Genomic DNA, 72,089 nt, shown 5'->3' with positions numbered 1-72,089 from the left:
CACCAACAATTTGTATAAATCACAATCCAGACGGGCTGGCAACAAAAGTTTGGCTGTTTTGCATACTCCATATCCCTGAACATTTTTCTCTTGTAATGACATGGTGAAGAAGTTTGATGATCATAAATATGGAGTGTATCGCCCTGTCCTTTAGCTCACTCCTCATTGCTCTAGCAACATAACACATGCATCTCAAATAAATTAAACGCGTGACATATAAAATCAGTTTGTGTTTTTTGGGGGGTTGTCAAAATCCCGAGAAACCAAAACGTTGAAAATCACTTGTCAAAACGTTCTGAGATGAAGTAGTTAAGCTGTCATCAACAGCTAAAACACTGTTTATTTGAATATGTAAAGCAACGTTCTGAAAAACAGAAAGTAGAGGGTCTGTTGATCAGAGCTTGCCTTCCTGATCTCTTGGGCAACAAAACTTCACATGAAATGGAAGGCCATCTGCATGTATAGTGAAGTGCACTGATCTGCCCACACAGGTGATGCGACAAAGTATGGCAGTGGCATTACCATGGCCCTACATGCATTACTACTTGGCAGTGCCCATTATTTGAAATGGAGTTACTTTCTGCTCACCACAAAACTGCAAGTAGCATGTTGCAATAACACAATAAATAACCCGTGTCATCTCCCTATCTACACCTTTTGCAGAAGCAGATACAGACCCAATCTAAAAACAAATCTAAAAGTGCTATAATAATGTGGGAATGACATGCCTCTTAAGCTGTTTACAGCTGACAGACTAAGTGAAATGGCTTGACAAGGAAGAACACAGCATGTGTTGACAGCCTTGCTTAGTTCATACTTGAAAGGCAAAATTAAAGTCATACTGTCACAAGGTGCAGAATTCTGCTCCCTTGAAGGACATTCTCCTAAGCAAAGCACAGCATTAAGCCTTGGCCTCCTCCCCTCGTCTCCCACCTTCACGTGCAGGCCACTAAGTGGCACACCTCAGAATCCAGCCCGACTCTGTACCTCAGTAATTGCTAGTGAAAACGTATCATTTAGAGGAGGATGGAGAAAGAGCAACGGTGAGAGCAGCCATAAACATTCACCCTCTGTAATTGAAGGGAGTACTGCAGCATATGGGCAGCATTTGGCTTTTCTTGCAGCAGGCAGCACCGCCAGGAATGAGCAAACATCAAACAAAGGCTGAGCACAAATCCCCTCTATCCACACAGGGGCCTTTCACTTGATTACAGGATACGAGAGAAAAAACACCAAACCACTGTGGATCCTAAAAAAAGTAACTAAGAGCTCAGATGGGTCAGAGGAAAGGGCTGGAGGTGGGCACTAGGAAAATGGGAACACCTTCGAGGTTCTCACATGACTTTAATACAAAATGAGCAGACAAACTACAAGGCCAAGCAGTGGCAAATGGCCTCTGGGTTTGCCTTGTGCTCACTAATGCCAGGGGCCAGCAGCAGCCAGCGGCTGTCGCCAGTCCACAAAGGCAGGAGGACAAGGTTAGCTTGGAGGCTCTGTCCTGCTGCCCTGCAGCAGCTCATCCCAGGTGTCAGTCCTTATTCATCAGAAGTGTGAGAAGTCACAAGCATTCTTAGGGCAGAAGAGGGTAAAGCTGGCTCCTGCTCTGGATTAGCCCAGAGGTTCAGCTGCTAGCAGTGCAAGTCAATCTGTCTCTTTTAATGAGCCCTGTAGATGATGAAAATGAGTCCATAGTTGCCAAACGAAACTGTCTCACTGAGGTGAACTGCCAGGAAAGCGTTAGGGTGTGGATTCTCCACATTTGGGATGCTGTTACCATTGCACTTACCCTGGACTAAGCCAGCTGACCAGGACTTGAAGGCACCTGGCCAACCCACACCCAACTATTGAGTTCTATAGGGAAGTGCAGACCTACACCCAGCTGTACCCCTCACACTCAATGTGCAGCAGTTCTCAAATGCTTGTCTGCAGCCCTATGCCCAGAGCCTGCAGGGACATCCCCAGCTAGGACTGTTCAAAGTACCACGTTGGAGCCACAGCTCAGAAATCCGAGCAGTGCCGAATGAAAGCATTTTTTCAAACTAATGGAAGTTTTGTCTACATATTTCTTCCCACACATGAAGGTCATCAAATGTTTGTGTGCCAAATGTTAGAATTGATGCCATCCTAATGAACTCTGAAAACATTTTCCTGTCAAAGCAAATAGAACAAGTTGACATCACTGATCCCAGCATTGACCAAAGAGGAAAAAACAAACAAACCATCACTTCAAAAAGCAGAGGGGTTTTTTGCTCTCCAAGTTCAAGGATGTGAGTCCAGCAGGGCAATGACAAAGGGGAGCGCAGTGCAGATGACAAAAGGGTTATGCTCACCACAAAGGCCCTGAGGAAGAGAGATTGCCTCAGCACCAGGCCAGGGAACTGGGCACTGCCTCCTCCCACAAGGGTAGAGCAGCTCCCTTGGGTCTGAGTGGTGCCAGAATGCTGCCTGGATTGTGTACAAGAGGCTAGAGCCCAAGTGGAGAATAGACTGGCCGCCAGGCCCTGCCCCTGCCTGAAGCTGCAGACTAATGACATGCTTAAAATCAGCTAGCAGCTTTCAACCTATTTGATGAGTAGCTTTGTCTTTCTCACTGGAGCTCCCTGTCCCTGTGGCCTCTTCCAACTCCCAGGAGATGTCCCAAGTCATTCATCCAAGGCAGCATAACCCACAGAGCGACAAGCCTGCTGTTGCTGTGCACAAGCATGGAAGGCAGTGTGTCTTACAGCTACATGGCTAAATTGGGTTTCAGGAGATCCAGACTCATTTCTTCCTTCTAACACAGGATTCCCACAAGTCCCTTGGCAAATCTGAAGTCACCACCTGGGAAATAACTCTACTTCCTCCTCCAGCTCTCCTGCTCATTCAGAAATCTGGGACAGGGTTCACTTTGCTGTGCACAGTTTCTAGCAAAGAGGTGCCCAGTCTCAATCTCTGCAGGTAGCTCACATTCAGCATTTAGCTAATCAGGGATAATTGTACTATTCACACAGCCCAGAGGAGAAGATAGGGACTTTCTGCAAAGTCCACAGGGGGTCTTCAAGGCTGGTGAAAGTAGCAAGGTACCAAGCACCAATGAGGTCCCTGAACCAATGTCCCTCCTCACTTGCTACAGACATTTTCTTATAGTAGTTTGTCACAGGAATTGCCATAGGATGAAGATAACACTACATCATTCAAGCAGAGCAGTAAAATTGGGAATAATGACAGACAAACAAGAGCACAATTAAAAGGACAAACCATACTTTGTTGCTCCCTCCATCAAACGCATTTCCATTTTACTTACTGCTTTAATTTCCAGTTCTCCTGTACTCACTGGAACTGGAAGGTATAATCTCAGCTCCTGCTCCTCCAAAAGTCAGTTCTAATCTCAGTCACTCTCCAGCCCTGGGGTTTTCCTCTCTTTGACAAGCCTGACCACTTATATTTCTATCAGCTCAGACGACATTTACCCACTCCCCTTTCTGTTCCTATCTCATTTCTTCCCCTTCCAGTTTTGTGATGCCACAATACATCTATGCCAGGACACAGAGCGTGCAGAAATAGCCATATAGATCCTGACTACGTTCAAGAAAGGGGAAAGGTTGAAGTGAATAACATCCTCCGTATGAATGATTCCTTTGCTTGCTGTATTGCAGTGAGCTGCGCTTTCATATCCCATGATGGATGTGAGTTATGGGTTATTCCCTCACTTGTGAAAATAAATGCACAACAGTTGCAATTGTTGTACTATGTATTACAAAATTCTATTGCTTAAGATTTATGCACTTAGCAAACCAATCATACAAACAATACAAGTACAGCACAATGATTCTACCGCCAGGTTTTTTGTTGTTGATAGAAACATGCATAATCACCCTTAGCTACAAAGTAACACTGCATTATACAGAGGGGAATGTATTAGGGATGAAGAGTTTATCGCATCCATAGTTTGCTTTGGGTACAGTGGATTTAGCATGTGTTAAGTGATGCTTAAGTGATTTGCTGAATTGGCCTAATTGCACAAAACACTCCTGGCTCTATTTGATTATAAATACCTTTCAATGCACCCATTGAAGTCTAAAATGTCCTAAATGGTCTGGGAGCCAGTGACTTAAGAGACATCATCTCTCCTAAGAATCTTCTGTGATAATGCAGAACCACAGTTCTAAAAGCTCTTGCCTTCTGGGTAAATAGTAGGGCGTCTCTAACAGAAGATGCATGTGCCTGGAGCTTGTCCTCATCAACCCTTGTGTACAACAGTGCATCAAAGTGAGCAGCTTCAAAGAGAAACATAAGGCTGTTTTCTCCAGTGTGATGAACATCAGCTAACACCTTTAAGCAACCTTCTACATCACGTTAGCAACAGAAGTCCTGGTTGTGCCTGGCCATGTGCTCAAGAAGCTATTCCAGAGCCCTTTTTCTCATAACCACAGAACCAGTGCAAAAATCACACTGACCTGCCCCACCTGCCTACCTGGCAGGCCTGAGCTGTCCTATCAACCAAATAACATCACAGGCTCACAGCCCAGGCTGACCCCAGCTCCAGCAAGACTCCCATAAAAAAGTGGGTCCTGGTCATTTGTACTTTATTTACAAGGGTGTTTTCTGTTTTAGGCTCATTTTAACTGCCATGAGCTGCTGAAGCACTAGATGCCCTTATCTGCTTTCCCCAAGGGAAGGAGATACATAAAGTGAATAATAAGTCTGCAGGTTTTTAAGATTGAATGCTATGAACAAAGATTAAATTATATGCTTTTTATCCCTTTAAGGAACTCTTATTCACAGTGTTCTGTTCCTGGTTTCCAAAATAATTTCTACTTGCATTCACATGGGAAAGAGAAGATGTACTTGTGAACATAACACAACAGAAAGTTCTCTGAATTCCAGCTACCCCAGAGCTCAGAGGGTAAAACATCTATCCTCTGCTTGACAGAAGTCTTGGGCATCAAGTAGCTTTTCCTTTGACTACAAGGATAGCAAAAGCATTGGTGCTCCAGAAAAACCCTGTTGGACATCAGAATAAACTTGGGCTCACTGAAAAGTTAAAGGGAGAAAAGGGCGGTGCTGAGCTCTGAGGTAGCTTTAGAGCCTGAAGGGAGCTAAGCCTGTCTGGGGCAGTATCCATGGAGGGTCTGGGGGGGGGGGACAGTGGTAGGGAGCAGAGACTGCAGCACAGCCTTTTCTCAAAGCAAAAAGACCCCAACACTTGAAGAAGGAAAAGGAAACTGTTGCCTTAATCCTTCTTGCGCTGGAGAAGACAGCAAAGACTGGCCGGTCACCTTCTTGAAAAGAAGCTTGGCTTTTCAGTGAGGCTGCCCTGAGAGAGACAAATAGCCACCCACATGATTACAGCCTCAGTGGGTTGTTTTGCTGTTTGCTTTAGTTCACTTTCCTACACTGGCTTAAAAGGGTCAGCAACCTTCATCCCAAGGACCCTATTAGAAAAGTAGCTTTGAGGAAAACATATAATTAACCCTTGAAACTCACTGTAGCAGGATATCATTGAGGAAGCATATGAGAAATTTACATTTTTTAAGAGAGACTGTATATAAAAACACTAAGAACGTAGTTAAGTATTTTTACTGCTGAGAATTCATTTGTAACAGTCTCTACACTTGAGCGTGTTAATGGCAACCAAACCCAGAAACTAATAATTCTACAGTCACTAAACAGCAGCAAACACAGTAAGCAAAACCAGTACGAATAATCCAGACTGCCTGAAGATTTCAGAAGCAGCCACTCACAGAACCAGGAACAGAAAATGCAGTAGGTAAATGGACCTCTGACCTATTCCGTTATGCCAGCTTTTGTATCTGGCACTTTGCTTCCTATCAACTCACTTGCTAGATCCCAAGTGATGGCCCTTTGCAACCTTAGAAAGGTTAACCAAAAGTGCTAGAAAACCAGGCTGACCACAAAGGCTTAACAGGCAAGTTAAGACGAGAAGATTCCAAATAGGATCAGGAATCAACAGCAAACACTTCATTTTACTTCCCTGGAGAATCAAACAGCTTATGTTAAGAAGAGCGCAACTGACAAACCTGTATGAAAATGACATCCTTGAACTGACTTCTGTCCGTGGGCTAGTGGGACAGGGCAGCAGGCAGGAGGTACTTGGAATGAGCTGACACTTGGAGGACTTTGAAGATATAAGGCTCACAGCTCTCCTTCAAAACAGAGGTGGTGACATGCTTCAAAATGCACGACGCATGCAGGACCATGTATGCCACAGCAGCAAGAGGGCATGCCGATCCACAAGATCCACACAAACAGGACTCTGTAAGTCCTCCCATTCTGTTACCATAATGATCAAAAGCAAGCAAGAAAGTGCATCTTCAGCCCTACTAGGTGAGCTTATCAGACAGGCAGAAAATGGTGTAATTCTGATTGCACTGTGCAGTTACCAGCATCCCGAGGTCTCCATCCTCAACAGTGTAACTCAACTAGTTTTAAACTGAGAAGCCCTGGGATTTTATTTGAAAGATCTTCATTGGATTAAAAAAAAATAAATAAATCGTAACTTCTACTTTAACACTTCTCTACACAAAATCAGAATGTTGTCAAACGCTGTGGGGTGAGGTAAGAAAACACCAGAACACAAAAGTCCCTGCAGCCGTGTGGAACACAGAATGAAAACTACGCTGTGAGCTCTGACAGTAATAAAAACATAACTGGATTGATTCTTGAGAATTTATTGAACTAAATTTAGTTAGGGTCTTCTTGTTTTGTTTTGTTTTTAACGATTGCACACCACTTAATTTTTATGAGCTCGATTATGCCTTTAAGGCACATTCTAGCAGAGGGCTGAGGTGAAAAGCCTCTCCAGGGAGGATGCAGCAGCAAAGAAAGCCTCTGGGATGTGCAAGAGCTAAGCTAATCCTTCCCATGCATGCACTTGGCAGTAGCTGCTCATGGCTCTTGAGCTTCCCAGCATAAAGGCAAGTCCATGTACCCATGGTGAGGAGCTCCTGCTTCCTTCAGCATGGGGTGCCTGGCAGTGAGAGAGGGCTGGAATGATCCTTCCCTTCAGGCAGAACAGCCATAGACCTTTCCACAAACATGTTGCTTGAGCTATGGAATTTGGTCCTGTCACCACCACACCAACCCTGGGCGTCCTCAGAGAGGACAAAGATCACACACCTCAAGCATCCTAAGGCAGCCAGTGTTAGCGCATTTGTTTCTGAGAACTCTTGGTCACCACAGAATGTACCATGGTGTAAAGCATCAGGAGTACTGAATTCAAACCAAGGGTGGCCCTCTGGCCCCTCCCTTGCCCTACTAGCCAAGACCAGAGTGATGGCCAGTGCAGCACACCCTGCAAGGTGTGCAAGCAGAACCATGCCTACAGCTGTCCCAGTCAGCTCCTTACCCTACTCCTGCCCATCTCTGTGCAAAGCCAAGGCCTCTCAGGAGGCATTTTACTGCTGTCAAGCAGTGCCACTTGTCCTGCTTCACTGTCCAGTGAGGATGTTGTATGCTTCCCAGGCAGAGCAAGCCCTTGACACATGGAGAAAACACTACAAATCATGTAAAATACTGTCTGCAATATTTGGGAGTCTCGGAATAACTTCACAGTAAATTCCATCAGGAGCTATAACCATTTCAGTTCCTCAAATGCAACTTTCCTCACTCGTTCTGCATATTGAAACACCCATGCATACTTCTTGCCAGTACTTGGAAGTCTTTGCCTTAATCCACACGTATGGAAACAATTCCCTCAGATTTTATTTTCAAGAGTTTTGTTTTCACTGTAGAGCAGCCCTAAAACGCCACGTGCATCACCTGGACTTCCCAGAGCCTTGAAGACTGAGCGCATCCCCATCCATTTTCCCCCACAAAGGACCAGCCTGGGCTTTGTGCAGCCCCTCCTGGCCCAGCTCCCTTCCAGCACCCCTTACTACCATAGGATATCAGATACCACTGAGCAGGGTGCCAGCCCACAAGCTCTGCTCTCCCCTTTCCTCAGCTGTGCATGGGATGGCCGGATGCATGTGCTCCTGGGCTGTCTAGTTGGGCTGCCCTGTGCCCACCAGCCACTTGCCCCTGTACACAGGGGTTGTGCGTGCTGTGCATCCAGGCAATTGCTTTCTCTTCTTTCCTCTCTTTTCTGCCCCAGTCAAATACTGCCTCATAAGGACTGCTTAGAAGCAAAAAAACATGAACTCTGGGCAGCTCAGTGGGGAAACTCAGATGATTCAGAAACAAAAAGCACTCCTCCATTCCCAAGAACTCAAATGAAGAAGAAATGCCCATCATTACCAGCAACTAATACTTGTCCACCACCCAGACCACCAAACCACTCAAGTAGCCCCCACCTTTCTCCTGCTGACTGGGAATGAGCAACGCCCAGCTGCCCTTGCCCCATGTGCCAAGCTGCTGTGCCCCTCGGCAGTGTGCAGGAGGGCTGTGAGGTGTGGGATAAAGGCCCAGCAGGACTGACACTGTGTCTAACACGGCACAAGATTCCCTCGGCACAACGCGCCCCAGCTAATGAACAGCACTGCCCCGAGTGCAAACAAGCTGGGAAAGGTTCTGTTTTCAAAGCGAGCATATTGCACTTCAATGAAGATTTTTTTCCCCCTAAAAAGTTTTAATATACACACTAAATTAAGCTTGAGAAAAAGGGACATTTCATCTTTAATCTATTTACTTCTGAATATTTAACATACAATTCTGGCACCAATCACCAGATTTAACTGGAAAATTACTCACTAATCTGTTTGCTTATTTGGAATAATTGGGTAGGCTGCCAGGGAAGAGGATTTCCTACCCTGTTTAATATCTCAGTTAGTAGTCCAATTTCAGCTTGGCGGCATAATTACTCTGACAGAGCTGTAGCCACAGGGCCTGTGAGTGGGGCTGCTTTTTAAACCGTAAATTATGGAGGATTAGCATTTATGAATTTTAAATCAGGGCTGTGGTAGGAGACACTAAAGCTGCTTAGAGCTTGCAAACCACTGCATTCAATCACCAGTCATTAACACATTCCTTCCCAGGATTTCTGCAATCACATTTAATAAAAAGGTATTTCTGAATTGCTTCGGAATATCACGGCTGTCTCCAGCCTAACACCAGGGATAAGGAGATCCACTTTCCAGGGGGAAAAAAAAAAAGCATCACAGTTTGAACTGACCCTGATTTACCTCCCATGTGTGATGTTACGGGGCTATCTCCTTTGCTTGGTTCCTGCTGTTTCCCCTACCAGATGGAGAACACGTGGCTTGATCCCTCCTATACTTCAACAATTGCAAAAATTCAAACCTGCTGAAAATCAGAGCTGCAGTGTGGCTGATCAGCAGCCATCTGAACTCTGCCATCCCCCTCACTCGGGAGCTTTGACTGGTGAGCTCTCCTCTGTTGTGTTTGCCTGTCAGGCTCACGATGAATCATTACGGGCTAAATCCTTCCTTTGATGTAGGCATGTAACTTCTTTTAAGGCCAATGAGAGTTATGTACATGCGCTGAGGGCAGAATATTTTATGCCCTGAAGAAGAAGCCTTAGAAAAAAAAAGAAAAAAAAACCTACCAAAAATCACACTGCTTTGAACTTTGGAGTTTCTCCACTTGGGAGTCTAAAGAGCTCTGAAGCCATAAGACCTGCATCCAAATGCAAATTCTGAGCCCTTCCTCCTCTTAAACATGTACTTGTGCATCTCTCCCGCTGTGAACCTACAATTCGGCAAGGTATTGAAGTTAATGTTTCGCATGACTATTTCAGTGCCCAAAGATACACACAGGAAAGCCACGATATTAAATTACATAGATATACATTAGTAAAATAAGATGCATAGCAATCCTGTACCACAAACTAGAACAAAGGAATGACTGAAACAAAATAAGAAAAACAGAAAAAATAAGGCATTTGGTCAGAGTAATACTTAATGTAGAACTTTTTGCTAAAACCAGAAGGAAGCAGAGATGTTTACAAGGGAACTTGACCAAACTCCTCCTGCTGTATCCTCCAGGGGAGTCTTGGGGCCCACGATCACATCCGGGATGGGGCAGGATTATATGCCCTGCCAGTGCACAGTGCTGGGCTTTTATTCACTGTCCCTACAGTTGCACAGTATTGACCCCTGGCAGAAGCAGGGTACCAACCAATCCTGAATCATACTGCAGACAACACAGCTATTCACTGAAGCATCTGGATAACCTGAGTTTCCAAAACCTCACTGAAGATGGCTGGAAATTAAGCACTTTGAAAAGCAGTCACTTTTGAAAACATCATTTGTTCTCCTAAATTTCTTACATTTTTGGAATCTACTCATGCTAAGTGGTTCAGGGGCCTTAGTTAGCCAAAGCTAACCCCAAAGACACCATGGAAGGACCATTTACACAGACCTCTGCTCGCTTCTCTCTCCTCCTAGCAGCAGTACTCTGGCAGGAAGCAGGGCTCTTGGCCAAACCTGTCCTGTGCCAAGAATTCAGCTGACAGTGGCAAGTGCTACTCTTAAGGATAGTCAGACAGATGAACTTGCTTCACTGTGACACTCAGTCCAGACTCTTACCTAAGGACCTTCTTCCTCTATAGGCTGAGGGGTGCCACCTCTCCCCCAAAGCACAAGAAAGATGCAGCTCTCATGGCTGCAAGGGAAGGCTCAGGGCTGCTGGAGCAGTGCGAACCAACCGTGCCTCAGGCATTGTTGAATCCCAAAGGAGTTGGCAGGGCCTTGCTGTAGAGCTGTGCCAGGGCCTGGCTGTATTCCTGAAGGAGAAGACATGGTGATGCCCTCAGGATCCTTCACACACCTCAAGATTTTTCTCAACTTAAAAGGAATCAGACAGTACCCAAGCTCTAACTGCAAGGGTTGCTGTTAACAGGTGAGTTTGATAAGCAGACTGAGCTACCTACACCTCATCACAAACACCTCTTCAAACACACTTATTCATATAATCTACAATAATGTGGGAATAGAAAGAAGGATAAGACAAGGAGGAGTGATACAAATAATAACAATAAAGCCATTTAAATACCTTTACATGGCTTGGAAAAACACCATACAGTGGGATGTTTCCCAAAGGGATGTTCAGGTTGGCTTTGGGGGCATTACTGTGATTTGTGCAGAGACAACTGCTATAAGGGCTACAATTGGGACTGTATCCAAAACCCTGCGGTCAAGGTCTGAGAGGAGAAAAACTAAACAAATTGAACAGAACTCCTACACAGCATCCCTAAGCAGCTTCAATTCCTTAGCATTTGGGCAAAGACCTAAGGCACATTCTTATTCCCCCTGTATTACAAAACTGCCTCAAAATGTTGGCTGCAGCCAGAAGTTACATCTTAGTCCTCATAAAATAAAGGAAGAGGAATATCCTCTACATTCAGTGTTTGTACTGCAATATTTCTAAATGCATCCAAATCCTTTCTTGTCCCACGTGGTTTCTCTCTGTGGGTCTGGAAGTATCTCAGAACTTGCAGAGGAAGCAAACATTTCTTCCCCAAAGGCAAATGGGGAGAGGGAAGTTACACAGAATGTAAAAGTGACTGATATAATTTTGACTTGGAAATCTCTCTTCAGAAGGCTTAGTATACTTCCCCTGCCTGAGAAATGTATAACGTATAAAACCATCCTGCTTGCCTCCTCCTCAAAGCCACCTGAACAATCCCCTTTCACTGGCCACGGAGCTTTACATGAATGCCTCCATACAACCAGGTGCCTCAGCACATGGCCTTGCCTTTTGCCACTGCAGCTAGCAGCCTTTAAAACTACGTTTAAAGGTTGGTTGCTGGCAAACAGGAGTCAGCATTGTTTCCTCCAACATAGGAAAGATGCAGTATTGCCCTGAACTCCTTCCAACTCTGCACAGTGTTAGATAGAATTCCCTCTCCCCTTATATCTTGATGGAGAAAATGGTCAACATGATGCTGTGGACAAGAAGGTCCCTGAAGTGGCTCACCTAACAGCTGTGTTCAATCACAGCTGTTCATACTGAGCACTGCATCAGTGGCAAAACTACAAAAAAATACCCCAGTGTACATTGCTTATTTATGGAGAGAAGAGCTGAAGGCAAATAACATGGTAACGTCCACTAGCAACTAGATCTTCAAGTACTTCCCAAAAGAAAAAGAAGATTCTTTGCAGATGCTGCTGCATGAAGGCTGCTAGCATCATAGCTGCACAGAGCTCAATACTTGACAGACCTGGAACTTGCAAAACTGCACATTTGTGCAAACTGTAACTCTTTAGTTTAAGTGAGAAAAGAGTGAAGATTTCACTCCCTTCTGCCCATGCTAGCTGTTCTAAGGGAGGAAGAATCGGTTTATATCTCGTCTTATGCATCCAGAGCCAAAGCTCTTGATGACTGTGTAAGACATTATATCCTTCTGCAGAAAACAGTTTCAAACAACCTTGTTCAGAGCACTGCAGTGCCACCAACTCTACAGGCCACGTGCATCAGCCTGTCAAATGCTGCTTTGTGATACCATGAAATCAAGTGTTTGACGTGTGTTCATACCATGCTTTCAGTTTTACAGCACGGGGTGAAAAGACTGTCTCAAAATGATGCAGCATGCTGAATACTTTGCCATAACCTTTCATGTTCATGTGTCATGTGTGAATTCCCCTTACTCCCATGGAGTCAAGTGCTTGACAAATGACAGCTGAGACTATTTTTGTTACTGTTCAGGGGATAGCTAAAGAGTCAAAGCACGAGAGTCATTTCTCATGTATACCTTGATATGCTGTAGAGAGCATAATCCCATAAAGCCCAAGTTTGAAATAATTCTTTTTTTGGAAAACACAAGGGGCACATCACTGAAAAATATACTGTTCAGGACTGTAGATCTGTTGAAACTCTGTGAAACAAGAGATCAATGGGCACACCACCTAGTCATTCTCCAGGTAATGAAAACCTCAATGTTGTACTGGAAGAAGTAGAGTCACAGGAGACATTTTGCACTGGTTCGTTCCTGCCTGTTTGAGACTGAAAAAGGAAGGGCAAAGGTGACGTAAATCCTGGAAAGATGCCCAAGCTAATTTGGAAGTACACCATCCAGACACTTCACACAGGGTCAAACCTCAGATGTGCCTCATTTAAAAATGTTAAAATTCTTCAGGATACAATTGTCTTGCTAGAAGAGGTTGAATGACTGCCTTTGCTTCCTGATTTAACTTGTGGAAAAATTACTGAGGCAGGGAGGAGAAGTGGAATCAGAATAGAATAGGATCTCATCCACACAGATGTCATGGTAAAAGATTTGAAGCACCATTTTTTCTCAATGGTTTGGTAGCCCTGTGGGCTGTGTATAAAATTGGCAAGTTTTTACCACACTCAGATGAAAAAGCACCTCAGCAGCACAGTTTCCTCCTCATGTATCTCTTTATACATAATAAAGACACTTTTTCCCCACAGGAGAGCTGAGAGAAATATAAAGCCTTTTTTCCTTTGCCAATATCTGCCAGATGGTACCAAGGCAGAGATGCCTCAGCATTGGAAATACACTGCTAAGGGAAACAGGCCTAAGGAAAGGGAGTCTAGTAACAGGGTCTGCAGGATAGGGTCCATTCCAACAACACTCCCCTGAGCATCAAAATGGGATGAGGTGTTTCCTGCTCTTCCTAAAGCTTCTGCTATTATTGTGCATAGCTGTCATTTCTATCTGGTGTAGCTCCAAAAGCAACCCTTTGTCTTCCAACTTTCAAAATGCAGAAGTTTGAAGAGTGAGACTGCAGGGCTACAGATGAGCATGTCCAGAGGAGGGCCACAAAAATGATCCAATGGATGGAATACCTGCTCTATGAGGATAGGCTGAGAGAGCTGGAGCCATTTTGCCTGGAGTAGAGATGACTGCGGGGAGACCTGAGAGCGGACTTTCAGCACCTCAGGGGGAGCTATAAGAAAGAAGGGGACAGACTCTTTAGCAGGGTCTGTTGTGACAGAAGAGGGGGAAATGGTTTCAAACTAAAGAAGGGGAGACTTAGACTGGATAGAAGGAAAATATACAGTATACGCTTCAACTGGATATAAGGCGGTGGATGCCCCATCCTTGGATACACTCAAGGTCAGGCTGGAAGGGGCTCTGAGCACCTGATCTAGCTGTGGGTGTCATTTCTCTGACATGTCTCTTCATTGCAAGGGAGTTGGACAAGATGACTGTAAAGGGTCTCTAACTAAGACAAAGCTAGGAAATGCATTATCTCGTTATCTTTGGGGCAAAACCTTCAGTCGTTCCTAAAAACCATATTCACTCACAGACTTCTCTGGGCTTTGTTAGGGATTCTGAGTGTGATGAAAGAGAACAAGACTGCATCTGTAACACAACACATTCCACTTAAAAGTTTTGGTTCTCTTTGCTGCTATTTCAACTTAAAAAATAAAGAAAAAGAAAAAGAAAAAACCAGCTCAGTGCAGTTTTGGTTTTTGTTTTGTTTTTTAACATTTAAAGTAAATATTATTCTCAGGATCCCATCTCGTATGTCAAAGTGCGAACCCACAAGAACTTTTCAAGGCTTAGTCATAAACTTCAAAAATAAAGGAGAATAGAAAGGAAACGACAGGCAATTTTACTTCTAGCCCTGCAAGAAGGTGCCAGAGAAATATGGCAATGTCGGCATCCCGAATTAGCCTCTATATCAGATAAAAATGATCTACTACTTTTATTTCATAAATAAATCTTAATTAAGATAGCATCTTCTCAAAGCATAATGTAGAGAAAGGTAGAAAAATATAACTTCACAAAAAAATCTGTGTCTCACATGCTCCCACTTTGGATTTAGGATCGGGTTGGGGTCATTTTGTAAAGAAAATAATGTTCCAGGCCCATCACAATTTGTGAAAGTCAGGTTAGAGTAAAAGCAAAATTCCCCACCGTCCTCACAAGATTTCTTGCCCTGTTCTTTTGTGAATACGCTAGAATGGGTGATGGATGGGAGGCTGCCCCATTCTGGAGTTCTTGCTGTGTTTTGTGATAACTCATTACATTTCTTTCTTTACAAATAGCCCCATTAACGCTCCAGAATTGAACAGAATCATAAAGCTTGAAACATCCCACTCCCATTCCAGTAGAGCTAGCAGTATTGTTTCATGAATTACAGAGCTGCCAAAACCTGATTTATCCAACCGAAGCCTTCCAAGCCCAGTTGTGGATATTTATTTATTTATTAAGGACTGTAAAAGAAAACACTTTTTACTGAGATAAGGATGATATAACCTAGCTACAGATTTATTTAAATTGAATTATATGTCTTTTATATTTCTTCAACAATATGGATGATGAAATGTTTCAGTCCTTGTTTTTATGTTTTGTTTTTTGTTTTGCTTTTTTTTTTTTTTTTTTGGCTTAACTAAAAACGTTACTAAACCATTTGTAGAAAATTTACAAAACAGAAGAGAGTCAAGCTCTTTTAAAGTCTCTGTGGCCTCAATAAAACCTTATATTCTGAGATTAGATGCCACTCTTACTCAGATGATTCTAAACAAGACTACTATAATCCTCTCTGTTATGGAGATATTTATTTTTGTCTGAAAAACTTCAAAGCAGGCCGTGACAGATAATCAAAATCAAAATTTGCATTCCAATGAGAGTTGCTTTTTAACCAAAAAGAATAATTCTCACAGTTCTTCTGCAAAAGAACAGCTCCCTTACCTCAAGTTTGGGGGCTTGGGGAGTAGGGCTTTGCATTGTTTGTTTGTTTGTAAATAAAGCCCATTCTTTGGCTAAGTTTTTGCCACTTTGGGGTTGAAAGGCTTCACAAAACAGGAAACACATAAAAAATCTCAAACCACTTAATTTTTGCTCAGAATCCTCTCCAGAATGAATGAAAGAGTTAGAGATCAGCACCAACACACAGTCCTAGAATGGCCTTCGTGAGTGGATGTTTTATGGAGATGCAGCATTTTCCTCCAGGCACTGGAGTTACCTTTTAGTGGCAGCTCGAACTGCTTGGCCAGTGTATGAACCTACTCTTCTTAATGTGCCTGGTTCTAAGAATATTTTTCCTATTGGCGCTTGTGGTGAGACTGGGGAGATCTGCCTGTGAGCCAGAACATCAGCATGGCAAATCCCTTAGCACACCAAAGTATCTGATGCTCCAAAGACATTCTAATTTCTCTCTACAGGCTAATGAAGACCCCCCATGCTTGCAGGCATGCACATGCACTGCCCCTTACACAGTCAATAAGCACACAGCAGATCTAGAGCAGTGCTTTCCTCCAGCCTACTCCATTCCCTTTAATAAATTACTTTTGGGAAGGAGAGCCAGCAGCTCTTCCCAGAGGCTGTGCAGAGGGGGATGGAGCTTCTCCATTCCCAAGGGCCGCCAACCCAGCCCATGGCTTTGTTGCAGCATAGGTTTGTCTGTCCTTTCAAAAGTATTAGCAAAAAATAAAATATCCAGAAGTAACGATGCACTTCACATTGTTCATTAAATTGCTCTTGGGCTTCCAGAGTCCCAGCTTCTACCCATGAATCCATACCAAAATGGAGATACAGATCTCTCTGATTCAGGCCTCCTCTAAAACCATTTCCAGAATCTGCCTCTCGTCCCTGGGACACAAAGACACAAAAGCCTGTATACCTCACCTATGGGAACATCAAGATTTTCTCCAGCTGTTAACAGCTTATAGAAACAGAGAATGTTCAGGCACCAAAATATCAAGGTTTGTTGGTTACTTATTTAAACCACAAGTTAGGAAATTCTGAGGAGCTGTATTGGCAACTGCCATACAGGGGGGAGGAGAAAAAACAGCACAGTAGCAAGGGTGGTCTAGAAGCTCTACAATGCTTTTGCCAAGAGCTCCTTTATACGCATCCAGAAGAACAGCCTCAGTCTCCCACTTCAGCTTTGTGGAAGAGGAACCCACTGCATCCCCTGAGAAACAAGCATCAGAGCAGGACGTGGTGCTAAAAACAAGGTCGTGCCTGGAAAGACTGCCAAGGTAGAGAGATGCTAATATTTGTTTAGTGTAACAGAAAGAAGCTACTGCTGTGGGATGGTACAGCTCACCAGCCCTAAGTGGCTGTGGCATAGCAGTGCCAGGCCTAGTGCTAGCTGGGAGCCTCCCCACAGACTTCTGCATCCTCTGGTCTGGCAAAGCCAATTTGAGACCTGATTTGTTAGACAGGTGGGCAATTTTTAGATCTTCTAAGACAAAAGGGTTGCCTATAAACAGCAGAATTGCAGGTCGCTGTGAAAGGTCATTAGACTGCTCCATCCAACTGGAATTATTTCTACATTTCCTTTCCAGGCAATACAACCTGGCCCACGTCACTTATCATGCAGCATAGTGCCATTGCTTTTTTAGCATGTCTTTTCATTTATTAATTGCTTTAAGAGTGGTCATTGCACAACAGCACAGTGTTGAAACACATAAGAAGGAAACTTTAAAAGAAAAAAGAAAAAAAAAAAAAAGAAAGAAAAGTTGTGATTGCACATTCCATGGGCTACTTTGATATTCTGATCTCACCCCACTTAAGTACAGTTCTCAAACACGAAGGACAGCGGTGTAAGTCAATCTCAGTTAAATGCTAGCTTTGCTCATTTAACGATGCAATGGGCACACTTGGCAGCACTCACTAAAATCTTGTTTGATACCAATTAAGCCTTAAAAAAATCCATTAATAGTCTGAATGCTTCTCAAATCCACTCTGCAATTTATTTTGAAAAGACTCAAAGTTACACGAAACTGCAAAAATCTGCCAAAGATTCAGAGAAAAGGGGCTGATTTGGAACAAATGGTAGTTTTAATAACGATAAATCTCCGCATACCTTTAAAGTGGGCTCTAAATCTGTCTCTATCCTCTTTACACCTTCAACTTTATCCAGTATAAAGCATTAAGCACAATTTTCTTCTTGGAAATATCTCTTATAATTGAAACTTCCTTAAAGAGCTACTTAGCAAGAAGAGTCAGATTTCAGAATATTAATTCCTTTTCCTTGGGTACACCATCACCAGGTCAGGTATTTCACCTGGGGTGTGCTCAGTGTCAGCCTGCATTTCAACAGGAACGCACAGCCAAAATATTTGGAGAAAAAGAATGAACATTTCCTCATCCCCCACGCTATCAAACCATCCCACTGATCAGCAAGCACTTATTTCACGGCCTGCCGAAATACAATTTTTGTGGTCATTTACCCCTTTGGTAAGAAGGGCTGCTTTTGTTTTTGTCATTTACAGCAAAAAGATTGCTATAACTAGACCCAAGCCTGCAGCCTGTCTTGGTTTGTTTCAAGTTTTTGGGTTGTTTTTTTTTTTCCTTAAACTCCCTCAGGTCCTAATTCCTGCTGAATAAGAGCATGCTTACATCTCACTTGCAAAAGTACACCACAAGAACGGCTTGAAAAAACAACCTAAGCTAAAGCAGAGCCAGCATTTTTGCTGAGGGCTGACAGAGTACACCCTTGGGACAGCAGGACCCTGATGGCTAACATGACAGACATCAAGCAGAACAACAACCACTTTTGGGGAGCTGCCCTGACAAAGCTTCAAGTGGCACCAGGGTTTCTATTATGAGTGCTCCTCTGTTTCTAAGCAAAATGATATCAAACACACAAAAAGGAGAGCCAATAATGAGAAACTTGCAGCTGTTCTCGAAGAAAGAAAGACTTTTTTTTTATTGTACCCCAATCCAAAATACTTTAAACCAGTTTTATCAATAGCGATAAATCAGTATGATGATATGATGTCCCTTTAATCTTTTCTAAAACAAAATTTTTTGAACTTTTGAGCATGGCCTTCCCAAATGGGTTAGGTCTTCTAAGACAGCATCAAACCTTCTTTTCCTTGCTTCCCATGTCAGCCCGAATCCCAATAGTTATGAAGCATAAAAAAAAAGTTCAAAGTAAAATATAAATTACCATCCCCTTCAAACACAAGTAGAAGTCTTATTAAGTCTCTAGTGCTTGAATCACGTCCCATGTCTGTTCTTTAGACCTTTCTTCCTTTGTGAGGCATAAATGGACACATCTTATTGATTTTCTTTCAACCTGGATCACCTCGATTGCTGTGAATATGGCAGACAAATCCAACTCATTCTCCCGCAGGGAACGAGGAAGAATGCAGACGAGAAGCTGGGGAAAGTCTTCTCACAGTGGGATACCAGGAGTCATTACGCAAAAACCCAAGTCTAACTGCTTGTAATTCCAAGACCTTTTTCTTTTCAGCTCCTTCAAAAAAAAAATAAAAAATCTTTTTTTCTCTTTTTTTTTTTTTTTTAACGCTGAGAGGTCTTTCTTAAATTTTTTATGAATACCATTTTGGCTACGGTATCAATTTCTGAGGGTGTTTTTGTTTAAAAAGAGAAGTATCAAATAGGCCAGTGATAGCTGCAAAGCCTGATAAATACATATAGCTAATGATGATTGAATGTAAACAGGCACTGGCCAGAAAAAAAAAGTCAGAATCAGAGAAAGCATTGTTTGAAGCTTGACAAAAAAGCTAGTTAAAACTTTTTCCTTCTAACTTGGCTACACTCTGTATTTTTTTTCCCCCTCATTTATAGACTTACTTTTCTAAGGACAATTGTATGAAATGAAAGGAAGTGTAAAAGTAGAAAGATTTTTGTGCCTTACACCAAACCACTTACTGTACATGAAAAAGGGATTTACTGAATCAATTTAGTTGTGTAGGGTTTTTTAAATCAAGTGAAAGATTTCAGTGAAGTGGAAAAAGGTGGCAAGAATGTACAGCACCCCAAGCTTTGCTCCTAAAAGCAATAGAAAAGACACAATTGAAATGCAGTGGGACCTCCGTGGATGAATTAGATAGAATGTGTACAGACACTTTGCGGTGACAATCTGCTTCTGAAAGGGACATATTAAGTGCTAACTGCACCGAGAACGTAAATTGAAGACACCGATATCCAAGGACTAATTTCAAAGCACTCCTTCTTGTTAAATGAATTGCTGAAAGAGCAGGGTTTAAAAGACTTTGTTTTCATTTAAAGGATTTGAACTACACCTATCAGCAGACTGCAACAGAAAACTAATGCTAACATAATAAACCCGCCGCTGCTTCATTACCAGCTCGAGTTCATCACAGCTGTAATGAGCTGAATCTCTCCAGTGGTTCTCAACACAGCACGCAAAGCACTCTGCCTGTTTTCAGCCTCCACCAGACAAAACTAGCACTGCTTTTACAGTGAGAAAGGAAAAGCGTAGCTTGCTAGTAGTTTGACTACACGAAATTGCAGAAAAGGAGATAATCATCATTTAATGCTTTTTTAAGGAGACATTTGGAAACCGGTAAATGTATGTTTCAGTTATTTAAAAAAACAGAAACAAACAAACAAACGAAACTAGTTTTGAACAACAGAAAATATGATCTCAGAAGAAAGCAGCAAGAATTTTCTCAATGTGCAAGTTTTATATTGGCCTCTAGTTACCTCATTTCACAAAATAATTCTGATATCAATACCGATAGAGCTTGGGGGGTATCTCAGTATAATTCTTCTCACAAATATCCATTCAAGTAAATGATGCTGTTAGTCGAAATTCACCCAGCAGGCTAGCAGCATGCTCTGCATCACCTCTCTGCTCTCCATTTCTGTGAATACTCAATACATTCACTGATCAGAAGGTCCATGGGAACACCGAGGAAAGACAAAACACTGCAAACAGTGCACGTAAATATTTCAGTGGCAGATATCATGCTGTTCATAGCATGGTTCCTCAAAACGGGAACAAGGGATTGGTACAAAGAAAAGGAAAATGTAGCTAGGCAGGAGCCATGTCTTCTGGATGTATGAAAACTACAAAAAGGAATGACAGTTCCGTAACTGAGAAACTTCCACAAGAACCAAAATTATAGATGACTCCACAAGAGGAGTCAAAGGACCAGAGGCAGAGCCCTTCTGAGCAGGTAGTATCCTTTCTAACAGCCCAGTAGCCAGAGCCAGGCATGCTCAGACATAGTCATGCTTTCTTCCTCCTCAGGCTCTCATGTAACCTTGAACACATCATTTATCTCTTCAATACACTGGGTCCTCTAGGTACACATGAATATTGTAGGGTGTTATTCAAATATTGCAGAAGTGGGAATTATACAATAATCTAAGGTAGTATTATTATTTTCAAGATTGGCTGTTCAGAAAAAATTTAGGCATATTTTCTATGTTTTAATTTTTAATAGAGACTATAAAAGCAATGCACACAAGTCATAAGATCCAGCTACAACACCTGGTAGAAGAATCCAGGTGTTTCTCCTTCCAACGGCATCATTAAACATGAGGCTGATGTGAAATATTTATACTGAAGGTGAATCATAGACCGCAAAGGAGGAATCTAGGGCTGTAACTTCCACTAGCATCAAGCACAAAAATGCAAATACACTGAACAAATACGATATTAACTTTCAAATCACACGTTCTGTGTTTCACAAAGTATGTCATCACTTAGTCCTGATACAGATGATAGATGGTACAAAACACCACTGGTTTGGAACAAACTACGCAGAACAGATTTTGAGGGAAACACACCAAACAGAGCAGGATATAGGAACCCCCGTCTGTGAGTGGTGTGCCAGGCCAAGGAATGGCATTCTCCTTTCACATCACTGAATCCCTTTCTCAAATTTACACGTTCCATCTTAAAATTATCCTGGTCATTTGTGCCATTCACTCTCACAAAGGCTTGTGACTATGATTAAAGATATCCTTAATTACAGACCATTATTTACATGCTCAGTTTATACCAGTTCATTCCTCTAACCTAAACTGCTCTTACCAGTTCCCAATATTTGCCCTTAGCATCTTGTAAAAAATAGTCTTCCTCCAAGTTATTGTTCTGCAGAGCTAAACAAGACAATTTGTATGATCTCCTCTCCTTTTTATGCTCCCCTTTTCTCTCCTCATCTTCAGTGCCTCAATCTGCATCCCTTCCAGTCCTTAAACATGGGAAGCCACAGGTTGTATGGCTGCTCCGTGCTGTACAAGGTGATTCAATACCTTCTTAATATCTATTGGCAATACTTCATTGTATGCATCCTATAGCCATTTCAGCCCTTTCCATGCTGCTGCATCATATTGACAGTTCATAGCCACTGATCTCTCTGTCTGCTTACAAGCTTACAGCACAAATATTATTAGTCTCATATTGGTGTAGGAGTGAGGCATAAAATCTGCATGTGCCGAACTCCATTTCAGTATTGCATTTGCCCAACTCATTTCACTCCCCAAACTATTCAACATGTTGAATTATCATCAGGTCCACATTCTCTCTAAGACTTTCAACTTAAAGAACAGTAATTCACAGTTTCTGCTGCCTCAGTGAAGTATAACTCTCTCAGAAGCACCTTTATGAGAAAGTAATTAATTCTGTTGTTCATGATTCATAAACCTTCTATAAACTGAGACCAGCAATTTCCACCAGAGGCACACCTGGGTAGAAATCCACACAAGACATCAACTCATTTACCATGGTTTCATCATGCACATTTAGAAACCAAAGCTAGTTAGAGAGTAGACCATTTACTTGTACGTTTCTTCTGTAAACAGATAAGATAAATCACATTACCTGGGGGGAAGAAAATGCATAAAACCACCCATGTATTCACAAGCGTGCTCACAACAAGAAAACAAATGGACTCATATACTCTGTAGATCCCCTGGAAGCTCTAAGAGATACTTAAGATGATCTCTGTCCTCAAAAAAATACATAAGAACCATGATAAGACTTTAGAATCAGGTCAATATCTGATGTCCTTAATTCTAAAAGGTGTCTACAGACAGATGTAGTGTTACTGGTAAACATATATACAGTCTTGTTGAATAAAGTGTAGAGCTTGAATGAAATAAGAACTTCAGCTCCCCTTTCTGTATCAGCAGTAAATCAAGAACTTAAAGGCTGGACCAAAAATCTAGCAACCATTATAGCATATACCAGTATACTATTAGATATAGTTGTTGCCCAGGAAATTTCCTTAAACTGCTCACTTTAAAAATTCTTGTACTTCATCAACTGCAAAGTAAAAGTGCTGAGCAGCACAGAAGCCAGTACTAAAGAGTCCCAGGAGGCTAAGGAAATTGAAGAGACCTAGAATCCAGACCTTCTGTTACAACAGGGGCGCACAGCAGGGAGAAATGTTAAGACTGCTCCCTTTGGCTTTTCTATTGATATCTGCTTCTGAATCTGTTGCATACATCTTTCCAGCAGCTATCCTGGTTCTTTTGCTCCTAGATCCAGTTCTACAACATGTTCTAGATCTCATGTCACATTTTGGCTCCACCAGTATGTCATCTTCTCTCACTGACCTGAACCACCATCACTGAAGCTGCTGGAAAGACTCCAATTGGGATCAGTCAGCCCTGAGTCACATGCTGGAGTGTAGCCTTTGATAAGTCACAGTCAGCGCCCTGTCCAGTCAAGTTTTGAGCATCTCCAAGGATGGAGACTAAATAACAACCCCTCTGGGCAGCCTCTGTCAGTGTCTTTGTCCACCCTCACACTACCGAAGTTTCTACTTAGGCTTTTGTCTCCATTCTCTTACTCATTAAGCCATTCTGGATTAGCTCAGACCGGGCTAATTTGGAAAATGAAAAATTATCCAAGTTTCCAACAGGCCCAACCACTAAAAACTAACACCACACATAGCCTCAGGATTCAGAGCACCGGTTTTGTCTGCAGTAACAAACAGATTATGCTCAGCACAACAGTGGGACTGAAGAGCTGATACACACTGAAACAAATTGTACTTTGAGAGAAGTGGTGCATTACACCAGACTCCAATTCTTTTCTTCTCAGCTCTGATAAAAATTGTGCTAGGCATCTTTAGTCCACATGCACCTTTGCAATGCCCTGCTCACTGACAGACAGTGAACATCCACAGTCCATAATAGCAAATTACTGTCATCCAGCTTTCAACCCTAGAAAAATCCTTTCTGGAAATCCGCTGCAACTCTTCAGGCAGTACTTAACGCATCTCAGTGATAGGAGACATGGGCAAGCTCTCATGCTCCAAATAAGACATTTGCTGCTCAGTTCAGAGAAGTACTGTCAGTACTACCCTTACTTGGCAAACCTGAATAAGCTTATTACCATAAGAACAGCTCAGGCAGACTTTTCAGCATAAACATAGATATCGTGACTCCTTATGCACTCTTGCAAACTTCAAACTGTAATCACTTAGCTAAACAGCTGTGAAGTAGATGCCTATGTAAAAGATGGAGAAGAAGGACAAGTCTTAGTGATTAACTGTAATCATGGCATGAACTGAGTTCTGCCTTCAATACAGTTGCTCACAAGAGAGAGCAAATAAGAGCTGGCCGAAAAAAAACGTTGATAAAAGTTGGTCAGACTTTGCTAATTTATCACCAATGTATTATTTCACGAACTGGCAGGAGTTCAACAAACTTCTGGTTTCCACTTTTTCCCCAGCTGGAGAGCAAGGCTTTGGGATGTGGTGCATGGCAGGGATGTGTGAAGCAGCTTTGCAGGCGCTGCTTGATATGGATGACTCTAACAGGGTGCTGTTGTTGCTCATATCCATCAGGCAGACAGCTAGAGAGCCAGGAAATCATTGTGCTCCAAAAATACCAGTTTCCCATCTTTCCAAAAAGAATCAGTACATGGATTTTGCCAATACTTCTCCCCTGTTTTGGAAGGGTTTATGTTTGGCTTTCTCCTGAATCAACAGACAAATATTTCAGGAAAATGGAACACTTCTTGCATAAGTAAGAGTGGCCAGGAGCATTGCAAGTGCAATTATTGCAATCAATAAATCATTCCAAAAGTTGAATACAGATTGCTGGGATTCAGTACAGGTAAGCATATAGTTAAGGAGGCGAAATAGGCATAGCTAGCCCTTTTTTTCTCTATATCTTCTTTAAACCATTTAATGCCAACTCTAGAATCTTTACTCTTCATTTCATGCTTATTTTATATCTCTACCTTTTCTCCTCATCTCTAGAGTCTCCCAGATAGGTATTTTTCATCATCCACACTTTATCCCACTGCTCAGCTTTGAAATTGCTACAGGACACAATTATGTGTTGTTCACATAACGGCAGCTTCTAATTACAGACACTGTTCCCAAACCAAAGTGTGATATTTTGACACAGTGTTCAGTAAAGATCATGACTTTCACCAATACAACACCACAGTTCTCCTTGATTTTGTGACACATCCAAGCTCTTCATCTGCAATGACCCTTTCCAGAAGGATTATGTTATCAAACTATTACATAACAAAAATTCACTCCTATTTCTTTTCCATTCCAGCCAATATTTAATGAAATTCAGCAACTTCCCATCTCAGCTGTATCTATATGAGGTAGTTCAGGTCCCCACTGTTGTATACACATGAAGTTATATGCCCCCTCTTGCTCATGAATGATGTTCTGTTGAAAGGGGAGTACTGATAACTTCAAAATTATTTTGGATGCCACAGACTGAGGTTTATGCTTGTGTGTGGATGGTTCTTAGGTCTTAACTCCTGAGGAACAACAGATGGTATTATTGACCTCAATATTAATTAGGTGTCCTATGCATCAATAGGCTAGGAAGAGCAAATAAGATTTCCAAATGTTTCTCTGGAGGGTGAAGGCAGCCAGAATACAGAGGATACAGTAGCCAGTTAATTTCAATCCTAATATAAATTTTATGGCATACCTGTTCTTACCTATGTGAAAACAAAATGATATTTTTAAAACAATGATAACTACAATAAAAGGTGTAACTACAACAGTATAACTACAACAGTATAAAAAATTTAGGCATTCATTTCATGATATTTATGGGTACTCATCCCTATTACTTCAGTGAGATAACATTTCACCTGTTTGCTTTGTTATTATCCCAGTTCTAAAAATTATTAGACTGACTAGCTAATCAATACCCCTTTTTTTGATAGTAAAAGTCCTGCATCTACGGGAGAAAATAAATTGGATCGACAGGTGCTATCCTAGAAGATAAAGAAATGTCAAAATTTACCATGATTAAGGAAAATCCAGAGGTCCTACTTCCCATCCTATCCTCAGACTCCTTGGCCATGCATTACTATAACTCTATGGAACATTATGCATCAGGAAACATTAGTTTTCTTTATACTTCTTCTATATCTCTTATCATTAATCAATTCCATCTTGGATTTCTAGAATTTCAAATGCTTTGAACATTTCCTAGTTTCAAGAAGCCTCAAGTTCTAAATTCACTTACTTTCATATTATTTTCCTCTTGCAAAGCAGGAATAGAAATACATAGATCAATACATATATATATGCATACATATGTATATCCCAAACCTAAACAGCTTAAAAATAATTTGAAAAAAATAAGCTAACTTGCAATAAATGATAGAACTGTTTTCTACAGAATTTGAAAGAATGAACTGTATAAATTATTTGTGTGAAAACAGCAGCATTTCCAAATGTAAGGCTTAGAGCCCTTTTAAAAAATTCTAAAAATTAAACAATAGAAGCCATTTTTTAAAAGAGATAGGGCTCGCTGGGATTTATTAATGCACATCTTTCAGAGATATTCTTACTTGCACAATGCAAGCAGTAGGTTAGCATGGACTTCCAAATTATATTTAATTGGACAATTATTCAAAGTGAAAAACCCAACACAGTAAACTAAGGAGGTCTTTAATAAACACCTTGTCTCTTCAAGAAAAAACAAGGAAGTCATTTACTGACCCAAGAGGCACAATTTTGTCTTTGGTAAATTTATTTTAAAGTAATTGCCAGCTCCTGGAGTAACTATTTTTTAAAGAGGAACATGGCGCTCTCAAGCAGAATAATAAATTGTTCTGTGCCCTGTATGATGGCCTAATCACATTACAAAGATGTACATGTAGTTGTTTGAGGCAATGGAGGATGTGCATCACCTGGTGCATGAACCCGCTAAGACTCATTTAATGACACATAGTTTCTGCTCTCTTCAGATCAGGACTGAACTAGAGGGTGAAGACAAACTACAAAGTATACAGGCAAGCTTTACAGCTCTGCCTCCCTGCCCCTACCTTTCCACCCCAATGGGACTTTCTACAGAAGGCCCTGGTGGTTCATTGAAGATTCTCACTCACCGCCCCTCTCTCTGCCAGCTTGTATCCAGCACGAGGAGCAAGCTTCTTGAAAAGCCACAGCCTCCTCATGAAACAAAAAAAACTATGAAATTCACAATGAATAATAATGGTCAATTAAAAGTACAAAGCATTATTTTAGATGCCAGTTCCTTCACCTCTGCTGCAAAAGAACTCTACCAAGACTACTAGTTTTTCTTCCTCTGACAGGACGCTCTCTTCAGACCCAACATTGTTGGTATCAAGACTTTAGGCTTTGCTATCATAAAATGTTAAGGATAGACAATACCTCCACAAGTAGTCTGAACACCTTTGTACCGGCATAGAGCACCCTGAGGAAAGGGCTCCAGGAATAACCCTTAACTCCACATGTGATCACAGCACTTTTTCTTGCATGCAATGTTTCACCAAGAAATCTCCAGCTCTCAGTTCTTTTCTCCTTGTGAAGGTTATTCGCAGTGCTGGGCCAGCAATGCTAAATGAGCATGCCTCAATGATTCCCATGCGTTTCTGACTAAAAAGTGGGGACTCCTGCAGTGCAGATTACGATAAAAGATTTATTTGTGGGGAGCGGAAGACGGTGTCTTTAGTGAAGTTAATAAGTTGTTTTCATTTTAGATGCTTTCATTACAAAACCTGATAAATCTTAAGGCTAAGAGAGTATGTAAGAGTAATGAAGAGTTGAAAGGCTCTTCAGCTCTACGGTGATTATCTCTCTCTTTTAGTGCATTACCATGGGACATCTGGCTTCCAAATTTGTGCCTCTCTTCCACAGATCTGAGGACCAGCCTACCAATTATACATTCACATAGGTTGTAATAAATCAACAGCAGCCAAACTCTGACAAGGTGATGGCTGTTGACAGATAAAAACGATACACATTGTCGTGCTGTTCTCCAAAAACAAACACATGCTTTTTTATCAGATTTTTTTTTTCTTTTAATCAAAAAATTGCCTCTTCCAACACAGACTCACCTAATTTCACAGAGGACTTGCACTACACAAGGTTCCCCTATCTAAACCTGAGCTGCATGCAAAGCCAGGTTCTACAGCAGGCCAGGAATTCACCTCCCATTGCAGCTGAAGAAAAAGCTGCAGTGCTGATCTTGGGTCAGCTCAGCCCCAAAGACCTTTTACTTTAAGATGCACTTTTTGTGCAGAATAAAGGACTGAGCCAAAAAAGTCCACAGATGTAGAAGACTTGAATTTCTTTGTGAGTCAGGCAGGGGGTGGATATTATGCTTTCTTCCACAAAAGAGGTACAAGATGTGAGGTGAGGGCTGCTCAGTCCCCATCCCCAGGGATTCCAAGGATTCTAGCTGACATCACTGGATCCCTCTCGCCTGGTTCCAGCCCTCTGTCTCTCCAACATAATGATCCATATCTCCTCTAACCTGACATTCCAAACCAAAGATAGAGCAGTCCCAAAAAAGAGACTATAAAAGCAATGTGAGGTTCTCTCAAAGCACCTCATGCTTGGTAGTGCTGACAGGGGACTTCAGCCAGCTTGCTTACAAACACCTCAAGTCACATGGGAAGGATTCAACAGTCATTTGTAAAACTGTTCACCCTCTCTGTAAAACTACACAAAGATGCTGTATTGTCCCAGTCTGAAAATGTTATCAGAAAATGTAACGGAAGCAAATGACAAGCATTTTATGCCAGACTTTTTCAACAGCTGTAAAATCTGTGCACTATCACCCCAGGAACACGTGGGAAGCAAACAACCGCACTAATTCTTTTGGAATCTCTTAGTCATTCTCATTCGGGGAAACAGGACTTTATCCCAAAGCTATTTAGCACATGGTGGTAATTTACCCACTGTCTTATCCTCCCTAGAAGAGACCAGGACTTTTTTCACACAAATGACGTGAAATACCTTAATCTCCAGAAAAGTCAAGGACTGAGAGATCATCCGGTTCTGGCAGTCTCCTTGTTAGTGGAAAGAATCCAGCACCATCAAGCCCACCAAAAAATACCTAATTCCTTCAGAATGTCTTGCACATTGTGGGAAATGGCATCTATCAGATGTCTCTGCAGAGCTTTGAAGGAAATAGAGCCTTTTCCAGTGAACTGACAGGACAATAGCACATTACCCTCCAGCTCAGTTTTTTTTCTTTGATAATGCTATCTCCTAAAAAGAGCTCATCAGGCATGCTTTGAACTCCTTCTTATTGGTTTCATCTATTAAAAAAAAAAAAGAAAATGCACACACACACACATATATATAATATAACTTTATATTTTATATATATATATTTATTTTATATATATATATATATTTCTACCTTTCTTTTCTACTCCATTCCCTCTGGCTGGCATCATGTTTTGACCCTAGGACTGACAAGTCCAACAGAAACGAAATAGAGTTCTACAGACTTACAGTTTAGGTATCTGTTCCCTTTCTGCTAGAGAAAATAATTTCCTTGACATACACACTTCCCACTCTTATTCATAATGCTGAAAAAACTTTAACAGGGGAACAACACAGACAGAAAACTAGTTGATATTGTGACAAATGCTATTCACATCTACTTGTTCACTTTACAAAATCAGGTACTGAAATTTCCAAGCATGTCCTCAGCCATAGGTTTTTATGTCTTCTCTCATTTAAATCTCAGTAAAAGGAAATTATAGAAATTGTGTATCCTGGAGATGTTATACAAACCAGCATGTCTGTCATCTTATTATTCAGCCAAACTTTTAAAAGCTATACAACCTAATGTAGGTATGAGTTTTGTTTATAAAAGTCTCTTATAAACATGATATCCTAAGTAAACTTTCTTATCAATAATATGATTCAAGAAACCTATTTATTGTGGATTTTTAGCTATGAAATGTGCAACAGTATGAATAATATTAGAATAACAATCTGAAATTCTCAAACAAAGGAAATTATTCAGTCAACTTCTGTGATTCAAGAAGAATTAGGTAACTAATTTCATTTAGTATCATCAAATTTGCAACAAAACAAAAAATAAATGGAAAAAAAAAAAGAGATTGTAGCAAAATTCTGTTAGACAGGGCTACAAGAGGTCCCTTTGGGGAACTGCACTATGAGTGAGCACTCATGGAATCTTCACTGACTTTGGTACAGAATTTAGTACTCGTGGTATGAAAACTAGAGCAGAATATGAGACAAAACTGAATGGCTCATTCAACTACTGCTGGTGAACTGGGGACTACAGTAAGGCAGTTATTAGCTTGAAAACTCTTAGAGAGATATACTGATATTAAAATTTAAGATCGTTATTCTAGACACTAATGGATTCCTTAAGTTAAGCTGAACTTGTTTTTGGCACTAGAATGCAGAAATGCGACACTGGCTTATGTTCCAGTAGCAGCAGCAAAGTCATGTAATGACTTCTAGAACATGCAAAATTGGTTCACTGTTTACCATTAACATCTCCTCCAGCTGTATATAATTTTTTATTCAAGAAATGCACTCATCTAATGGCTACATGGGCTTCTACTTTGGACCTACATTTATTCATAGCAATAGTAATTACTATTTATTTTTCTGCTTCCTTGATCCTAGTCACCAAAATCTTTTTAAGTTTTAATTTGCTAAGCTAAGCAAGCCAAATTCCATTATTACCTTCATTAAGAGAAGTCTTCCATTTCCCTGATCACAATCACGTTCTCCACTTTCCATTTTAAACACAGACACCAAGAATTACACACCTGGGACTTGTACATTGACAGTTATACTTTCTTATCATTACTGGCAGTGACCAGCCATGAAATGTACACCTGGCTTACCCAGTGGAATGGCATTAAAAGTCCATGTCTACACATGGACATTATTAACAACCATGCACTCTTTTTTTAAGAGTTCACATCCCATCTTTCTGACTGTTTTCCAGCTGGCAGAAATACATTTCCCATTGACCACTACTTTTCTTGTGCCCCTACACTTGTTAAGGTGGTCCTCAAAATGCTCTGAGAACTTCCAGGATGTACGATCTTATATGAGCCACTGTTAATACTGCATTGACTGAATAAAAAGAAACAGAAGGATCATGTTATATTAAGCACTCCATACCTAGGCATGAAGAATACTGTAAATGTTCTGGAAATTTTATCTTCCACTTGCAAATGCAAAAATGTAGACACGACAGTCCTTGCGAGCATATTACCCCCATTTTCACACATTCCTTCTATAGTTCCTCTAAAACTGCTTCACAGAAATCCTCCAGAAAAACTCTACAAAATATATACAGCATTTATCAGAATTTCCAGACACAGCTTAAAAGAAAGATCACCTCCAGGATTGTTAAGAGCTATAAAAGGTAAATGTCAAGAAACCAAGTGTAAGGTAAAACTTTTACAACTACCAAAGGGATCCAGAGCCTCATCTACAGAATAATTCAAGCACTGTAACTATCTGTGTGCGATGCTAGGCAAAGCTGTAGCCCTAAGAGGCTACAAATATTTGAATCCAGCTTGGATATCCTATACTATGGATATATGCAGCGCAGAAGCAGAAAGATCTACTATAAATGCCTTCAATTCAGGAACACATACGTGCTGAAGAAGTTCTGAAGCTGTAACCAAGAACTAGCTCTCTTCTTCTAGGTAAGTAAACAGGATTAAGATAAACTTGCAGGAGCTCAGAGCTTCAGCTTCTCAGTTGAATAAAATAAGTGAATGATTTAAACAGCAGCAACATATATGGGAAGGTCTAAAAATTATGTTTTAAAAAATGAACAGAAGAACATGCAGGAAAGGCAAAGTAAACAGGACCTGAGAGGAGGAAAAATAAACAAGTTTATGACATTGGTTATGAGCATATATGTATTAGCAGAACAAGTAAGGGAAAAAAGGAAGTAAAAAATAAGAATTTCAAGGATTAGGGAAGGGAAAATACTGGGAAAATATGAATGCGTTTGTGATTAGGGCTACTGGATCTGCCTCTTTCAAGTACTTTAACAACTTGCTGTTCTGCCCTAGATCCCTTGCGTGACTTTCTTTAGCAAATTTGTTTGACTACACCTCTTCATCACATCCACTTTCCATTTGTGAAACGGAAGTAGCATCCTCCTAACATTTTCCTCTTTCTCTTCTTTTGACAGCATAAGCTTTCCAGAACGACTCTTTCCCTAGTTATGTATGAGTCCAGCTCCCAGAACAATGAGGTGCTCATCTCAGAAACAAGCAAGCCTTGAAAACCAAAGAGATAGTGGTAAAAAAAATATTTCCTGAGGGACAGCTGCTATTCAGATAGCCTGCTGGATGACTGAGCCAATGGCATAGCAGTGGTGGCAGACAGTAATGTCACATTCCCTGTCAAGAATCACCTGTTAAAAAGAGCCATGTACAAGAGGGGCAGGTCAATGAGATGAGCCATGGCTTGTCTCATCTACTACGTTTATCAAAGGTTACACTGCACACAGCATGAAGGACAGTAGGAATTCCCTCAATGTACATTCAAATGGAACAACTCTTGCTCCTGCTGCGAGCTCCGAGGTCTCCTCCGCAGGTGTCACTCTGGCTGCTGATGGCCATAGATAATAACGAGTTAGGGTACAGACTAACCAGGAAATGATACCACCTGCTACCCAACATAAATTACCAACCCCTCTGGGTATAATTACTCTTGTCAATGTGTCACATGGCTATTACATTCACTTTTATGCAGAAACACAGTCTATGAGCAGATCCTTCTGAAAGAATAGGCCTTGTGGCATTTCTATGAATTCACTGGAAAAAACAGCAAATTTGCTTCTGAGATGGAAAAGAAACAGGGAAAAAATGAAAGGCACCCCCCAGTAAGTTTCCCTCCTGTCTCCTCCAAAGTGTGCATCTCTTCTCATTTTCTAAGATCAGGGGTTCCCAAACTGCAATTCCCAAGAGACAGTAACATGTGAATTCTTACTTGATGCTGGATCATCACATCAGAAGTCAGCGGGCTTTTGCTCAGCCTGCAGCTGGAGTGACTTTCACAGCAGTTTTAGACACTTGTTTGTGAAACAAGCAGCTGTATCAGAAAGAGCTGAAGCATGAAAGTTCAGTGTTATTGCTGAAACAGCTCGGGTGTCTCTGAACCACCCCATGTTGTCTCCAGCCTAATGCCACACTTCTTGAGCAAGATTGCATGCTATGCTGCCAGCAATTCAGTCTCTGCCACTCTATTGTAAGCGCTTTAGAACAGAGTCTGACCCTTAAGACACTCAGAAAGGCCCAAATAGGGAAGAAACTGAACAAAGCTTTTCCCATTCTTCTGCTTAACCGGCTGTGTCTGAGTGCATGGGCCATTTGGTCAGAGTGTCCTTCTGGATACGCTGACAGACAAATCATCAGATTTTCTTCAGGTCCTGCCTAGGACTCTGCATAAAGTTGACAACTCTCTGCTGTACTCAGAATCTGATTTCTCCAGCTGCTCATGAATGGAGACGGTGTAAGAACCATCAGGACATTTGCCCTACAGTTGGCAAAAAGGACAGCCTGTGATTTTATGCAAATTCACACATACCCAATTGAGATAATTTACATTGATATAAGTTTTAATTCACATTATGTCTGTGCAGAATCACATATAAGGCCTAGAAACCATACTTCAACCAGAAAAAGGCTATTTGCTGAATGATACGAGCAGCACAATATGCCAACACCTGCCAAAGGTCCTTCTTGAAGATTGCTTATGATTATAAAGGTAAATTATTTGCTTGTATAAAACAATAATTAGAAAAAGTAAAGGTCATTCATCCATATATAAACCTGGCTGGAAAAAAAAAATCATCAGCATACAGAGTTAGCAGGCATATTCATTGCTTTATAAACAGCGGACTGGGATAACATTATATAGTTTGCAATCTGTATTTGTTCTACGTGAATCATAGCTTTGCATAATTTTATCACATTCCTGCCAGGCAAAAGCAAACATTAAAAGAAATATTAGAAGCCAGCCAGTTAAATATCATAGAAGAAGAAAAAAGCCTGCAACTATCTCCACTGTAATGACTGATGAGCATTATTTTATCTGTGTGATATGGTAGCTTGCGAGTATATTTTTTTGCAGTATCACTTGAAAATAATTTCTAATATGTGATTAGTTTATTTTGATTGGTCTAATATTGTTACATTGTACTAAAACGCTGATATAACTGCTCAGACTTTTTATATATAGTATGATTGATTAGGTGCAGATAAGAATGAAAATATTACTTCAAGAGACCTGACCTTCAGTGAATCATCTGAGATGAAGAGAATTTAAATGTTGTATTACTTGCACTCAGCACCAGAAAATGTTACAGGGGAAAAAAAAATAAAATAAAAATAACAAACCACTTACTGAAAATTTCTGCTATGATTAAGAACATTTTCCAGTAACATTCTTCCTCTCCTCCTGATGGAAACATTCCTCACTCCTAAACTCTGTTGCAAGACCAAGTACGTGCTGCAAAAGCCATGCAACACTTCACCAGACAGCAGAGAAGTGCCTTCTACACTTTTCTATTTTTCCTACATCACACAAAAGCTCTTTCCAGGAATCTGGGGACACACTTCTGGAAGGGCTCTGTCCTCTGCCCTGCAGGCAGGCAGTGAGGGCTCACTGTGTGCAGAAAGCACATTCCCAGCCCTTGGCACTAGCACCATACCAGGTCAGTACAACAGCAGCCCCACAGACGTGGAGCAGAAGCAGCCTCATATCTCCTTAATGCTTGACACAGGTAGCACATAGGAAGCTGTCCTGATTTGGGACCGCGTCTTAGAATCTAGGCTGATGAAATGTTGGCTCAAACCCATGTTTCTCCTCCATATGCCCATGCATATTTTGTGTGCTGTGGCTCTCTAGGGACATCCTTCCACTCACCAAGACACACTGCTGGTCTCTCTCATGCCACTTACACCCCAGTGGTTCTGTACCCACAAACTGCCCCATCCCCTGCCCTGCTGTCTGCTCGACCCCACTGCAACTCCCCACTGTAATGAGGCTGAGGGGAAGCTCTGTAGTTAAAGGAAAAGCCGTGCTGCAGCTGAGTACTGCTGTATTTTTCCCACCATGCTCATCTACATCTCATCACCCAAAGGAACCAGCAAGTTGCAGTCATGGTTTAGTCAACAGCACCACCAGCTTGTTCCCACATACTGAAAAATCCCAAACTCCCACTCAAGCCTCTATCCAAAGGCTCTACAAAATCCACGAGAGAGAAACTGGGCATGGAGATGGAAGCAGGAAGCTTAGAAATATTTCCTTACACCCACTGCCTTGCTCTAAATATACAAGAATTTAAGTCCATACCCAGTAAAAGTGTATTCATCCCAGGAAAAGGCTACTCAGCTATTCTCCAACTGAATCCTTGTTACAGGTTCCTTTATAAAGAAAAAAAGTAAGAGGGAAGAAAGCACTATGTAGAGCTAACCATTTGGCACAAGTAGTTATTACTGAAAGGAATTCTTCTCTGAACCATTTATCTTAAAGCGTGTCAGAGCAGGCATCAAAGGCAGCCGAGGCATTGGCAGAGTGCACACTGTCACTGTGATTGAAAGGACAGTATGTTTTCAAACAACTACACTTGTGTGAAGTGTCATCAGATCTGACTGCTTAATCCCGATTAAAGAGGGGGGAAAAAAAAAAAAGAAAAAAGGTTGTTCCATTCAGAGGTGAGACTACACTGATGACATTGTCCAAGAGTAATTTGATGGAGACAGTGGATAATCACAGCAGCCAAAGGGACTAGATTAGTGACAGAGTGCATCTCGGAGTCATCACCATATTGAACACACCGCTCAGGCAGGGATGAAAACCAGGGAGAGGCGGTTTAGAAGTTACATCTAGCAACCAACAAGCAAGATGTGCCAGGAGGATCTGTATTTGCAGATTGCCTTCCCTTTCCCACAGGATGCTACAAAAATTCAAAATTCAACACTGTCAGAGCAGTCTGAATCAGAAAGGAAATGGCATTTTACAAAGCAGCTTTAAAAACTGTCATTGTCCTTCAGGAGAACTCTATTATATTCCAGTAAAAGGCAAATTCAAAGGTAGAGAACAGGAAGTCACAGAAGCTGTTGCTTCTGACATTTAAATTGAAACAGAAAAAAAAATATATATATATATATTTTTTTTTTGTATGTATGTATATTTATATGTATACAGCGAAGTATAATTTGGGGTTGGACTAAAATATAATTTAAGCTTTTTTTTTTGTTTGTGATTTAATGTAAGACTATTACTACTTCTATCAATTAGTGTCAAAGTACCGATTGCTGCACAAAGTCACTTAAAAGTATCATCACACTCTTAGCAACGCCATGAAAACAGCATTCTGCCTATATGTGATAAGGAGGCATTTAAATTTGCTCATTTACACAAGTTCATCTGTTTGGGACCTAACCAAGAAACGTATGGCATCTTGATAATTCATCACGTTAAGGAGAGTGTGACTCCAGCAGACTTTGTTCTATTCCACTTCATGTTATCTCCCTGTGCATTCCCAGGGCTACGCTATAAAAGATTGCAAGGTGACAGAATATGTTCATACAGCCTCTAAGAGCTACTTTGTAGGATGCATTGTAGTCTGTTACCCTGAGGCACTAGAGTGTTTAATGATGTTGCTGTTTGTCGTTAGTTAGTATTCTCTAAGTGGATCTTATAGGAAAGTATTCTAAATTATACATTGAGAAGTTAACTTAATATTAGTGAAGAGAAAATGCTAGGAGATGGAGGTTGCTTTTGCAGGCTTTTGCACAGACGGGCACAGTTTCAAAGTTTACCAGCACCCCCCCAGCCAGCAATCAAGTCTATAAACCTTAAACGACCTAGCCCTGCTGCCACCCAGTCCACTCAGCAAGGCTGGAAGAGCATCCCCTGATATTTGCTGTCTTCTCTTACCTGCAGCCATGAACAAACGGGAAAGAGAAAGCTCAGCCATTATTTTTAATCATTTGCTTTCCAGGGCCTTCGTGTAAGTGAGATATCAGACATCATAACTATTCAGTTAACCAGCATTTTTATTAAGTATGTATTAATTTCTATCATTGCCATGTTCTCTAATAGCCACAGTAATTTCCTTGCTTCCAGCTATTACTTGTCATGTACTCTGCACGTGCATGCGTGTGGGTTAGAGAGATGGGAGGGGGGGTGAGGGAGAAGAGGGAGAAGGAAGGAGAGGGAAGGAGGAACGAAGGCATTTGGAAAGTGGGGGTCACAACTAGAGTAGAAATGGAGCTGCGGAATTATAGGCACAGCTCACAGTGACACCTAGAGTCAATCCTGCCTAATACTTTTCCATTGCAAACCCTTGTTCTTCTGCTCTGCCTCTCTATGCCACCTCTCCAAAGAGCTTTGTTTATAGCTTTAACTGGTATTTCCATGCTTAGGTTCTACTTCTGGCTTAACTTAAAATAAAATAACGAAAATAAATAACATAAAATATGATTAAAAAAAAAAAAAGAAGAAAAAAAAATAAAAGCCACACAGAGAAAACTGAAGACATCCCGCTTCAGCAAAAATGTCACAGCTGTTTTCAATAAGGCTAGAAAATTCAGGAGGGATTGCCAGCACAAACCACTTTCTTAAAACAAAATAGAACATTCTGAAGATTTGGAGAAGAAACATGTGAATTCAGCACAGAGATAACCCCAACGCAGACTAACATTCTTTATTTTCCTTATAAAAAATCCTCTTACTTAGCCATATGCAAAGACGTTTAAAACACCATCTGTGTGGGCTAAGTAGGAGCCTTCCAGCTGCTGGAGCCCAGGGGCCCCTGCACAACCTTAGCACTCGGGAGCTCGGGGAGCCCAGAGCATATCCTATCCTCCTCACTGCTCTTCCTGGCACTGCTGATTCCTATCAGGGATACAGGCCAACAAGGTTATGAGGATAACGTTGATTCTGCTATTTCCCATTTTTCAAGTTCAGCTTTCAAATAAACCGTTCCTTAAATATTTGTTTGCAGAAGAACACGATGCCAAAGCTTTGCATTGCAGTCAGAAGCCCAGAGATAAGCCTGCTGGGGATATTCTTGATTGGGATTGAGGAAAAAAACAGTGACATTCAAGGCATTATTCTGACAAAGTACAATCAAACACAACCATGAGCGACAGCAAGCAATGCGATCAACTACCTGACCACTGAGACGTTTTCAGGGCCCTAATGTGTGAGACAGGAATTATCTTTTGTCCCTTTGACTTTGACCAAGTCTGATTAAGTGAAAGAAATTCAACTAATTAAGATATCCAGGGGACCATATTCAGCTTTTTGTGATTTATTGCAGAATTTTAAAAGTTAACTTTGTTTTACTGTGACTTTTATGTATTAAAATTCAGGACCATCCACACAGACTTTATCCATGCATATTTCAAACTCTGGAAGAGCTCAAGTTTGAATTAGTGCTGATGTGTGGACATTGTTCATCATTAACACGCTGTATGTGTGCCCAGAAGAAAGGTCAAGGGATCCTGAAATATAAAAAACTCCCAATCGTCACCTTCTACAGAATAATGATGTTGTGCCAAGCCAAATTTAGATACCTGTTTGTGAAGGAGATGCCTGGTAGGAAAGAGAAGCTGCACAAGAGGACAGCTTTATCTAACACACTTGCCATCATTTGGCTGGTTAGATGTTTGAAAGCTGTACTAATTAGCATGGCTATAACTTGAAAAGGACAAAACGTTGTGTGTAATGTTGAAGAATAAATAGGAAATGGAATATCCAGAGTCTGTTACAGTACAAAACGTCATGAACACTGTGAACAACACACTCTGTAACTTGACCTCAACCACTAGGAGAAAGGAATCTAAATGTAAGAATGAGTATGAAGCTTTCAAATCAACGTATTTTCCCTATAAACAAATGTGATTTAAAAGAACCCAACTTTTAAATGGAATGCTGCCTCAGGGAAACTCACACAGCAAGTTAATTCTCTTCAGAATATCTTACAGTGTGTCTAGTTTCAGCCCTAAAAACTGTGAGCTGAGCCGTCTAGAACAATTTGTCCTTTTCAGGCAGGTGGTATTTATGGTCCTGCTAGCTAGCAGCTGTTAGGAGGAGAGACTCCTGCTTTTTAAAACAAAATCTGTGAAAGATCTGGCTCCCTGAATCACAGATTTAACACCAGGTCATTTCTTGCTCAGCAGCTCTAGAGCTCAGTACCTTATACATGCACAATTGCAGCCTTCTCCTCTCTAGGCACACTCATACCTCAGGTACAGACACACACAGCACATGCCTCAGCTTCTGTATTTGCAGCCTGCTACAGAGAGCACTGTCAGAACACCACAGGCTGCCACCATTTACCCATTTAGGCTCTGGGTGGCCAACCGCTGTAGCACATATGCAGAAAAAATGTGTGCTCCTGCTTTTCCTATCAGCAATGATTAGCAGTCCTAAGCATTTATAATTCTAGACTAACCATGCCTTTCTGGTTATCTAGATGAATCTTCTTCCCGCCTTCCCCCCCCCCTTTTTTTTTTGTTCTCAGAAAAGGAAGTAAAGTACTCCCATACGAACACAAGTGATTTTACAAGTAGACATTTATATACAAACAGCAGTACCAAAACCCAGCCCTAATCAGTATCTAGCTCCATGATGGAAAAACACATTTTAAAATTTCCTGCACCTTACCCACCCAGTCATGCTGAAAAGTATTGAACTATCAATCTCTGATCAGATGAACAGTGACAGTGCCCTTATTACTTGCATATGACATTGAGGTCCCCAAAGAACGCTGCTTTCAGTTGTGACACAGCGAATTTGGTTGGAGAAGAAAAAAATCCTCTAAACGCAAAGTTTGTAAATCTCCATACAGATTTGATTTATGTAGCTGTGATACACATTTCCTACAGCAATGCAGCATCTCCCTTCCAGTAAGCTGCACACAATGTGTGTCAACACAAATACTGCATGAACTGAAATGCAGACAAATGCCATACTTTAAAATAGGACATCTTAGGGAACAGCAGCATGCAGCCAACCAATGCAAACTTGTAGTTTTGATTTCTCCTACCAATTCAGTGTTTACAAACCACTCTCAGTAACCCTAATACAGTGGCTCCACATAGCGAAGCCTCAGTTAACAATTTTGCTGCTGCAAAGACCCCCTGCAGTGCTCCCTCTCCAGAGGCAGCAAGATCTGTGAGAGATCTGTGCTCCCCTGAACCTGTGTGATTTGGTTACTGCTGTCTTCTTGCTCTAGACAAAGCTGTGCCCTCCCTTCGCCCGTGCTTCCAAGCACTAGAAAATAGAGAGCGAGGAGCTCCTGTCCTCCAGCCACACCAGCTGAAGTTTGCTCAGAAATCCAAGAACAGGATTTTCCTAAAGATTCAGAAGATTTATTTTAGGAGACAATGCAAACTTTCCAAAGAAATCAAGTAATAAAACTCACAGCATCAACAAATGTTCCACTCAGATTAATATCAAATCTTTTCAGCTTTCTTTCAAATGCTTCTTACCTTCCACTCCCAAATATTTCCCTCAGTGATCACAACACATCCAAAAGCACCAAAGGAAGCACCCAAAAATCTGTGCCCCCAAAGCTACCTGTAACAAGGGATATGAGCAGTCAATGTTGAGGGCTGTGCTTGATCCTGGAGTTTGAAATATTTGTTCGCCTGCTTTGTTGCAGGCAATACAAAGCCCTATTGGACACCCTGAGACCATTTACAGGTACAGGATTGAGATCTGAGTGCTTGAATTTATCTTACAGACTGTAATCAAATAACAGTAGGCAGTTTATTTTCACTTCTTGTTCTGTTCCTGGAACAGACACTAAAGTAGGGCTCTGAAACTGTCTCTCTTCCATATAAACGTCATATTTATAAGTTTAAAACACCTGCTGTTAACATCTCTAGCTGGGGAAGCTCACTGAAACATCTTCCCCATTGCTGGGTGACACTGAAATGTCAGGAAAGGTGGAGCATCAAACATTATCAACCAATCTCCAACCTTGTTATAAGGGGATACAGTTCAACTGGACATCCTTTGATTTTTGACCAATTAAAATTGTAAACCTGCAGGAACTCAGAAGTTTTAAAGTGGCAGATGTGGGATCTAGGCAGAGCATGCTGTTCAGGTGAACACTCTGACCACAGGTTTACTTCTTTCCCTTTGAAGTAGGCTGTCATCCATTTGGACGGAAAATGAAGTGTGAAATATAGAGGCTTTACAACATGTAATGACTGCAACAATTTAGTTAAAATGATTTTCAGAAGGCAAGAGCTGAGTTTCAAATTAAATTCCTTATCAGTAGCTACCATGACAGAGCGTGTATTTAAGAAATTATTTACTGCAACATGACATAATTAATTGTAATATGTTCTTTAGCCTCTGCGTGGCATTCTAGGCACTGGACAAATAACATAGGAAGCTAGAGCTCAAGCCATGTGGAAGCTCTGCTCATTGGTGGCAGCTTTTTGACATCCTTGCTAAAGCTTCATGGATTTACTAAAGAAATAATTAAATTTGTACGTGTGTATGTGCATATAGACTTCGATTCTGCCCTCTAACATCAGTCCAGAGTGAAGAGAAATTACAGAAATATATGAAAAGAAAAATGTCTTCATCTCTACTTGCAAGTATTATAAGTCTATTGCATATCGTTACAGGAGAGGTAATCACGGGTCAACTTGAGTTTCCCCAGCATAGCTACAGTGTTTGCATACATCCATAATTGTGGTTAATCTTTAGAATGGTGAGATGTATGTGAAGCTTTTCAGCAATGAAACCTCATTGTGAGGAGATGCTGAGAACCTCCTTGTACCAAACCAGACCATCTCTGCCCAGTAGCAGCATACCACTCTGCCACAGAGCTTTACAGCTACCAAATGATCCCTCACAACCTCACTTGTGGGAGAAAACTGTAAGAAACAATGCTCCTGTGATACCCAGGCAGACACAGAAAGCTTTGTGGCAGAAAGGAAGACCACTGAGTTCAACAGAAATTGCCATACGCAGGTCACCCACATCAGAACATAACAAGGATGCTAAAAAAGCTCCATGTCTAAAAAGCAGTTACATAAAAATAAAAAATTCATCAACAAAACTATTTTTTTTTCTTTCTTGCCACCCATCTAAAAGATTAATCAGATCAATCATGGCACATTTCTTTACAGAATTCTGTGACTTAAGTGCTACAGGCATTAGCGACATTTCAATCTCCTGTCTCTGATCCTGAAAACATCATCTGTTAGGTTTTTGGCAATATTATAAGGAAAATCAAGCTGCTTAAAGGAAAAGGGAAAAAAAAAAAATGAACAAGGAACGTTTTGGGAGATAATAGCATCGATCTTTTTCTTTGCTCTCCCTACCACTCTGCAAAAATTTACATAGAGTCAAAAATACGGAAACTGGCATGATGGGTGGCACTTTGGAAAGCTTTATTGAAGACTTAAAAAGCAGGCAGGGAGGAGAAAGCTCTGGAGCTCTATTGTACATCTGGTGAGGATCTGCAAAGAAGCTACATGTCTAACCCTTACTGCACTTCCACAGAGTATCCATGTAGGATTAATGGGGAGACAAAATCCACAATTTTACTTTAAAGCGCAAAGGCAGTGGCCTTGCACTACCTTCAGCACTAGTGGTTCTGAAAAAAATACACGTTAAATTCATATTATTTCTCATTAGCATTTGCCATTATTGGGATTTTTCTACAAGGCCAAATTAAGAAAAACATTTCTTTTCTACAAGATAAATTTATCAAAAAATTCATATCAAATCTTTGATGCAGTTTCTGCATAAACTAACCATGAACAAGCATAATCCTGCCACTCTAAAGACAGATGCCATCCTGCAGCTCCCTGCCCCCAACAGCTCTGCTTCCCAGTCATGGAGAAGGAAATTGTTTGGCCAAGTTTATGGAATGAACCATAAATCACAGACATCTTTGTCAAAGCAAACTCATGTTTCTTTTATGAAACAATTGTTCCTAAAAGAATTCGTATTCGTTTATATATATATGTATGCATTTTTTATAAAATACATAAGGAAAGAAGAACATACTGTTCTGTTTCTCCTTTAGAAATGCTTGGTATTTTTCAGTTCTGGTTGAAAAAGCAAACATTTGCATTTTCACGTGGCTTTCTGAAAGTAGTTGCACAGACCAAGATGCGGTGTTTTGAGGGATTTGAAGTACATTAAAATTGCTTTGGAATATTTGAATCACCCTTAGTCAAAAAAGTATAATCTGGATATAGAGAACCTTAGGGATCTTTGTTTAAGCCAAATGAAGAACATAAAGTGAGTCTCACTGTCCAGAAGCATATGGGCAGCTGCGTACTCTGTGAGGTCAGGGCACCTGTGGCAAGTGGAGTGCTGATCTTCCCCTGCCATTTTCCACTTTGTCCCACACAGTTTAGAAGACTGAGCTTTCCCTCTAACAGTGATGATTTCAAGGATCTTCTTCACCCACCTCACCTCTCTTTGCTGAAATTTGCTTTGCTCCCCAATCCTGTGCTGCACCTCTGTTTCCCTCTAACTATTTTCTTTTTTCTACCTAATATGTTCATGGCTCTTCTTCTTGTCCTTTTATTTCACATAACCACCAAATCACAGTCTAGAATAAGAGCCCCAGCACATCAACTTATGTGCCAACACCTTGAAAAAGCCATCCTTGTTACGAACAGTGCAATGCCTTACCTCTATTGTCTTTACCCTTTTTATCCTAGATTAAAGAGATTAAAATCTCTTCTGTACCAAGAACACGTTTCATTTCCATCAGGTGTGCCTTGTTGCAGGCTGTGTCCTTTCTGGAAAGCTACATAATTTATGACAATGACAACAGAGATGTTGTCAGAGATCTGAGATCACTTCTATTTTCTTTGCAGTTGTTTAACACTCTAAATGAAAGATACTATTTATTGCATTTTTGCTTAATTGCTGTTTTCAGATGAGACAATGGCCATGAAAATTATAACTTTTGGCAGGAGAAAGTTGTATTACTTTTGGATAACACCGGATACAGTGTGTCATTCAGAGTATTAGCAATTTCTTCCATTCAGAGTTTTCACCTGCTTGCTTGTTGTACAAAGTATATGCATTACCTGATTAAATAACTCATGGTTCCATAAATCGTTAAGCATGCGCACAGTACATAATTCAGTGATCTGAAAACTGTCTTACAATGCCTTATTTCAGAGCTTATCACAAAGTTAAAAAAACAACCACAAAAGCTTTTTTTTTCCCACCAAACACTGTGCCAGTGACCTTTCCCTCGAGTTCCCATGGCATGTTTGTTCAGCTAACAGCTCAAAACATTTTTAATGCTATATTCAACCCCTGCAAAGTCAAACCTACGCATGACAATCCATCAAAATCAGAGAGATAACAGAAAGCTCATTCTGATTTCAGAACTATTGTTGTCTGATCATAAATGAAAACGAATGAAACAAAAAAAAAAAAAGCACAGAGCTTGATTTTCCAGAGCAGAATTAAGCCCAAGGAAGGAGTGATAAGAGAAAAAATCCTTTACACGAAGATCCTAGAAAAATGACAGGAAATTTAGCGGGATGAGACTGTATGCAGCAAGACAATTACAATGTCATACGTACAAAATTTGGTCAAATAAAAAGTTTTCTTGTAGCATACATAACTCTCTAAAACAGAAAATATAAAATTAAAGCAAGGATGTGTTTAAGCCATTAGGTCTGAGTGCAAACTCTTTTTCCAGGGATCATTCCAAATTTAAATATTAAGCAAATTGAGATGAAGTGTTTCAATTCCCTCCATTTAAGGAACTTGTTACTAATCAAAACGTGTAATCTGGGGGAAAAACATCAAGTTGTAATAAAGCCAGCTTTACTTAAAAAGCTTTGTTAGTATTCCGAGTCAGCATAAGTAATTAATAAAAAAATACAATCTGAAACAGCTACTGAACAACCAAAAAGAAGAAATTCTCCAAGATGATCTTTGAAATGAAAGAACTAGAAGGAAGTACTGCTACTTAGAAGCACTGCTAATCAAAGAACCACAGAATGGCTTGGGTTGGAAGGGACCCCAAGGATCGTCAAGCTTCAAACCCCCTGCAGCATGCAGGGCCACCAACCTCCATATCTAATACTAGACCAGGCTGACGAAGCATTTAGCTAGCTCAAATAGGTAAACAGGATAACAGCATTTTAGTCTTCCCTCTCTTCCTTTCCCTTCCAAGCACCTGCCAAGCATTCCCAGCCAGGCATTCAGCAGGTCTCAGCTGGCTCATAGTAAGCAAAAACAAATAAACAAAAAAACAAGTAGTTTGTCACACTGTGACCCCTCTGGGCACCTGGACTCAATACATGCATTAAGATGTGATCCATTTGGGGAGCCCACACCTCGTGGTGTGATGGTAAGGTAGTATTTGAAAAAGCTGTTGGACAAGCAGTAGGACCTGGGAGAAAACATTCTTTAAAAATAGATGTAGGCACAGAAAGAAATCACAGTTTTGTCATTTGCTTCTTGCAGGTTGAACATTTCAGGATTAGAAGTATCTAAAATACTTGATTCTGAACAATTGTGTGGCAGTCCTCATGAGAACTTGACTTACATGCAAATGTTCTGCAGTTTAAGTTCAGCTGGAAACAGTACAGTACAAGAACTTTTCCCTCTGATTTTTGAACTTTCTTTTGTGATTCAAGCTGGAAAAAGAAGGTGCGGGGGAAGTAAGTTTGAGATGTGTTATTTTCCAAACCATTTCCCCATAACTTCAGAAAATAATTTTTGGTTCCACCTACCCTCAGTATTCAATCACTAACCCAACGCCTCACTTGTCACTCCAGACATGTCAACTCCCTGCCACCTAAACACGTCTTGCTGCTTCCCTTTTTCTCCAACTCAACAGCAAAGTTCAAGCAGGTCCTCCTCAGCACCATGGAAATGTTCACCTTTGCACATCTGTCTGACCTCTGTCTTACAGCACTACCCATAGCATTTTCCCTCTGCCAACAGCAGTGATATCAAAATTTCTCTGCTTGTTTCTTCTCCTTCTTCCTTTCCTTCTCTGGGTTCTTCCCCGCTACAAGAGGTGCAAAGGATTACTCATTTGCCACTGAGTTAACAGACAGGAACGGGGAACAGTGTGATCTGTCTAGTTATAGATGTAAACTGAGCTCTTACTCTTGATTCTTTTGTTTAGTCAAAAGGTCTTACCCTGGCAAATACACATGGAGAGAAAAAGAATGAACACTGTTAATGTATGAACATCTAATATACCTAAGTGACAGGAGAATAAGCAACAATACACGAAAGGAACATCTGCACTAACTTCACAGGAAACACCAACAGCTTTTAGGAGAAAGCATTATCTTGTGTGCATGGATAACAGTACCCAGCAGCTGTGGAACACAATAAACTAGTACTATAACTAACAAAGTGTGTTGAGATTTGGAAAATCTCTTATACCAGCAGTCCTCCATGTGAGCTGTTCTGACACCCATACCCCTCTGCACTCATGCACTGCAGTGAATTTCCTGTAGGTAGCGCTTGTCTTCTCGTTGAGACAGACATTAGCTCCCTTCTGCAAAGGGCTAACCCAGCAGCCCCTTTCTGCAATGGAACCAGCCAAATCCCAAGGCAGGGTCTGGTGTCATCAGAGCTATTGTTCAGGATCAGAGTTCTGCTCTGCTTGTACCCATTTGAAAATCTATCATGTGCAAAGAACTTCTACACACTTTAACCACGTTCCTAAGGCTAAGCAAGAAATTCTCTTTTCAAAAATCCTTATTCTCTTTACTACTTTTGAGTTTGAGCAGTTATCCAAAGCACTAAAAGCAAGCATCACAATAAGATGCCTGTGAACTGGTCACCTTCTACACACTCATCTCTCTGCCTACTTTCAGTCTTGGTGCTTTTTCAAAAATCATATAAACTGAATTAGAACTAGAAACCGCTCACCCTAAATAGTACATATCTACATCATTAAGGACAATTATCACAGTGCCTGGATGCATTTAACATATGATAGCTCTAATCTCAGTCACCACACAAAATGCTCCACACCCTCCTAACCATTGAAGCAGCTATAGGAGTGCCCTGAAAAGGGTAGCCAGGATACTGGCTGCCAAGTGAAATTCCTGCGCTCGCCATTAGTGGAAGACTTGAACAAAGAGGTGCATTTAACACAGCACCCGAAACCTTGCCAGATTCAGGCTCAGACAGCTTTCTGGCAGGAGAGTGAGCTCAAGCCAGGAGCCTGTCGCTGAGAATGACCTGCCCCCTGGTTCCCACGAGCTCCTCCCTTGGGACAGATGCAAGAGACGTGCAGGCCCGGCCACTAGTGTGGATGGAGCGCAAAGTGCCCTCATGCTCAGAGCTAAGAGCAGCCAGGCACTTTGCGCTGAACAACAGACATCTTCCACGATCCATGCAATTTAACAAAGGATAGCCTTTCTTAAAAAACCACCCCTGCTGCTTGGTCCACAGACAGCATGTTTCCTGTAACTCAGATGATGCATTACTCACCAAAGTACATTGCACACTGCTCCTGTAGAGCTATTTCATCATTGCCTGCACTTGCAAAGAATTGGATGATGCAATCCTATTAGCACCTCGCAATAGTGTAGTCCAGGCACTAGTCATATGCAACTCCCACAACTCATAGCCAACAAAACTTACACCTCCATTACAACATAGACCTCCAATCTGCTGGGCATTTTCCAAGGAAAACATTCAGAAAGATCATTAAGAAAAAAGCACAGTAGTGTATTTTAATTTCAATAAACATGCAAAATGTTTGGATACAACAGTTTCTAATTTCTTACTAAAATTGCAAAATGGAACTATGACACCTCAGGCCTCCAACACCAACTATTAGAATAAAAGATAACTGAGATGCATACGTCAGTGTAGTGTGTCCCCTAATGAAGCAAGCTACAGCAGTCACACTTTCTGTAGCTGTCCTCTTGGAAGGATTTAGACAATGCAGAAAGTACAAGGCATGTTAAAAGGCAGTATTTTAAACAATATGGTAATGGTTAGCTTAGCTCAGTTCTAACAATCATAGGGGAGGGGAGAGCTGAGCAAAACTTACAGCATCAAATGATGTTATTAAAGAACCAGATTCTCTGTACTTCTGCATAGCTCTATCATCTTTTGATATTAAAATTTATTCTCATGGCTTCTTCCCAAGATTTCCACATTCTGTAGGGCTGTCATTTTTATTTTATTTTATTTTTTACCACCAAAAGCCCATGAAACTAGAGGTCAGAAATGACATTACTGAATACAAACGTTTGTGGGATTAATCTTCGGGAAACGATTATTCACTTTCACAGAACCGGAAGACAGACATTTGTTAGAAAGAAAATAAGCTTTTACTGCTGAAAAATTTCTTACAGGAATAGCAGAAAACATGACAAAAGATAACACTAAACTAACTGCTTTGCTTTTTTTGTGAAATCTAGATAAACACAATTCTACACAAATTTATCTTGTAGGATCTGCGATTCTCAATTGTAATGCAGCACGAGAAACATCCTGGTAATTGTCAACTTGAGAAGCTCCAGTACATTATATATAAGCACACTGAGGTCACATTTACGGCTAATGGAAACAGGCACAAATGTAAAACCACAGTGTATCGGATTCAGTGCGTACATGAAATATAAATAGATATGCCAATGTATAATGTCTGAAGTGTGTTCCTTGAACTTCATGTATATTCCATAAACACAGACCCAGTATTTTGCACAATGGCACAGTGCTTGAAGCTCCACATCAAGCACGAGCTACTGGCAGGCTGAGGTCTTTGGCTCAGCCTGCTGGGCACTTCACGAGTCATGGCAAATGCCTGCAGCACCGCAGAACTGGGATCACCACTCATAGCCCTTTGCCCCCCAGTCAAACCACAGCATGCTGTATTTCAGTACTTCACTAACAGGCTGTTATGAAAACTTCTTCCCTGCTATATAGTTCTTGGCTGCCACAGATGCCATTCTTCAGAAACATGCCACTTCTGTCTACCACACAACCCAGGAGCCTGCTGCATGCTGCTGGGCATCTGATGGTGACATCCCTGCTCCAGTCCCTGGGGGACAGGCTGCCCAGCCAGCAGGTTTGAGGCCCTGCTAGCATACAGGCATGCTGCAAAACTGGCAGGATGCGCACACTGAGATGCTGTCTTGGTCACAGTAAACAGCGGAATAGGACCTGAAATCCTGGACACTTTGCAGGTCTGGAAAAGCTTTCCTCCCCAGGAGCCATGAAAATACCAGCTAAAGGCAATCTCACAGCCCGCCACTCAGTGCGAGGAAGGGAAGTACAAGCTTGTCTCACCACTTTTATTTTATTATTCCACATCAAAGAAAATATTTTGGCATATCTATTTTATGCATTTCCATTCCTGAATTAAAACATGTGCTTAACACACTATTCTTACTTTACTGGGGACAAATTCTACTTTCACAGATATCCACACAATGGTGGCGAAGTTAGTGATTAGAAATGTTAGAAAAATTGGACATACTTCCTAAGATTATTTTTCTGAGCTGCTTCTGTTCAGTTTTCTCAGACTCAGCTGCTCCTTTATTTTTCTTTCCTCTTATGTAACATTATCCCAGTTTAAATTCCTTCTGATGCGTTTACCGTGAGAGTTTTTGCCACTGATAAAAGATACCAATTGGCTTTGCTCACATCTGACAGTCTGTATGAAATTCTGGTCTCTCACCTTTCCTTCCAAGCTCATTTGGATTTGGGATATAGCATGCAGAAGCTGAACCAGATTCATAGTAGGCAAACCCAATGTACTTAAAGTTCTGTGCCTACAACTCCTGTACAACGGGACTTCACCTTACCTGAGATAACAGCTCTACTAAATGTGTTTCATTTTTTATCAAACTTGGGCTTTTTTAATATGAAATATAAAACATTGATATTCCTATTACATCCCACGAGGGAAAAGGAACACCATTTGCTATAATCAGGGGAAATGTTTTATTGCCTCAGACATGCATTTATCTCCCTCACAAACAGAAGTCATAAAAAGAACATACAACTGGTTAAATGTTACTTGATGTACCTTAGGTCCCCATTGGTTTGCTTTAGGTCCTGCAGTGTCTTGTGGAATTAAATCCAGGCATGAACACAGGTTAATGCTTTTTCTTTCCTTTTAGCAGAACTCTGTCAGCCTGGCCCACACCCCAAGAGCTTTCACTTCAGACTAACCTGCAAGCAGCACTGTGGGTCTCTCCTTTACTTCTCCTTCCCAGCGCTTCACCACTGACTAATTAATTATAAACCTCTGTTCTTAAGGCTCTTATATAAATCTCCATCCTTGTTGCCATCCTGCAGATCTATTCAGCAATCGCACTCTTACTTAAATCATGTAAGAAAGACTGGTCTGTCCCTTTTATCTGAAAGGCTGCTAAGGAGGCAGAAATTCTAAAGCTTTTTGTAATGAACTGTTCTTTCTTGAAGACAGTTTACCACCAAGCATCCTTCCAGGTCTCATGAAGGGCTGTGTTGCACAAACCTAGCTGACAGTTGTCAGAAGAGAAGGCGAGTCCTTTCCTGAATGGAAAGAAGAATAGATTCGTCTTTTTGCTTCTGCTTTTCTCCATTGTACTATCAAGGCACAACTGGAACTCCTACAGCAATAGGTATTTTCCTTTGCTAAGTTTCATTGTTGGAAGCTCACTGGTATTCCAAGTTCCTAATTCTAAACCCACTTCTCTCTTTTTATAAGCTTGCACGTTATTTGTATCTAAAGGACCTTCTTTGTAAAGGCTGTGATTTTCAGAAACTTGATTCCACTTTCTTCCGGGGCCTTCTGTCTTCCCCTCGTCCTCCTCCTCCTCTCCACAGCAATGCTCTCTGAAAGAAATCTCTCATGTGTGCTGCTATTCAAAAATAAAATCAGGTATTTGATCTTTTCTGTCAAGACTTCCAACTCATTCTGTTCCTCCCTGCATTCTGCCACATGTTCTACTGTGTGTCATATGGTTAGCTGTACAGCCACTTTTGAACAGCATAATTGAAAATACCAAAACAAATAAACATATTCGACACAATGTTTCATTTGGAGATTTGACACGAAACATAAGCAATTTATGAAACAGAATACCTCCAAGCTTTTCAAATCTAACTTGCAATACCATTCTGAAAAAGATGGGCTGAAATCAGAAAGGCAAATTTTCCAAAAAGGAATGAATTTAAACTTCAATAACAAAAGAATTCTTCTGCAATAGCCACTGTTTATCCATCAGGAATTGTAGGTTTCCAAGAGTCTGATTTTAATTCCACCCCCTGTGCCAAAGACTGCTTTCAAGAGACCTAAGCATAGATATTGAAGCTCATCTCCTTGAAGCTAAAGGTTCACGTTCCCCTCCGCTGAAATACATGCTGTCCAGAGTTTTTCAAGCTCAAGGTCTATGACTCAAATTCCACCACAGCTCATTTAATATCTAGCTTTCAACAATATAAGCTCTAGCTCATGAAGAGCTGTTCCAGTAAGTGTGATTCATAGACAATGTAAGACAATTTTCATCTTGATCTCAGAATTCAAGAAAGCAAGTTTGCATTCAAGTATTGCTTGGAATATATGATGTAATAAATTGATCCTGTCTTAGCTGACAAAAATAAGTGATTTGTGTATCACTATTTTTAAGAGATCTTCCCAAGACAGGGTGCTTTTTTAATTTATTTATTTGGAGAAGATTTTTTTTTAAAGGAGAACTTTATTTGAAATTTTGGAAGGTAGTGGATAATAAAGCGTACCAGCCTCTGCTCAGGTGTACCCGAGTGTTCTGGATTTCCAATTGCAGATCCATTGAATGGATTTATGAATTCTCTAATTCACTTTTGTCACTGCTATACCTTCAGGCTTGTGACATTTTGGATGCAAGGGAATGCCAATTCTGCAAAAAAATCACACAACTTATTCACACAACTGTTGACATTTGCAGTGGCATGTTATCAGGTTTAACCGTGACTTAAGGTTGAAAGTCAGCAAACCATCGCACTTCATTCCTTCCTGCATTTCTTCCTACTTCCTTGATGCTAGGGTATTTTTCCCTTACTTCCAGATTTAAGATATAACCAAAGGATATTAAGACTCGCAGCTTTGTGTACCTGGACTCAAGCACACCCCTAACATTCAACTGTTGGCTCCCTGATAGCTACTAAAGGCTTGTATATAGTATTTGGATCAGATTCCTACTTCTCCAATTCCAAAGAGAATTCATGAAGGAAGTTACAATGGTACAAGTTATCAGTCGAAAGAAATAGTTTACATTTAAAAAAAAAAAAAAAAAAAAAAAAAAAAAAAAAAAAAAAAAAGAAAAAAAAGAAAAAAATTGATTCATTTAAGATTTCAAGCATCCCTCATCTCTTCAACCATGTAAGATTCTGGCCTGTAGAAAGCACAGAAGGATGCCCTCTGCAAAGCACTTTTACCAGACACACTCACATTTGTAAAATCTAGCCTCGGCTTGTCTGTCACCTTTTTACTATAATTCCTGTTACAAGGGAACATTGGGAACATTTAAGTCGCCTACTGGAGTTCTGACACTTCATGAGCATTTAACTTGTCATTTGAACAACACTAAAATGCATTTGCAGAAGAGTTTGAGGGAGCGGTGAAGTAGAAAAGATACAAATAAGTTATTTCCTACCTCTGCCTTAGAAAATTCTACTTCTGGAAAGTACACTTTGGAAAAAAAAAAAAAAAAAAAAAAAGCTCCAGCTACAACCCCCTGCCCTCCCAATTAGGAGAATGGACAAGATTTCATGGCTCTAAAGTGTGTTTTCTGGGCATGCTACATGCTGCACCCATTACTTGTTTGTTGGGGGGGAAATAAAATTAGAAATGTTTTATTATGATTTCCAAATTATTGTGTAACAAATGCTTCAATAATCCTTATAGCACAAAAAAGCCTGTTTTGCCCAACAAGCAACTGACAGGTTTCTAATGCAGTTACATTAAAGTGCTTTCCTGAGTGTGCGAGGTACTTTTTAACTAGCTCCTTAGGGCATTGTTAGATATCATTGCTTACAGCCACTGAGAGAGCCACTGTGCTCTAATAGCGCTTCCCACCTCCTCCTGATCAGTCAAACACAAGAGGTGACTTTAAACACAAGAAAAAGCCTCAGCCAAAGATACCAGATATAAGACTGTCTCTTTACATACAGTGGGAGCCCAGAATGAAAACAAGCCTTTTGGAAAAAGAGGGTTTTCAGAGCACAAGGTGGAAATAATGAACAGCTTCTACAGGTGCCTCTTAAGTTAGTAATTTGCATGTGCTAGGAACCATTTTAGAAGAAAATATTAATTTCTCATTTTCTGCATAAAGCATATAGTAGCCTACTAAATGAGTAAGCTTGAAGTAAATCTCAAACTCATCTTCACTAAAGGAATGAAAAACAAGGAACTGGAGAGAGAACAGAATGTGTAGGGTTTTGGTTTTGTTTTTTTTTTTTGTGTTTTGATTATTATTATTTTTTCTTAAAGTGAAGAGATTACTAATAACACCTTAATAGATATTTAAGAAGCTGTCATAAGTTGTACAGCTCTTCCAAGTCAGACTTTGTGGAGATCAGATTCAGAAGGCATTAAGTTGCCATCTACAGTTGAAAGCACACAAACTGTTCTCGTTGAAGAAATCCTTGATAACTATCGAAAACTACACCGAAAGTTCAGAAGCTTCTTTGCAACAAATCACCTGCTCAGCACTGTTAGCTGCTATTCTCAAAGACTGTTAATGAAGCAAACATAAAATCTCAACCAGTGTGGCTATCTAGACCCAGATAACCTAGTCACAACCATTTGATACCTATGTGGCTACCAAAATGTTATTTCAGAAAAAGAGTTGAAGGACTAAGTCTCCTTATCCATCTTTAACTCATCCTGTAGTTTCCCACCCTTACCCACTCCCACCTGTTGGGAAAAGGGATCAGTAAACAAAGCCTGAGCAGTCTCCCAGCAAGTGCGTTCTGATACCCAGGTTTGAAGGACATATATCAGTAATGCAAAGGATATTACTGGTTCTAGTTGTTTGGTGGGTTTTGTTTTGATGGCTTTTCATTATTTCCTTAAAGCCAAAAGAATTGATATACGCTGGGGTAAAATTATGAGTACAAACTCTTCCCCAGCATTCCCCAAAATTCAGGACAAGAGAAGATATTTCAGATACCAGCAAGAGCAGTGTGTGGTAGCAGAAAAGCAAATATCAGTCAGTTTGGAAGAATAAGACTGATGCAATTACAGTGGAATTGAGTTTTCTGCAACGGAGATAGATGACCATTTACTTTCTCCATTTATCTACCCACATCTGCACTTTACATTTCAAGAAGTTGAAACTCCTGCATCATCCCATTTATCTAAAGGATCAAAAGAAGCAGACAACCTACATGGAAAAAAATGTGGCCCTGGGATATATGTTGAGCAGTTTTTCAGTAAATCTTATTTATTTCCTCTGAGTCTTCAATATCTAAAGCTTTTATGTATTCATTATCAGCAGCATGTCGAGTAGCATGATAACTTGACAAGGTTCTATTGAAGCAGCTTAGTGGGACATACAGTACTTACACTGCCTGATAAGAAAACATTCAGAAAGGTCACATCCTCTGTTGTATTCCCTATCTCTTTGGGCAGCAGCAGTTCAGGGTATTTTTGAAAAGGAAAGATTCAAAATATTCCAAGAAAAAGTGAGCAAAAACACTGTAATTTCATTAGCACACTGTCAGTTGCTATTACTGTCCACAACAGTTCATCAAAAGTGGATATTAAATTAAAAAGCTCCTGCCCAAACAGTTAACCATGCTGACTAATGATGATTAGGAAATAGTTGCTCAGTGCAACTGTTAGATCTAGTGCAATGATGTCCCACTGACTCCTGGTGTAGGAGAATGGGTTCCCTTTGCCCACTCACCTTGGTCCCACACACCAACTGCCAACTTACAAAGGAAGTCAAGACAGTTTAAAGATAACCTGGATGAAAACGTGCACCCTGTCTGTGGCTAAAATACATTTATAGAAGTAGAAAGGATGAACTCTAAAAATCATGTGATTCTTGAGACCTCTTGCAATTGTTCTACAAAACTAGCAGCTCAGAAGAAAGCTACAAATCAGGAAAATGGTATATGGTGAGATTTCAGAAAGGTTCTGTTGCCCAAACAGGTAGAAAATTAGGCCACCTCACGAGAAAGATGACAAGCAGTGATGCTAAAGCCCTTCACGTCCCTCAAAACTGGGGGTTTACAACAAGCTGTTCTGGAGTTGCATCTGTCAGATCTTGTCTCCTTTGCTGCAGTTTCTGTGACTCCAAGGCAAGCTTGGCCAGATCAAAGAAATCACTGCTATTCTGGTAAAGTGATGCAAGATGGTATCCCAGGTACCTCTACTACAACACCACTTAAACACAAGCTGCTCAGACCTATTACTCTCCTTTGGGCACATACTCTACATATGATATCCTCAGGGATGCATTCCATTTTCTGCATAGCTTAATGCACATGTGCTTAGTCACAAAATCTTTAAAAGTAGGCTCACTAGCAGCACTAAAAATATTTAAAGAATTAATTTCTCTGAGCAGTAGTTTCTAGCAGTGCAAAGCTGCCTATATTGTCTAACATGACATTCTGCTTATTTCACTGAACAAAGTAAGCTGATTAGGTCATCTACGTGGCTACCTCCCTTGGTCATTTATTTTACTTCAAGTACACAGAACTCATTCAAGTGACTTCTACATACAGAAAAATGCAAATGTCATTATTGGATGCTATTGAGTGAAATATTACCTTTTGAAGAACTTAACTATAAAGAATGGTCTGACTGTAAATCTGGATCACAGCTGGATGCCACCACTGAAATAGTGAAATGAATAATAGGAGCAGGGGAAAAACACTATTAGACAAATTGCAGAATCATCATTTACATAAACACCTGCTCATAATTAAATCTTTTGAAAGACAATCAGTTTAAGACCTGGTAGGTACCACAAGCCCGTTTGTTACTGCTCAAAGGCACACATTCCCCCCCCCTACTCAGGATGCTGCTGAGATCAGAATCAGCAGATTAAGGAGTTGCTGTCAACTGCTCTGCCCAAGAGAGAATTTTTCTTGTGATAAGGGGCTGCATTTGAAAAAATGAGAGGAGTGGAGGAGTGAATACTCATAATGACCATTTCTCTAATTCTGATTGAAAATAAGCCACGCCATCAATTCTTGGTGTATTTTCATTAAGTTTAACTCAATGACAGATGCCTAATTATTCCTCCTATTGACAACTCCTACACGTAAAACTAAAGTTGACTCTTGATTCAGGCAGTGAACGTGAGTAGACTGAGAGATGGAGAGGGAAATGCTCACTGCCCTTAATTTGCAATGTCAAGCCTTCTATGACCACCAGTATTGTAAGACAGATCATCACAGCCCTCAGCTTGAATGCCTCAGCAGGCTTCTGCTGGCAGCCAGAAGCTGCCCTGCACCAATATGCAACTCCACGTGAACCACAACTGAAGACAGAGTGCCACTGCACAAAGTGCAGGGCAAGGGAGCGGGTAGCAAGACACTCCCATATTTTATTGGTAAATAATGTTTTAATCAGATAGCAGGGCAAATTCTAGCTCACGGTGAAACTGATATTACGCTTCTTCTGAAGATAAAGGGAAATTAATCTGACTTTGTATCTAGCTCTCTTTACAGCAACTCAACAGCACACTTTAAGAACACACAGATTCTGATTCGACCTGAAACCACCTGCTAGGGCTCACTATGCAGTTTAAGACTTAAGCTAACTGGTTTTTCAGAAACTTCACCTCGTGATCATTAACAACTGCTTAAAAAAAAAACAAAAAAAAAACAAAACAATAAAATCCTCATAGCAAGGATGTTGCAAACACAGACAAGGTTCTCACTCAATTATCAATGGCCTCCACATGTTCATCATCATTTCCACATCCATACTGGGAAAAGGAAAAAAAAACATGGCCTTCCCTTCTATTGATAACACACAATTTTATCATTTAAGGAATCACTGCATGCAATCAAAGAGGGTGAGCACTAATTTCTGAAACATGTTTAGCTCGTATTTTAACCTGCATTCTTTCTCTTTGCAAGACACCGACTCACTTAAAACCTTTCTAAAGGAGATTAAAAAAGGGGGAGGAGGGGGTCAGAGAGCAATACCCTAATTTGTAGTGGTAAAATGTTAATTTGGAATTGAAACTGTTAATAAACCATATCAAAGGCAGTTTTAATCATGTAAGGAAGTCTAATTAAATTAAAAGACTGTCACAGGGAGTCTTTGACCTGTTTGTTCAAAGTTAAGACTGGCAACTGAAGTTTCACTGCAGGGATTCTAGGATCTGAAAGCTTTGGGATTCCCCTCTGGCCACCTTTGATTCTTATTAGATTCCCCACCTCAGGCAAAAAAAATCCTAGAGGGAGATTGCCAACATCCTGGCCCAAATACGTCCTTACTGGGGCGCTGCTCTGCTTCACTGCCCTTTTCAAAAGCAACGTAGTGCAGAAGATGCAGGCCACGGAGGCAACTCCAAGCATAGATGAAGTCCTAGGTGAGCTCTCCCCAGCTCCTTGATAAATTCTGCTGATACTGGGAGATGCTAGCTCACCAGAAAGAAACTTCATGATTTACTGTCTTTAGACTCTTACTTAACATTTAGAGATGTACTTGCTCATAGCCAAAAAGCAGTTCTTCTAGCAACATTAAATTTCCCATTAGTGAAACACAGATAGTTTCACATGCTTTTTAGGATGATCAGCTCTGACATCATTCCACAAGCAACTGAGGAAGTGATGGAGTGGGTTGGCAAGCAAAGCATGCATGATGATGTGAGTGGGGGAGTACACCTTGTAACACTGCAGAGCAGATAGCAACCTACATCAAGCATTAACAATGAAATCAGCACAACTGGCTGCCTCTCTCAAGCGCCTGTTAACACTAACACGTACAGCAGGAGAAAACAAAGAGGAATAATTAGAGGTCTCTGTGTGGCAGCAAGGCTGCAATCTCATTGGCATCACGGAGGTACAGGGGAATAGCTTACCAGAGCACTGCACTGGGGGGGGGGGAGGAGAGGTGGTGTGCAGGCTCCTTAGGAAGGACAGGCTGGAAGATGGGGAGAAAGAGTTGCCCTTCCTGTGAGAGAATAACAGGAAAGCATAGAGCTCTGTCCCAGATTTTGAGCTCTTGTGCAGAATTTCCAGGTGTACAAGTCAACCCCTGCTGCCCCCTTCCCAGCATTTTCATGGAAACATTTACATTAGGGGACAGAATCTCTAAGGCACAGTCTGCCATCTCCGGAGTTACAGCTCCTTTTCTGGAGCACAGCTGTCACAACATGTTTGTACAGCTGCTAGTAATCATAGGCTATGACCTTGACTAAGATCCCTACATTAGAAATAAAAATTATGTTAGGTGGCCGTGGAAATAACATTATTCCATGTAAGGACAGAAATAATTTAACCTCCTAGAAATAAGTTTAGATATGCAATTTTTAAGTGGTAGACTGGGGAGAATTCATGCACTGCAGTCATGCATACAGCATAAAATACATTTTAGGCAAAATATGCCCTCCTGACTTCCAGAAGAAGAAATAAGAGTCCTGAAACAGAACTACATTGTGAGGAAAGCCGCATTCAAGAGCCTGTGTACAAAAACTGAGTTGGAAAGCAAACCTCATTCACTCCTGAACTCAAGAACAAACTAGTGCAGTGCAATCAGGGACTCTCTAGAATGCATTTGTGTGAATTTGAGCTTCTGTGGGGTGTACCTCAAGGTTTTCTGAATACATGAGTAAAGAACCCAGGGGAGAAGCAAGAGTATCAGTTCAACAACCTCCAGCATAGGACCTTTTGTCACCTATTAGCAAAGCTGGTACTGCTTAAACAATTGACTCTTTTATTTCAAAACTACTTTAAAGCATTTAATCATAACAAATATAGAAAGGGATGAACACCTTCATTTTGACCAACTGCAATGCTAGAAGATGCCGTTTGATAGAATTAGGTCAAACCTTAGTTTATAAAAGCAGCAGAAAAGGCAGAAAATGTTTTGTTTCTTTCAGATTCAGTAATGGCTGTTTCAACCAGAATAAAGAAGAAAGGATTCTTTTTTTTGTTGTTTCTAACATAAGTGCTAAACTACACACAAGTCCTAAACCCTATTAAAAAAAAGAGTCCAACCTTATCAGACCTATGTTATAAATCAGTTTGTTCATTCTTTTCAGAAACTGAGATGATTTTTGATGAACGGTCTTGTGTTTGACAGATTTCTAATAGCATGTGACTGTCAGGCCATTTTAAGCGTGCTTTTACCTGCATCTTTCTTGGTGAGGACAAGTGAAAAGTGTGTGATGGAAACTTGAAGAAAGGGAAGTTGATGATGGGCTGAGCAGAGGAAATAAGGCAAGTTATTGATTTTCTGTCTTTGACCCATCTTTCAGCAGCACCACAACAATGGTTTTCAGTTTTGCATTTTTGCATTATTCAGAAATATGAAGACATGAGGCATTTACTTGAAAAATCTGCTGGGGAACCATATGCGGAAAATTCCATTTTAAATGGTTCCTATGAAATTGCAAGCATGTAAAGACAGAAACAAGGTAGAGTAGCTCCAGAAAACCTCATCCCCACTGTTCATTTTCCAGAAATATATATATTTGTATCAGATGTAATTCACGCACTCCCTACACAACACACAAAAATCTTTGAAAGAATAATCACTATCTACATGAAAGATTAAAAACAATTACAAAAAGCTCACCTTCCTCTGCAGGTAATTTCTGCAAAAATCAATGAGAAGTTAGGACCGCTAAATTTCTTCTTCAACAATAAAAATATCTTCAGAGAAAAAAAGGATTGGAAAACATACCGATGTAGACATGTGAATCTCCGTGATCCAATTCAACAGGAAATCAGAGCTAACTATCAAGCAGTATCTTGTAAGAACTTCTAACTATTACTAAGTAAATTCCAAGTTTTCAATATACTCGTAAAAATTGAATTAGATAGGCCAAAAGGCAGTGAGAAAAACCTCCAGACTTCCATATCTGCTCACAAATGGATCGATAGAGCACTCATGAGTCCAACCCTGTGTGATGGCAAAGATCTGAGCATTCTATGTTATTACTGTATTGTAGTTCATTTAATGCTGCAACTATAGTTCATTTAATGCTGTGCTGGCTTCTCTTGCATTTTCCTCATATAAAAGTTAAGTATCCACTACAAAAATGAATCATCTAAACTCCAGGTAAAAGCTATCACAGTATGAAAGTAGAGATCACGCTGTGAAAATGATATCAAATGTGATATAAAAAGAGCTATCCTATTGAAAGTGTTTGTGGTTTGTAGTTTACCTCCTGTTAGCATCTCTCTCTATATTGATTTCAAAACCCTGTTCAGAAAGGCAACTTCAGAATTTTTATAAAAGTACTGGAAGAGTACAGCCTGCTAGAATCTTTTTATAAGAGAAAAAACAATAGATATTAAACACATGTACACACAAACTATATTAGAAGAATGCCAAGGTCACAAAGTAAAGTACTCAGAGGTTTTGAGATGACATCATTAACATCCTCTGCATAATCTTAATTCAGACCCCACCCACTGTATGTTTGTTAAGACACAACGACTTCTTCTCCCAGGTGATCCTGACATTGTTCTTCTCAAACCAATGCTCTGGGTCTGGCCTGAGCAGAGAAGGAGATTGCCTGCCTATACAATCTTCACCTGCTCTTAGAAGGGACCTGGAAATACAAGATAAGCAAGACAAGGGACTAAGCCAGGGGTTGAATGATCACAGGGTTAGCACTCTTGAGTTCTGCCTGTGCAGATTAGGGTCAGTATCGACCACTTCATCCTGAAAAAAGTCAAGGCAAGTTACTTGCACTAGCCTTCCCACACAGTTTGTTATTTATTTGCAGCATCTTTACTTTCTGGGTCCTGAGAAAGAGCTCCAAATCAAATGAGACTGCACTCATTAGCAGCAAACTGGAGTCTGTGGACAGACAGGTTTAGACGCATTGCACTGTGGAGAACTGCAAAAACACCAGGGCCCTGCAACTCCATGTTTGAACCACCCAGCTTTCCTATGTCTCAAATGTGAAAGCAGAAGAGCCTCATTGGCCATCTCAAAGTAAACACATTTCAAGAATAAGTGTTACTGTTTGTAAAACACACAGCAAGGAAAAACCCATGAGGAAATCAGCAATTCTGTGCTCAGCCTCAGTCTTGAGCAGCATACAGTACAGCAAGCCTGGGACTACCTGAGCCACAGTGAGAATAAAAACAACTTAAAGCTGTGCTCATTCAGCAAACACCTTCCACTTAGTGCACAGAACTATGCAGGGGGCTGTGGGAAAAAGCAGTGTGTGACCATGTAATTAGAGGCACTATCAAAATGTATACACACAAGGGGGCCCAATTAAGGGTTCGTGGATAGTATTTATATGTGTATATATGTGTGTTTAAAATTTTAACTTTTGAATTCTTGGCTTTGTTGCAGTGTTCATGTTTCTGTACCCTTTAATCTGTTATTCCATATGTTGTTTAAAAAAAAAAAAAAAAGTACAGAAGGGAAGAGGAAAAAAAAAAAGCCTGTAACGATGCATTGTATGGAATGGCACTGATACCAAAATACAGGGCTGATACTATGAGGTATTTACTTATATCTTTCCACCTTAAAAATCACTTTTTCTCTCCATCTGTTGAAAACACCTAAAGTCCTCAGCTACTTCAAAGATTTCTACTTCTAGTTCTTCAGACTTTAATACAAAAATGACTGATTTGGCATCTCGCCTTACTGAAGACAGAGACTCTGTAGCTTTAGCAGATTTGGCCCTGAAGTACCCTTCTAGAAGGTTTATTTTCCTAAAAATCAGATTCCCTAGCAAATATGGAGATAAACTGATCCATAGAAACCAGGAATTAAATGGAATACCATGAAGACAACAAGCAGTAGAAAGAACACAAAGAAGACTAAACTGAATCCAAGTAAGAAAAGCATCATCCTTGAAGGCAGAAGGAACTCAGAGATAAGGGGCTGATATGGTGATACTTCAGTTCAGCAGAGAAGTGGCAGGAATTTTCTTTCTTGCTCTGTGGTGCACATGCTTCATAGTCTGACACTAATGCAAGGTTCAACAGCAGCATGTGCCTGTGTAAGATACGAGGGTAAAAGTAAAGAGCACATCAGCACAATCACCCCAAGTAACATAGATGCTAAAGGAAAAGGTGTCTTATCTGGTTAGCCACCAAGAGAAGCCCTCAAGAAAGAGAGGTAAAGGAAACTTTTGTTTCTATTCTTAAAACACCTTTGATGATATCAGAGCTCCTGTTTTTATCCCCTCACAAAAAGAAGTTTGATGTATCAAAGGAGTAGCTGTAGTTGTTCTGGTCGCACTCTTCTATATCGGATTATGTGTGGTGCCTTGCTGAATTTATTACATAAATGGTTGAATGATTTTATATTACAAGGAATCATTTTATTCCAGCTGATTCCCAGTCCTACTTCCAGTAGTTGAGCTGTGTCATGCCCTCTGTGTATACCTACAAATGCGTGACCATGTCTTTCACTGTAATGAGAACCTCACAGCTGAAACTCTTCAGAAGTCTCAGAAAAGTAGCTGGGGTTCCTCCATGGAGGTTAAGAAAGGAGCTGTCACACAAAAAGCATGACAGCTCAGAGATCAAGCTGTTGAAAATGTACACTATCTGACCGTATCTAGTTGCTCTACTAAAGCAACAGGATAGGTTATGTTTTTCCTTAGGTATTACGGCACAAGTAACAAACATGGCTTTAGATTTAACCATTTTATTCATCTGCCTTCCAGGCTGATGAAAGAAGCAGAGAGCCAACAGCAGTATATTACACAGGGTGAGGACGCACAGCCATCTCTCTACCACTTACAATGCAGAAAGAATCATCATCCAGGGCTAGCATGAAGGTGAAAGATCCAGCATGACTGAAACTCACCCTGGGTAATAACAGTGCGAAGCAATCTTGAAGGTTCCCCTAAATCCAGCTGTTGTGAACAGCAGGCTGTTCCTTTAGCAGCAGAGTGGATCTTTCTTCACCTCACTCCCTATGCAGCCAGTGGACTGAAATCATCTACTCTATGCATGGAGCTCAGCTGTGCTTATTATATATTCTACCATCTCTTGCAATGTCCTCTGCACTAGGCTAAAGTTTTAGGGCTATCTCATAGAAGGAACCATTGCAGAAAATACTACCTACCAGGTGTCATTTCTGAGGGACAGCATGCTTCAGCAGATCTATGATCATCTGCTGTTGCCATATTACAATATGACACTTGACCTTGTTCCCTAAATGAAAAAGAGATGTGGAACTAAGAGCTATTCTCCTTAATGCCAGCAGCCACGTGGCCATTTCCAAAGTCACACTGTTTGCATCTCTCTTACCAAAACCAGGGAGGTGTGTGGGTAAAGCATTCTTAAGGGGTAGCCTTAAGCATTGTGAGATCCTCTCTTGTCTAGAATAGGCAAGGAAAAGCCACAAGTTTCTTGTATTTACAAAGAAGTGGGTATTGTGAGAAAAGCAGTGCTCTGGGAAGGCCTACTTTTATACATATTGAAGATATTTAGAAACATCTCATTCAGATACACTGAAAAGTAGTAAGAAGCAACAAGTCACACATGAGCCCAGTTTAAAGTACCAAGTCAGCAGTACAAACACATTGCCCATCTACAATACCAGAGACTGTGAACACTACCTCTCCTCAAGAATGAAATAAAGGAATGCTGCCATCTTACCCAGTCAGTAGGAACAACATATAAGAGCTAAACCTGGATGAAACTAAACTGGACTATTAGTAAACTCAGTACTTTGTGTACAGTTCTAAACAGAACATTTAGGAATTGAGCTATTTATCATGGAATCTTTGATTAGTCACACAACAACCCATCTGAACACTTCGTGAATTCCGTGCACATTAGCCCATGGCAAGGTATTCAAGTCATGACTCCACTTAGTCAAACAACATCTGCAGCTCATGTGAATGGGCAGAAATGCAAATTGCATGCCCTCACCTCATTGTCATGTCAGGATATTTTAAAAAGAAGTAAGAAGGAGCAGAGAGGAGTTCATGAAACACTTAGCTGAACATATTCCCCAGTTTTAAGATGGGACGTAATCGCAGAACACAAAGGAGTATGTTTTCCTGTAATTATGCAGTGCTCCATTAATGCCAGATCATTTATAAAATACCTAACTGGAATTGCCAGATAGTTCATTGAAACCATTGTCTCTTCGAAGCTATTGTAGCACATTCTTCCACTGATTAATTGCACAGAGCAAGACTTTTGACTTTTAAGATCTTTCCCAAACATCTCCCTACAGTATTGCCTTCAGTTCCATGAGGTGCTCGCAATTTAGCTCATGAAAGGTGGTGAAGTTAAAAGCTTCTTTCATCAAGACATTTCTGTTAAAAATTAAGTCATGAGCTTCCCAAACACTTAAAAAATATTTTTTTAAAGATATTTCTCAATAGATCTTTGTAATCTTTTCAAATACTAGAAGGTCACTTATGTTTTCAAGGCCGTTTAGCAAGGTCAGGTTGTAATGAGCTGCAACTACTTTATTTGTGATTTGTGGCTCTGAGGGATTAATTGTCCCCACTCTGTCTCATCCACAATCTAAGGCCGAATTGTCAAAATGATCCATGGCTTTCGTCCCCAGGCCCATGGTTTCATTATTAAGGTGCGTTCTAATCGATAGTAGCATTTTTAACATTTTGCCCCTTACGTTTTATCAATCCTTATTATCTAATGACCAATACTGAACTGGCACAAGGTTTTTCAGAAACACACTGACAGATTACAACAGGCAGTCACATGCATTTGTAATTAGACTTCATTACCATTACAAGCGCTGAATGGGAGCAGAATAGAAAGGCAGAAGGAATGTACCCAGTTCACAGAGCTCATCCCATTTCTTAGAGCCCCCGCAGGAGACCGACTCTTAAAGAAAAAAAGAATGAAAGAAAATGCATCAAAAAGCGTAAATTTCGGATCTTTTTCGGGTTAATATGTTCCATTTACTCCATCCCAGCTGCCCAAGCGACGTTAGAAGCTTTGGAAATTGCTATCTAGAAGTTACAAAGTTTTGGTCTGACAAAGAAAACAGTCACTGCAAAACAAAGCCAGCCCATTAATTCAAATACAGAAACGTTGAATGTACTTAGATTCCCTTTCACAGTTAAACCTGGTCTCGTGTTGATGCGACAGATATGAACACTAATTTTCTTTCCGTCCTGGAAACTGGAGCTATGACAGATAATGCTATTGCCCCATATCTAAATTCACTACTGGCTCTTACAGAAAGCTGAGGGGACAGATTCTCCAGTGCTGCATACTGGCTTAGTTCCACTGAGGTCAAAGGAAAAACACTAATTTACATGTGCTGAACATTAGGCCCAATAGTGGTCATTAACAGAATATTGCTCATGAGTAACATTTTCCAGGCTACAGAAAAGCTGAAATATTTTCAACTCCATAACATTCATTTTCTCGTCTTTTCTAGGGGAAGGGAATCCCAGACTGTCTTCATGAAATGACACCTCTGGCCTTCTGGCTTTCTTACTCAGGGAATCTTGACACCTTTCCAAAGTGACCTTGTCAAAGCAAGCAGCTTCCATCTCCAGGCAGCATGTGAAACTGCAGGCTACATACAAACACGCATCAATTTCACTAGGAATAAAATGTGACACAGCATCCCAATGTCACACATGGTGCATGCAGTGATTTAGAACTACAGCTAAATATGCTACCATCCATGTATATACATCATCTAAAGAAAAACAACGCAAAAATCACAACAATATTAAGCCCAAACTGAATTTTTGGCCACAAATCTGAACAACATCCTTATTCGTCCATTCTGACATTATGAAATCTTTGTTGGTTTCAGTTAGCTCAAGATTCAGTTCAGTCATTGAATTTTTTGTAAGAGTTTCATCTGCATGCCTGCATTCTGATTTATTTTTTAAATTCTATTTCCCTTTTCTGAAGTAATTCTAGAGATGATTGGGGAAAAAAAAAGAAACTTAAGTTTAAAGTTCACACACACACACAAGATCTCAGCAGAAACTTAGCACTGACCTCTAAAACTACCTAAAATTACCAAGCGTTAAGACTCTCTGCACCCTACCACACAATTACTAGCCAAAGATTATATTGCCAGGGCTACCATAATGACACTGACAAGTTCCACCATTCTTGCTGAGCCTACGGATGAGAGAATTATCAACACAATTCACTGCATTCAAATTTTTTTCCATATGTTGGGTTGGTTGGTTGTTTTTCCTACAAAGTTCACTAGAAAACATGTTTTAGATGCATGTAAATGAAAGACAAATCTGGTATGATGGAGAGAAAGAAAGAAGTAAAAAACAAGGTAGCTGAGCTTGAAGCAAAGCAAAACACGTTTAGTAAGTCAAGAACACTAGAAACTCACTGTGTATATCTTTTAGGAGGCATAAAATCTAATACTATATGGAGAACATCATTCCTTTGCAGCTGGCAACGTGAGTTTTGAAGAGCATTCCACGTATTAAAGACACCTAGGTGCACCAAAACTATCATTCCTTTGAAAGAGATGATTTGCAAAGTATGGTATGAGATATGGCGGTTAGTAGCCATGCAAATCAGATGTCTTATCTGCCACTGTAGTCCAACCCTGGCCTCCTGGGCCTTCCTGGCACCAGCAAGCAAAGCCACCCACTGGAGCAGGCCTGGAAGCTGCAACAGTTCCAGTCTCCCACACCCACCTGGCAACCCACTGCCAGCACCTCACTTTGCTCCCAAACTAGAGCATTCATGTAAGTTCTGTGTTACCACACCACACTACCAAAGTATATTTCTGTTGACTTCCCCCAGTCCAGCCACTAGTAAGACTTACCAAGACTGCCTTCGTTTAAATACTGCTTTCACTAGGATGAGTAGATGCCTGCCCTTCCATCTCACTTGATCTTGCTTCTCTTTTTTGTTGTGTTTGCTCAAATCACTGCCTGTTTCTAATTGCACTCTAATTTGAATTCAACAAGAACAAGGTAATTAGGCCAATAACACACCACATCCAGTTTTTCCAGGGTAACCTCGTCAAGTCTGACCATTCAGTTTCTGCACACAGCACATTCTTACTTGTAAACACACTATTCTTTACTACAAATGTTAGAGATAAATCCACTTAAACAGTGGAAGAATTTCAAAATTAATCCATAGGAAAATAATGACAGAAGCAAGGAATAGCCTTCAGAGATTCTTTTCAAAGACTTAACACAGAACTAACTTAAAAGTAAACACACACAAAGCAGCACACTGCACAGAGCTGGTTCTGATAAGCTCTTGAGCTGATGCACGTCGGCATCCAGGACCTCCTCTGCTTGATGTGGTTGCAACACACGACCAATTAGCAACATGTACACTACTATGAACCCCCTCAAAATTGTCTCATTTCAGAATTGTTCAGTGAAGGATAGAGAGTGTTATACAACACACCTGCTTAAATCTGAATCATACGAAGGTTTACTGACGTTGTCTGTTCAGAAATCCTATTGTTTCTGCTAGTAGGTACACAATCCCAGTACAATAATGAAGCCTGGCTTCTCCATGCATCTTCTTCATTTTCCTGGTAAATTACAAACAGCTAAATTCATGGCAACATTTTCTGTAAAAGAGCATTTGGGGGTGGTAGGTAATATTGAACAGTGTTAAATAAGAAGGGACTTAACTTGGGAACTCATGAGCAAGTCTGTACACATCTTCATTTTCCAGAGTCTGTAGCTTAAGCTTTCACCATTACATCTGGTTGGTTGGATTTTTGTTTTGCAGGTTGAGGTTTTTGTTTGTTTTCTGTGGGTTTATTTGCTTTTTAAAAACAAAATGCTTTCAAATACTCAAGAAGCTGGGACAGTCTCTGTCCTCTTTTAAAAATGTCTCAAAACACAAAAACAAGTTTAATAGATGGAAGAGGGTGACAAGCATGTTGAACCACTGAGCCATTTTGGCCCATCTGAGACTGTCAGAACACGCAGAACAAAACATCAGCTTTGTCCGTAACAAAGCATCAGCTCAGGTATAAATTCATTGAACCAGTATGACCTCAAGCACAAAGTTCTAATTATGATATGCATGGCAGGTTCTCTGAGAAATAGAAAATACACAAAAAGTCATGGATACTACTGGGACTTTTTCCTTCCTCCTTGGAAAAAAAAAAGTCCTTGTGTCTGTTATGTTCAAATTGTTTTGCACATCATGAAGTTGAGCATGAAAATAATCCAGTGACCTAAAAGGCTGAAAATATTGTATCACAGCATAGCTGAATGACCAGGCTGTTTCCTTTCTAAGCTAAAGTATTTCTGATAATTCTTGTTTGCCTAATTTGCAAACTACACAGAATCAAGACTTCAAATCTTTTTGTAACATTACACCCTCCCTGGAATGAGCCCATTAATAACAAGTGTTAAATAAAACAACAAAAGCACGTGGCAAGGATTTCAATTGTGAATGTAGCTAGATGCTCAGCTTTAGAGACTATCTCCAAAGGTAGCATTCTTTACCACTCTTTAAAAACTCCCTCTTCCCACATCCCAGCATGCTTACCAGGCTAACAGGGAGGTAAGTCCATACTTTGCAATACAGAAAACGGGGAAAGGAAATTTGGACAACAAATAGCAGACAGTCATATGCTTTTGAAAAGGATAGATAGCCACCTGAACACTGCACAGAATAAAATGAAGTGCCAATTTTAAGATTCCACAAAAGAAAATTGGTAGCAACAATTGTCTACATTCAACTGCAAGAAAATCAAACACCACTGAATCTAAACAAGAAATAAAAGCTTCAAATCAGCATTGGAATCATTTCTGTTTCAGGATCCCCAGAATTTCTCAGACAGACCTTCTCAATTCACTCTAGAAAAAGCCCCACCAGAATGCCTCCCAAGAGAGGTGTCACTCAAGAGCAGTACAGCTGGCAGAGCCTGTCCTTATTAACACAATGAGAATCATCTAACCTAGCTTTAGACATCCAATGGGTAGACATTTAATTGTGAGTTTGTCACTGTAGGCTTTTCTACAGTCAATGGAGATAAACAGGCATCTCCAGGGGACAATTCATCTGACTTGCCTATTTTAGGCTGAGATGAATCACTCTCTGAAAGTGCCCATTTTTCTTCAATTGACTGTAAAGTGAATCTACAGTAACTTCCCCAGATTTATACATCTACATCTCATATTTTGTTGAAGACACCTGAACTATACCCACTGTTACTGGAGCTCAAATCAGCATCTTCAGCAAATAAGCAATGTGAAGTAACTGTTCAGCAGAAGCGAATTTTTCCACACCAAACCACATTTCTGTTCATTTTCCAAACCCTGTCACATATAATAATGCCGCCTTTGAGTTAGTTGCAGTTCCAAACCAATAAGTCTCCACAATACAAAAAATTAAAGACAAAGTTGAGTTTAACTCTATCTGTTGCAGTAATAATGCCTTGGTTTGTTTTGCCCTTTTCAGAGCTGACTTCTACAGGGTAACTCTTCTGACTCCACCACTGAAGCACCTTCAGTACACACACATATTATTATAGAACACAATGAGCATCTTTCATCTGTAATTTTTCTTCCCCTGCAGCTACAACAAGCTTTTTCTTCCCAGACACATCCACTGACACAGACTTTCAATTTTTAGTTTTAAACCTTTGTCAATCCATAGCAACATACAAGCTGGATGGATGTTCTACCAAAAGGGAGCAACACTTCCATGTATCTCCCTTTCATAAGCAAGATCTTACAGATACATATTTATCTCCATGGGATAAGCTGATATTGCACATTCAGAAGGCTCTTTTCAACTATTATTTTTAGACAGATGATCCATTAGAGAAATACCAAGCATTAGCACTATGTTCACAGATATACTCTAAACCTTAAGGCTAAAATGAGTGCTCAGATAGAATCTAATCCATGACTTACCGGACACCATCTTCACCGATGTACAATGTACCCCACCTCTTTCTCTCACCAAGGCTGAACCAGCAACTGCATTTCTGTAACACAAAAATACAAGATACTCCAGTTAAGGTAAACAATTTGGCAACATATTTAGTATGCTTTGGATGCAGGGTTTTTTGGTTTGTTTTTTTTTGTTTTGGTTTTGGTTTTTTTTTTGGCTTTTAAGAAGTCACAGCTTCCAAAATGTCTTAGATTAGTAGCTAAAATCATAAATGAGGAAAGCATAATGGAAAAAACAAAAGGGAAACTAAGATAAGAAACTCTCTTCACTACTAAGATCTCCTTTATCAACTTGTTCATTTTTAATATATCACAACTATTATCACTAGAAAGAATGTTTGGGCATGTGACCAGTTAAACAATCAAAGAATTAATCAGTTTCGTTCTGCTCTATCAATTTATTTCAGTCTACAATTTCACTCTATACTGCATTGCTACAGAGCAACCTATTTGCTCAAAACGTGCCTCCAGCAGTCAGTCAAGTTATTGGGTATCTGCTTACTGATCTTCTTGATGTTGCCTTTTGGCAGATTCTCCTCTCTCACTCATATGAAGGGAGAAAATTAACCCTGGCTTATGTAAAGCTGTGTGTAAAGTCAGCTCTGAAACCAGAGCTGTCACCTACCACCATTCTATTCATTTACTGAATTTTAGCACATTTTAAATGTTGTCGTTTAGATGCTTAAATGTACTTTTGCAGACGTACTCTGCAAACCTTTTGCCATCATTTATAATGTAATAGTACCAGAAAGGAACAAATTTAACCAGAATTTTAGCTTAAACCCATGGCTGAACTCAAATGGGAGCAACACGATGCTTTTTTTTTCCTATAAACAAGTGTTGCAAATACTCTCTATACAGATCTAAAGTGTAAATTACTAACAATCTATTTCCCAAGCAAGCATTTCATTTAGGTGGTTGTGCAATAACCATGGGGAATCACTACTCTTACTAATTGAATTTAAGAGACCAGATAGAACAAAAATAATCTGGTCATTTAACCAAATACTGAAGACATCAACTGCTATGTAAAAAGAGAGATTATGTGCTGCCTCACAGACCCCTGCCAAAGCTGCCAGCAGCCCCACTGAGGACCAAGTCTAGCAGCGAGGGGGTATCCACACTAATACTGAGTGGGATGCTCTGGTCGCTCTCAGAGGTGGGAGGACTTCAAGGGAAGATGTGGCACTGAGAAACATGATTTGGTGGCATGGTGGTGATGGGCTGAGGTTGGACTTGGTGACCTTAGTGGTCTTTTTCAACCTTAATGATTCTATGTTTCTAAAAGAAGCAGGAAGGGTACCACCTGTTCAGCAGATCTCATGTCAGAATTTCTAAGTTCTTCAATGGAACATATTGCTTCATGCAGACACTCAGATGAGCAAGCACCACAAAAAGGTCTGAAAATCTGAAGGCTTTAAAGCGGTTTGAGCTCTCAGAGCTCTTCAAGAAGTACTTCGACACAAATTCTGATTCCTCATCGTATCTTGAACAGCCACCCTCATTTAGGGAGCCTAGACTCAAAGGGACAAGAAAAAAGCGGCAGAAGCAGACAGCTTCCACCCTACAGAGTAAGTGCCAGGAGCCATCACAAGCTGCCAGGTGACAATTACAGGGCTACAACTACACTGCCTGTAATAAACAACAGCAGAAAGGAAGTGTATGTTGATTCAGGTTGCCTAATTAAAGTCAGCAACTGGACTTGACAAAATCACCCTTTTTTCTGAAGGCCTCTTGCAGGGCATTCTCATTCTCATGCATTCTCAAAACCCCCAGCTCCTTATTTATTTATTTACTGGAAGAGGAGTTATATTCGTTATGCATTGATGCAATATAAAGTTATTTCCTTCAGGAAATCAGCACCTATTTAGTTCATAGCATTATTTTTGAAGGCTAATTTCAACTTGATTCCTCCCCACAATCTCTATACTCAAGTAGACAATGGTCTACAAATTCCAGTTTTAAAAAGTAAAGTATTATTTCTTTACAATATGCAGCAAAAGAAAAAGAATTGTGAAGGACAAGAGCAACATGTTAGAAATGTTTTTCTAATACAGTAAAAATAATAATTCTGCTCTTATGTGGAAACCTTACAGTCACATTTCAAAGCAGAACAAGATCTTACTACCAAAGTAAAGTCTTGACAGTACAGATTTATAAGGAGTATGGTGACACTAATTAGAAAGCCTTACGAGTGTCCGTAGAGTAATACTTTAAAGAAGTTGAATAGAAACATTTTCCTCCACACTACTG

At 40.4% G+C, this 72,089-nt stretch overlaps 1 long non-coding RNA gene across 1 annotated transcript; it reads right to left on the bottom strand.

The window, feature by feature from the left end:
* Window positions 1-18,509: 18,509 nt before the first annotated feature.
* On the bottom strand, window positions 18,510-69,871 carry LOC107314629. Its single transcript, XR_001555535.1, has 2 exons — window positions 69,798-69,871; window positions 18,510-19,085 (listed from the first exon to the last, which is right to left on the bottom strand). It is a non-coding gene; the product is annotated as an uncharacterized LOC107314629 (long non-coding RNA).
* Between the last annotated feature and the right edge of the window lie 2,218 nt (window positions 69,872-72,089).

Source organism: Coturnix japonica, chromosome 5, assembly GCF_001577835.2.
Source record: "Coturnix japonica isolate 7356 chromosome 5, Coturnix japonica 2.1, whole genome shotgun sequence".
NCBI classification, from domain to species: Eukaryota; Metazoa; Chordata; class Aves; order Galliformes; family Phasianidae; genus Coturnix; species Coturnix japonica.
Note: the sequence above shows the minus strand (reverse complement) of the source record. Positions and strands in the feature narration are given on the sequence as shown.